Raw genomic sequence first — 71,893 nt, 5'->3', positions numbered from 1 at the left:
GAGAAAGAGATAAATATAACCAAACCTGATTCTAAAGGGCTTCAACTGAATAACTATATTATTCCACTTGGTCATCTGATTTGTAATGGACTAAACATGGATTCTCAATGCAAAATTCGCAGGGGAAGGCAAGTTGGGTGCTTTCCTGAGATATAGGGAAAGGAAGATTTGAAAAGTAAAACAGTGTTTGTTTATAGGACAGATAATACTGTGCTTTGAATGATGCTCTTTGCTAAACCTCTCTTTTGTGCAATAAACAATGGTTGAACATGTTTTACAAGTATATACGGTATTAGCACTCGGTAAAATATATTTCTCTATTTAAAAACCTGGATACTCAAAATGGATTCAGAGGGACTAATAAATTGGTTCTCTATGCGTTAATCAATAATGTGAATGAATAACCAATGAAAAGGTGTCACTGGTCTGCCAAATGGGAAATCATCAAAGAATGAAACCAGTGTAATAACACAAGTGCATTGTATCCTTCAGCAAATAAATGTAAAACATATTGGAGTGAGGTTGCAATCCCCAGTGCTAAAATATATGCTTCTCCAACAGCATTAAAATAGTCATCTTTGTCAGGTTTTGAAGTATTTTAGGTATAGAATGTTGAAATCAGGATACTGTCATAATGACATTTCTGTCCAACAAGTGCTGGACATTCGAAAAGGCTTTTCTTTAAAAAATACACTGTAAATTTTAATTGCTATTCTGCAAAGCCTCTTCTCAGAGCTTTGAACTCCAGAGAAAAATCCCTTGTAGATTTGCATATAAAAGCTGGCATGTCTTCATTTTTGCCTATTGAACTTGCTCCCAGTGACAGATTGTCAAGCTAGCATAGGTAAAAGCCAATCCAATTCCCATCTCTGAGTCTGACACTTAAACAAAGCCCATTATTGTTTTTATGCTTTTAGTAAAAGTTAATGGAGCAATATATAACCCTACAGTTTTACAAGACGTGTTACAAAACATATGAAACTAATGGTTCCCTGTCTTGCCTTCAAAAGCAGCTGAGAATTCTTTTCTAAGTGTTTGGCCTGCTCTTGTCTGCCAGACCTTTGCCAGCTACTGGCCTTCTAAGCTTGTGATTCTTCCCTTTGGCTGCTTGGTTTAATTTTCCTGGAGAAGAGGTTTATGCCAAGCTGAGTAGCTCTTCACATTTATTGCCAACATGAGATGGGGAGCTCATCATTGGATATTTAGCGTGTAATCCAATCCACTGTAAAGGAATCAACATGTTTCAGTGGGTTGACCAAACCTTTGTTGTTTTGTAACAGTATGCAAAGTAAAATTGTTAACCTTTTTCTCAAGTGGGAAGGGCATTCAATATTTGACAATAGTATCTAATTTGATTGAGGGTTGACGCTGAATGGGAGAGGCTGAATGGCGTTCTAGATGCCTGAAGAGTAATCGAGCTGTTTTCACGACTCACGCTGCATGCCTTTTTCACCCAAATGCATTTTTAATTGGTTAATGCCGTCTGTAACAGAAGAAACAAACATTTTGATTGGAATTATTGTTTGGAGAAATGTGGCTATTAATATAAATAGCCAGGAGGGTGCCCGGTTTCCTGTTTCTCTGAACAGTTGAGCTCCCAGAGATGCACATTCATGGTTGCTGATAACCAACTGTACTGCAGAAAAACAGCATCTTCCCCTGCCCTAGAAAATATTTGGCCTGGTGTTTTGGAAAGCATGAAAATGTTAACATCTGAACATCCATAATACCAGCCATTGTGATAGCGTGGTGCAGCTGCAGGAAAATCATAAACCAATTTAAGCATCTTCTGTGGAAGCCAGCTTAGTTGAGCAGTTTGAATAAAGTAAACATGCCTCATTAGAACATCAAGGAGGATATTGTCCCTGATAACATAAGCACCTGGAAACCAGTAGCAAATGCTGGAGGAAATAATAGAACTGGCTTGAGAACCACTGCAGTGTAGTGGTTAAAGTGCTGGATGAGGACCTGGGAGACCCCATTCATCCACAAAGCCCCCCAAGTAAACTTGGGCAAATCACGATCTCCAAGCCCAACTTACCTCAGGTGTTGTGAGGATACAAATGGGGAGGTGGGAAACTGTATAGTAACTTGGAGGAAAGGTGGGGTATAAATGTAATGATAAAGAAAAAAAACAAATAAGCACCTTAGCCAGTGCATTCACAGTTTAATAATAAATAATAATTTTCTTTTTTATATGGGTTGCCCCAGTCACTCTGGGTAGCTTCCAATGAAATATAAAAAAAATATGATACATTAAACAGAAAAAACTTCGTGATACAGGGCTACCTTCAGAAGTCTACAGAAGGTCACACAATTGATTATCTCTTTGACATCTGGTGGGAGGATGTTCCACAGGGCGGATACCACTACCAAGAAGCCCCTTTGCCTGGTTCCTTGCAACTTACTTATTTCAGTGAGGGAGCGACCAGAAGGTCCTCGGAGCTGGACCTCAATGTCTGGGCTGAACGATGTGGGTGGAGACGCTCCTTCAGTCATACAGTTTCTGTTCCAAAGTGTTATCTTTTCTTTAACACTTAGGACTTTCTTAATATTTTTATTCTACATTCATGAGGACAAGAAACTTGACTTTTACTTTAAAAAATTGAATGCTTATAGTCACAGGACACAGTGATCTGTCAGCTTGATGCTTAAACCAGCTTTGGGTCTGATTAGCACCAGTCTCCCAGCAATAGCCTAGTGGATAAAGGGACGCATTCTAAACCACAGAGCCTCTTGGGCTTGCCGATCGGAAGATCTGAGGTTCAAATTTGTGTGGTGGTGGGAGCTCCCATTGCTCTGTCCCTTCTCCTGCCAACCTAGCAGTTCAAAAACATACCATGCAAGTAGATAAATAGGTACCACTGCAGTGGGAAGGTAAACAGCGCTCTGGCTTCCGTCATGGTGTTCCATTGTGCCAGAAGCAGTTTAGTCATGCTGGCCACATGATCCTGCAAGCTGTCTGTGAACAAACCCCGGCTCCCTTGTCCTGAAGTGAGATGAGCACTGCTTCCCATAGTTGCCTTTGACTGGGCTTACTCATCCAGGGGTCCTTTACTTTTATTTTTATTTTTTTAGTGGATAAAGGGAACAAACTACTCTAGATCCCATGGATATTTTCTGTCCAAAATTGAGAGCATAGAGCATGTCAAAAGGACTAGGAAAATTTACCAAATCCCACAGGTTGTGTGTGTTCTTGCTCTCCTGTTTTCCCTATCCCCTTCTAATTTTGGACTGTGCACAGGTTAGTTTCCCAAGTTTGCTCACAGTACAGAAAAAAATTCACCCCACAGCTAATTTAAAACCAATCAAACCACTTTATATTCATGAATTTGTTCATTGCCACCAGTATACTTCCAGTCTTTCCTAGCCAGTTGATGATTTCACATTGGGCAAAGGAGAAAACATCCAGTTCACACTAAATAATGGAAGGAGCACCCCAAATCTGTGACTTTTGCCAATATTTTTACCACACAATTTTGTAAAGCTCAACTATTTTACAAGGACAAAATGAAAGCCGGGAAAGATACTAAAGGAAATACACATTTACTTGCTCCTGCCTCCATTTCAACCTAAGGAGAAGATGCTCTACTGCCTATTAACATTCACCTTCCTCCCTCCTGCTCCCCAGCTAACCTTTCACAAAGGGAAAGATAATTTGTTCGCACAGAGAGCTGTTCTGCCTTTAAAACTAATGATCTAAGCACCCCTGCGTTCCTCATTTTGGAAAATAATTAATTGCTAGTATATGAACGAGGCCAAGGCAGTCATTTCGAGGACGGTGTTATCGCTTCAGTATTTTATACATTCTCTGCGGCCAGATTTATGGATGGCTAAATTGATGCTTCACTTAAATATTCAGCTAATGAGAGTTCCTCCTCCATTGCAAGTGCTGTGCTGGTTGTACTAACAGACATTCCCAAGCCAGTCAAACGGTTGCCTTTTGACATGACACTTCCTTTTCAAAGGCATAGGAAGGAAGAAGTTCGCCTATGGAGCAATTGCAAAATGGTCACCCAGTTTTTCCCTCCAAGAACTCCATCTCCACAGAATATCTTGCTGAACTTTTTTTGGCCTCGCTTCTTATTCAGTGTTAGGCAACGTCTGTGTAGAAATAAACAGAAATATATACTTTTTTAAAAAGTTATTGTATGCATAGCAGCAAATTTACTTCTTTTGACTTCTTCTTTTAATTCTGTGGGAAGAGTGACACCTGCCTAAGCCTAGTTTCCCAGCTTGTCTATCCTTCAGTGAAAAGAATCTCATTGACAGACACCTCCTTATGTTCTGGTAGAAGATTATCTCTCCTCACACCTCCATTGGAAGATGTCTCCCACATACAACCTCTGGGCTGGATTTTCTCCATGATGCCCAGAATCCACTGCCAGTTACAGACTTTCACCCTTTCCCTCATAAAAAGAATTCTATTAGATAAGGCCAAAGGACCATGTAGTCCAGCACTATAGTTGTTGCTTCCTTCAGGCTGATTTGCTGTTTGCTTATTTGCTTATTATTTACATATTTATAGACGGAATTTTGATTCAGCAATGCACACACATAATTATAGTGGTGTAGATGCCATTTTATGACCCCATTTTTGTTTTTTCAAACAAAATAGCCTATATTACCATAACATTATAATTATATTAGGCAGATAATATAATGCAACTTTTTTTTTATCCCACTTGTTGAATAAACTGTTTCAAAATCTGAGCCATTTACAAGATTGTATGAACTCCAAATTTCAGGTTCACCAGTACTTGCACCTGATCACAGGATCTACATTGCAAAATCTTGAGACATGCCTGCTGTCCACAACCAGAATCTACACTGTGCTTCTTCCTCCATAACTGTTTGTACAACCAACCCAACTGCTACTTACAAGCCATGAAGTCTCACCACAAAATATGGCCTTCAGTAAATTCAATTGAAGTGTTATTCCTTCCAGTCCCCAAGCAAACCCATATTTTCCATGTTTCCATGGATGCCTGCCAGTCACCATATACATAATAACTGTTCAAGCAGAAAAATAAGAATAAAGATAATTGATTGCCTATTAATTGTGTGTGCACATTTAAAACTCCTACTGTCTTTATTCAAAGACTCAGTCTTAAACAGTCTCAAAAATATGTCTTGCATACTTTCCATCTAGACTGCTTACAGTTGTTATTCCACATACCACTTTTTACATAAATGTAGTTTATGAGATGTTTTTAAAATATATGGCTTACGACAGCTCTATTATGAGAGTCAAAAAAGCACTTTGGTAATAGTATTGTTGAATATTGGAAAGTAAATCCCTGATCAACTTGTCTTATAAAGTAAGTCGTTCTGTGTGCATAAAATATAGTTCAACGTTAAGTATTTTCTGCAAAACTGAGGACAAATCCCTGTGTAATCTTTATACAAAGTTATTTTAGATACCTAATGCCTGTAAAATTATAGCTTTGCCTTGTCCTAAATGTGAGGGTCTCTCCCCCTTTCCATTAAAAGACAGTTTTTCTGGGGCTTATAACTCAGCCATAAAAAAATTAAATTAGGATGTATTGATGCAACAGCCTAAAATGAACCTACAAACTATCAAGGAGAGAGATGGAATCTGAGATCTATTGCCAAGGGGAATCAGTCTTGGATTCTCTGGGAGTCACAAGCCTGTTTCTAGCTGTTACTCGAAAGTCGTGCTGATAAAACATTTACGCCAGAGCAATCCTGCTGAAATTAATGGGACTCCATAATCTTCATCACATAGTTTTAACATGAAAAGCTACAAATATAGAAGAAGAATGTCAAGTCCCTACAAAAAAAAGTTGTGCAGGTAGTTACCACTGTCGCTATGACAGCCAACCAATTCTTCATGGGTTTATGTGGCTAACTATTTACCAAATGATAATTACCAGTGTGTGCATTCAATTGTTTGGTAAATTTGTTGTCAGGAGGAGGAGCAATGGTGATAATAGTACCAAAACCAACTTCCAAAGGTTGTCACCTTGCCAAACGGGAAGGAAAATCTTACTAGACTTTGCCAGCGAAATCTCTGAAACTATATAACATTTCCTGCAAGTCAGATGCAGGGATGGCCCAATACATTTTGCAGCCTGGGGCAAAGGATAAAATGCTGCCTCTTCCACTTACTATGTACAGCAGCCAGAGAGGGATGGCTCAGTGACTTAGGAGAAACAACAGGGAGAGATAGGAACTGCCTCCCTTTGCCTAATGCTAGGGCCAGCTTTGATCATGATGATAAGAAGAAGAAGAAGAAGAAGAAGAAGAAGAAGAAGAAGAAGAAGAGGAGTTTGGATTTGATATCCCGCCTTTCACTCCCTTTAAGGAGTCTCAAAGCGGCTAACATTCTCCTTTCCCTTAGGGGACTTTACTTTTCCTCCACTACCACTAGCAAAGGCAGAAGAAATAATGCAGATATATAATAGAGCAAATATATGCAAAGATGCTTAATGCATCACTCTCATCCCAAGTTACCTAGAGGCACACTGCACATGGAAGTTGGCTTGCGCATGCTTATCCCCAGCTAAATGGAGAAGCACAAATGGGTTTTACAAGTATAGTTCCTTTCTCTGATCTAACATGGAATGAAAGCCATTTTTAAAAATGTTAAAGATTTCGCCAATCAGCCATTCAGGTGGTAGAGCTGGAGCCATTGCCCAAACCTCCCGCTCTACTTTTTCCTGTCAAACAGCTCATCCTCTCTAATAATAGACTAATTCTCCAAATGCCAGTCTTTATGTAACCAGAATGGTGCCATCCGAACCCAAGAGGGATCTATCAGTAGACTTGGTGGAACCCCAAGGTTTACAGAAATACACATTATTTCTTTCTTTGCATCTGTACATATAGATTAGCATGTGCTCATTTTTATGTAAATCTGTATCTTCTTTTGCCCTCATGTGTGTGCATGTGTGTACATTTCGTCTCTTCTTTGGAAATGCTTAAGTACCACCCTAGCTAAATTATCCACCATGAATCTATCAAATCCTCTTTCAAAGACATCCACGTTGGTGGCCATCACTACTACTTATTGTGGGAACAAATTCTATCATTTAATTATAGAGTGGTGCCTCAGGTTACATACGCTTCAGGTTACACACTCCGCTAACCCAGAAATAGTGCTTCAGGATAAGAACAGAAATTGGGCTCCGTTGGCACAGCAGCAGCAGGAGGCCCCATTAGCTAAAGGGGTGCTTCAGGTTAAGAACAGTTTCAGGTTAAGAACGGACCTCCGGAATGAATTAAGTACTTAACCCGAGGTACCGCTGTATCCTGTGTGAAGAAGTACTTTCTTTTGTCAGTCCTGCATCTTACAACATTCAGCTTCAGTGAATGTCCATGAGGTGTAGTGTGAACCTCAAGAACTCTATCAGCTCCTTTTGCTGCACGTATAATTAGGACTTGGTTGGGGGGGGTGAAAGTGTTTGGATATGGAATAATACTTGAACCAAATGCAAGTTACAAGTCAGACATTTTTCTCCACTGTTGTTAGTTCTGTCCTCCGCCAACAACTTTCCCCACAACACAATCAGATGTGATGTTAACCTCCTGCCTAGCTGTGCCCTCCTAAGAAGCTTCCATATGCTGGGGTGTACTGGTGAACACTGCCAGATGACTCATTACTTGCTGTAAAGGCATTTTAATACAATTTACAGCCTGCCTACCGCTCAGGTTTGACATTTGGTCCCCCACTTTTTTAAGAGGCATGTCATCAGGCGGTACATCTTCTGTTGAAATTGTAATCCCTTTCCTGAAGCTGAGCTGCAGCCTTCAGATTGGGCTCCAAATTACTGCCGCAGAGAATCTGTGGGTTATCTGATGTCTGACGCTGATGTCCCTAAGCTCATCACTACTTCATTTGTAATCTGCTCATTAGTTTATAGCAACACACAAGTACCACTTCAGTGAGTTTCTATTTTTGTTTTAAGACTCACTAAATTGCTATTGTTGTTGTTGCTGTTTTTAATGATGATGGTGGTGGTAAAAATGCATCCATTTTAAAAAACAGAACAAAATACGGATACAGATTTTGACTATTTTAATACACACAAGCATCAGGTATATAGTAAAATTCTCCTTGACATTCCAAAGATGATTCAGACAAGAAATGAATCCTTTGATAGTCTGTCAGTTCTTCACAAGTTCTTCAAATGTGCGTTATTAGACCCGCATTCAGAATTCACTGCTGAAGAGCAGAATCTTATCACTGAAAGCTTGGGTTGATCATTCTTAAACTTAGTTGCACTGTGGACCATTTTCCTACTTGTCTTCTCAGAAATCCACACTATGCTGTAATTACACTGTAATTATAGCCATCATGTAAAAGTCCTATTTAACTAAAAGTGGTTAGCCTTTTCAGCAGAACAAGTGGCTACAGTGTAATTTAACATATCAGAACACTACTATCTAGTAATGCCGCTGTTGGTCCATGCCTATTCCTTGCTTCATTTGGTCTCCCTGCTTATTCCACAACTAGACTTCACTGAAGACCTTTCTGCAATTCACCAGTGGAAGTGTTCAAGTCTCAGGCCATATGCTTGTGGCTGATAACACAGAGTACAATACCACCACTGTGTGTTTCAGACTAAACAGCATATATTAACCAGAAGGTCATGCCCCGATATCTAGGTCCATATGACTCTAAAAGCTTTTAAAACAAAAAGGGTGGTGGTGGTGGTGGTGGTTATTTCCATATTTAGCCTATCCCACTTTTTAACAAGTTTTCAGGGCATCTTACAAAAGAATAAGATCACCAAAAATATATTTTTTATAAAAGAAAAATGCTATAACGGCTGCCAAATAATGCTTTCTATAATCTCACAGTTGCATTTCACTCTCTCTTATGCAAAGGATGGGGAGGAATCTTCAGTAGGAAAATGACATGGCTTCCATGAAGCTTCTTTGCGCATGTTCTCCATATGCAGAGCTGTATATATTGATGCAGTTTGTCATAGCAATCTGATGCATCCTCTCATCAGGCTAAATTCTCCATTCTGATTCAGTGCTTATTCTGAGCACACAGGTTTATTGATGCTGGTGAATGTTCCACACATGGAACAAATATAAAATATGCAGCAGAGATCTGTGATGAGGATTAGGGGAAAGAATTTTGATTGACATCTTTTATTGGAGCGGGGCAGAGCAGTTGCAGTACGGCTGTTTTGGAGAGCGGGAACTTCCCTGAGAGTCTCAGTCTGAGAGGTGGACACTTGAAAGAGTGGGAAGCATGAAGGCAATGAATGAAAAGTGCACATGTCCAGTGGGGAAGATGGAGAATGACGCCTCCTTCCCCAGTTATGCCTGCTGCCAGCTATGGAACAAAGCTATCTTTGGTCTGCCCTTGTATGGCCCAAACCCATTACCTCTCCCCTTCCTGTTCTCATGTTTCACCAAGGCAAGGGCAAGCCTGTCACTAAGGAGCTGTAGAAAGTAACATGTGCTGCAAGAGAGCATGCCCTTTTTGACCACAGCCTGGCTTTCCATCATGCAATGATTATGACTGCTATTGCTATATCCCATAACAAAAATGTGTTACCAGTGCAGTACCAAAACAATGCATTTATTCTCTCCCCGATTTAAAGCACAGACTTAACACATATGCCGTACCTGATCTCAAATTCTATAATGCCCAAGCAATCTTTCCAAAGAGAGGGTGAGATCCTGGCTATCCCACAAACCTTTCAGTGCCTTTGCTAGGAATGGGGGATAAACCCAATTCAGATCTCATCCAAAACAATACACCAAACACAGTCATCCTTCAGAATTCGCACTTCTCTGAATTTTGCAATGTAATTACCGGTATCTAGCCAAGTAATGTGTATAGCAATGAATATACCTGAATTTGCAGAATATGGTATATGTTAATGAAAATGCATGAAAAAAACACTTTGCACTGGGGAAACTGCTTTCCAAAATGTGTATATTAGGCAGAACTGTACATAATAACATGTATTTTAGGAGAAATCCAAATAAAAATGCTAATGAGGTTTCAAGAGGATATTTTTAAATTAAAAAAAGAATATTTGCACACTGGTGTGGAAATGTAGATAACTGAGCTAAAGACTGGAAAAAGGAGAAATTGGCAGAAAGCAAGATTGTCAGATTTGCACTTTCCTAGCCTTTGCCTTCACTCAGTTCCCCATTCCTTTGCACTTTCTCTCAGGGATGCACGAAAAGCTGAGATAAGGCATTGTGGGGGAGGGATAAGGGAACCACCATGGGATATGCAAGGAAAACACCATGCCAAACAAAGTGTGATTCAATCACATGACTACTTCTAATGTGTGGAGACAGTCACTCACTAAGCATAGGGGTGACTGGGTGACTGGAACGTAAATAGAAACAGTTTTCAGCCTCAATTGCAAGGTAGATTTAATTACATAATTCTCCTCATTCAAACTTCCCTCTGGATTTTGGTGTTGCAAATGACTTGCTTTGCAAAATAATACTGATACATTCATACATTGCTGTATCTTTGATTTCTGGACTTCATTCATTTAGGACTCTGATGCAATTATTATTTTTTCAGTTGCTTATGTGGTCCTGTTAATCAGTAAGCTCTTGCCAGGGTTGGGGGAGATGCAGTGGAGGGAATTTCCTCAGGACCATGTGAAGGAAGGAAAGGGTTATATTCCCTCCATGTTTGTTCTTATCGAGTTAATTATCATCCTCCACCATTGCTGATTATATAAAGAAACACAAGAACCCAAAATGATATCTTGTCTTCTCTCTCTCTCTCTCTCTCTCTCTCTCTCTCTCTCTCTCACACACACACACACACACACACTTACTTGATGCAATTTTCATTTTTTTAGAAACTTCAACAATTGTTGCAAGGACTCATTTAATATCACATCCAACTTCACTTCTTTTTACAATATTCAGCCCACTTCACCAAGTCCCAGTATGCTGAAGCAGTTGTGTTAGTGCCTATATACGGAGAGTGAAGAATATTCCAACTCTTTGCATTTAGTGAGCATGCAAAGAGTTGCATGTAGATTATCGCTAGCATCTATACAACTTCCATTCTTACTGTTACTATTTATTCCCATATTGCGCATGGAGTGTGCATCTAGTGGCTTGCCAAAATCGACAGTGCTTCAGGAACTTCCAAAGCTAGAATGAGGGACCTTCAATACTTGGTGTGGCTTCCCCCAGCTGAAGAACTATCAGAACTGCATCTTGGCACATCTTCCTGGCAGTGAAATATTCTCAGGCCCTGGACTGGTTGGGCTTCACCCACTCAGGTTGTCCATTGGTTCCTTTCTGTGTAGGAAAGAATATAAAATGTTTTTTGTTTAGGCTGGGGCCTTGTCTAAGCAGCAAGAGGCAAGTTTGGGCATTTGACCAAGCATACAAACACTCCAAGTGTGGACAGCAGCATGCCTTGCTTCAAAAATCTTCATGTTCTTCATCCATATAAGGCAAGTCCCTGACCTTCCTGTGCTGTGTGGGAAGGTCTGCAAAGAAATTTGACTCACATTCATTGGGGCAAGACTAGGACCCTCTGTGCAATGAGGGTCCCCATCCATGCAGAGGATCCATCTTGTGTTCCATGTGTTTGTGACTAGGAACCTAATACAAGCCTTCCCCATGCAATAGGGAGAGAAGGTCAGGGACTGAGTTGGGTGTGAGTTGGGTCTGTAGGCAACACACACAAGGATATTGGTGATGGGGCTTCCTGGTTTTTCTGTGTGTCTCCCAGTCTGAGTCCTATTTCCTGGCTCCTGGCTCACCTCTGACAGCTGCCTATGGCTAAACCTTGACACCTAGAGAATTCATGGCAGAAATGAGATCAAATTAGAGCTTCAGCTAAGTTATTAAATAATCATGTGCCAAGTTATTAATTATTATTCAAAATGTTTTAGCTTGAACCCTACAGAGGCATTTTCTTTGTCTTTAACTCTGCTGGGCAAAGATTTCAACGCACTAGCTGTTCTTGGGTCTCACAATAATCAAGCCACCTTTGATGGGAGTTTTCTGCACATAAGGACAGACATATTCAACCTGTTTTTTATTGAAGGGATTAGAGCAATTAATTAAATTAAAAAATCAAAAATATATCCCAAACAGTTTGTATTTGTTGCAGTAAAATTTCAGAGTGAAGACAAATTTATCCTTTGCAAACACTGAAAGATTTCCTAGTAGTGATAAAGTAATTTCATTACAAAATATGACTGTAATCACAAGCCATGAAATCACTGTTGGCTAAAAGACTGGCTGATTAAATGTAGCAAGCAAATTAATTACGGATGTACTTGAGTTGTAGCCAGCTTGAAAGCAGAACCTTCACTGCCTTTTGGTGCAAAACACTTGTTTCAGGGGTCATTAGCTGCAGAACTGTACTAGAAGTTCCATGTTTGTTCTTCATACAGTAGTACCTTGGTTCGCGAACAGCCAAGTTCACAAACAACTTAGAACCTGAACATCGCAAACCTGCCCAGCTGCTTTGGAGAGGGGGAGAGAGAGACAGAGAGAGACAGACAGAGAGAGACAGAGAGATTGCGCTGATTGGGGAGGTAGGGAGAAGCATTTTAGGGGTAGTTTTTCAACAGCCTGGAATGGATTAATCCATTTTGCATTGCTTTCTATGGGAAAGTGCACCTTGGTTTTGGAATGTTTTGGAAAGGACTTCCGGAACGGATTAAATTCGGGAACCAAGGTACCACTGTATATCCTCTTGACACTTTAATCCCACATAAAGATCATTCATATCAATCAGTGTCTGATTATTAAAGTTGTGGAGGTTCCTTCAGTGAAAGAGATTATGTGAGTCCCTATATAGGTGGCCTCATATGCAAAGTCACCTGCAAGCAATCAGTTCATTCCTGTACCAAGAGCCATCAGTACCTCCACTGGTGGCCCACAGGACAGGGCAGGTGGCTAGAGAGAAAGAGAAAAGTGGGGTTAGCAAGATAAAGAGAAAAAATGAGTGGAAAACACAGAGGGAGCATTTCATGGTTAGGAGCAAAAGTCCCATTTCAAACATTCAAAGTGAATCCATTAGCATTGTAATCCTATGCATATCTACACAATGTAAGTCCCACTGAGCTCAACAGGAATTTGTAAGCATGTACAGGATTGTATGGAGCTTAGAATGAACAAGTTCAGTTTAACAAAGTTCATTGAATTAGTTCAACAATCTCTTAACTACACCCAAAAGTAGTTCTCGTCATTTCTGGGAATAATGAATGTGAATTAAGTTGTGGGGGTATAAAACTCAGCCCCGCCCTGCCCCCACCATTTACATCTTAACTTTATTTTTTTGTTTCTAAAAATACATATGACAAACAATTCCCATGTACTCCCACTCCCCAAGAAACAGTCCGTGCATATACAATGTAAATAATACAATTAAACATTACATTTGTAAATAGTTTAGCATTGATTATATTTGGTGGTATAACACTGACCAATTTCTAGTTCATCTTCAGCTTAATTATTTTACATGTGCTCTTTAAGTCTTGAAACTCTTCAACCCTTTAGGCTGAAAGATCATAATTGTTGGGGGAAATAAATTAAACAATTCATACTCCACTGTTTTGATATTTTATTAGTGTTTTCTTAAGTATATTTTGTGCTGCAGCTTGTAACAATCTGAATTTTGGAAAAATATGGAGCACTTGGATGAACTTGAATTGAACTGGGAACTGAACCTGAACTGGTTTCGTAAAGGGATGAAGATGAACTAGAATTAGTTCATTTTTTGACATCTTGAGCATGAACAAGTTCCATTTTTTAAATAAAAATAATAATAAGCTTCCCAAGTTCTGAAATTTCAGCTTTCATAGCTATGAGCAAGCCTATTTCTTTCAGGCGCACTTCTGTAATATGGGCATAAGAATATTGACATGCCTTACAAGGTTATCACAAGGGTGACTGTGATAAAGAATGCAAAGTGCCACATTAATATTCCGTATACAATGCACCTGACTTAGATTTTATGTGCTTACTATGAACAGCTGCTTATGCCGAACAAAACCTGGTAACCATTCTCCTTTGAAAACAATGCTTAAGGGATTTTGATCTTGTGAGCCACAGTGCAAGCATGTAAGCCCATAGGATTTGACAACTGAGTACCAGTACTGATGCAAGGCTACAGGTGCTGGCCTTCCACTAGCTTTAAGGCCAGTACTAAAGTATTCATCCTCTAAACACTAAAAGGTATCCATCCCTACTATGGTAGTACAAACTTGTGTGACTTGGGACAAGGGAACTGGATGAGACACTTAGCATGGGAATTCCTGGGTCTCTCAGAGTAGCAATGGATGGTGGTTCCTTGAGTCTTAAGGAGGCAATGGCTGTTGCATACATTATAACAGATCTAGATTTTCCACTCTTTTAAATCAGGAGCCACAGCCAATCAATACTGGTTTTCTACTCTGTACAGTGGTACCTCGGGTTAAGTACTTAATTCGTTCCGGAGGTCCGTTCTTAACCTGAAACTGTTCTTAACCTGAAGCACCACTTTAGCTAATGGGGCCTCCTGCTGCCGCCGCGCCGCCAGAGCACAATTTCTGTCATCCTGAAGCAAAGTTCTTAACCTGAGGTAATATTTCTGGGTTAGCGGAGTCTGTAACCTGAAGCGTATGTAACCTGAAGCGTATGTAACCTGAGGTACCACTGTACCAGGTACCAGCATAGTACATGCATTTTCATTGAGCAGTTTATCACAGTCATACTTTACTTTTTTGTTTTTTGTTTTACACCTAAAATATAATGTGCAAAAAGGTCCTTGGGATTGGCAAAATATTTCCCAGAAGAGAATCTTTTCTTGAAAAAAATGTATGTTACCTGTTTTCACTGCTGTGGCTACAGATATATATATGCAGAGTTTATTCCAGTGTGCAGCTGGATACTTATTCTGTAGTGTAGCAGAGATGGGGGGAAATGTGCACAATGGAAGCTAAGTTTTGATGTCACTGGGCATGTGGGCTTTAATAAGGAACTAGATTGCTTCTTCAAAATCAATATGTTTGGGGGGAAAGACAGAGAAGATAAAAAAATAAATAGAAAATGAAGATTAATGCTCTTCTTTTTCAGTCCTGATAATCTTATGCTAATTGTATATTGTGAGGCTGTGTGGTGTGTTTGTGCAGTAAGGATAAAAGCTTAGAAAAACATAAACCTGACTTTTATAGCTCATTTTGTTGGTGTCTTATGGTAGCCAAAACAGGTTCCAAAGCATTTTGACCAGTATAAAAGGAGACCCCCCACACACATTGTTGTTTTCTAAGCCACTATTATGCATCATGTGAAGTAGTGGTAAATGTGCTAGTTAGACATGATACTTATTCTGTGTCTATCTGTTTAACAGGGAGGGAAGGGAGAGGAATCAACATTACCTGAAAGGTATGTAAATAGAAGTTCGCTGTGGTTAACAGTTACTATGGATGATGTATTTACAGAGCAGCTATTTAGAAAGGCACAAATCACATTCCCTCCAAAGGACAAAAGATCAGTAGCTGGAGAATCTTTCACAGCATTATCCCACTACAGTTGCGGCCAAGTTCATAGATGCTGGCAAGCACCAACCCACAGCCTAGAGCAAAGAACCAATTGTTCAATAAGATAGTCATATACTTGGGTGTGACCGTGTGTTCAGCTGTTGAATGGGATACACAGTTTTATTTTTTGCTGGGCAATGTCCAGATTTATATTTGAAACAGGAGGGCTCTAAATAAGAACACACACAAAAAAATACCATCAACAGATACTACACAGTTTCTCTTCTGGACCGTTAATTTTTTTCAGTCAGATCCAACTATCAGCTAATTGGATCCTGATGTTAAAACCTGAATTCCACTTTAGAAGCTTGAAACTAAAACATACTGAATAATTTGTTCTGCTGAGCCATTCATCCCAAATGTCACAAGAAAAAATTAATCTCAGGCTAAAACTGGCCTACCTTCTGTGAGAGGAGAAAGCTACTAATGCAAAAAAGCCAATGTTTTGTGTTTGCCAAGAAACAAAAGACTACTTCATATATACATCATTCATAACTTGACTTCTTATCACTTAATGACTCGCAGTTGAAGGTGAAAATTAACTCCATGCAAAGTGCTTGCCTGAGGCCGATATGAAAGTAGTGGATGTGAGGGCACATTCACACATGCAAGATAGCGTTAAGTGATGATGAAACCTGCATTTGTGAACCAGCAAAAACCATTTGCACCTCAGGGGTAATTTATGAATAGCAAGCAAACTCAGTTATCCAAATACTGTTCTGTCTGTAGCCAAAACTCCACCACCAGTACTCAAAAGGGAAGTATCAACAGGCTTGAGAGAACCCAAGGTTTGAAGAAGTACAAAAACTCTTGGGGGCAAGGGAAACACCCCCAAAACAGCCCAATGGAGGCCAAATATCCTCCATGGTCATGGAATATTGATTGATTGAGGGGTAGGAATTCCAGGGAAAGGCATCATGAGGCAACTCCACCTAAGGGGTTTTTTCATATCCGGAAGGGCATGCAGCCAGAGAGGTTATATAGTGCTGGAGAAATGTTTACTAGAAGGGGGGGAAACACATCCCTGAGCCATCTTGCAAACTCAAAAGCCCACACTGACTGAAACTCTAAAGGAACGTTTAAGTTCCTTGAGAATGAGGCAGAAAAATCGAAGCCTTGTTCACAAAGAATGGAAAACTTCCAAGAAGCAGGGCAGACTTCAGCATCCCACTAGTTCCAATGCTTTTGAATTATGGTGCTGGGGGAGACTCTTGAGAGTCCCATGGACTGCAAGAAGAACAAACCTATCCATTCTTAAGGAAATCAGCCCTGAGTGCCACTGGAAGGACAGATCGTGAAGCTGAGGCTCCAATACTTTGGCCACCTCATGAGAAGAGAAGACTCCCTGGAAAAGACCCTGATGCTGGGAAAGATGGAGGGCACAAGGAGAAGGGGACGACAGAGGACGAGATGGTTGGATAGTGTTCTTGAAGCTACCAGCATGAGTCTGACCAAACTGCGGGAGGCAGTGGAAGACAGAAGTGCCTGGCATGCTCTGGTTCATTGGGTCACAAAGAGTCGGACACGACTAAACGCCTAAACAAGTTCAAATGCTGTGTGAAGACCCTGTTAATTCAGGAGATCTTTGGCCTAACTAGCATCCCCACTGACATACCGAACAATCCTAAAATGGCATGGGGAAGAGATCACCTGGTGGACTAAATGCTATTTCCTAAGCCCAACTAGCTTGTTCTGGCCATAGTGAAAAGTGGGGCCAATTTTTTTCAGAAGGCTCTTTTCCAGTTTGCTCAATTCCTTCCCAATGGATATCAGGCTAGCTCCAGATCTGATGTAGCTTTATGCCATTTTGTGAACATGTCTGGGGAATGGCAGGACTTTGGATCCAAGGTCTTCTACAGTCTGCCCCTGAGACATGTCCCCTTTCACATCCTGTCACCGGTGCACTTTATAAATAAAGTGGAAAGGTAAAATAACAATTAATTAAATAAATAAATAACTTTGAGGTAAAATGTGGATATTTATCCTCTTTGAGAGGGCATGCAGCCATCTTGTAAGCAATGTAAAAAATGGGGGTGGGGGCGGCGAGAGGGAAAAAATGTTCACATCTTTATCTCTGGTGATTTAAACAAATCTCTATCCAAGCCATGGCATCCTACAAGCAAAGCATTGATATTCGAACCCACACCTCCTCCAAAAGGATTTTTCAAACAGTATGTGACGAATTAGCACAATCCTTTTCTTTTATTCCAGCAAGGATATGCAGACATGCTTTAGTCTCAAAAAAACATTTGTCAAATACTTAAAATTGATTCAACTATATAATACCTCTAATAAATACAACAGATCAATGATTTAAAACTCTAAGCTTAAGGGAAGATCTTTCTTCAAATCTGAATGCTATTTGAGTCTTATGTTACCTTAAAACTCAATGATAGACTAAAATTGAGATTTACATTGAACAGAAGCAGTATTTCCTCACATTACTGCACAAAGTGACAATGGTTTAGCCTTGATGATAGAAGCATTAAAGAGAAACAAAGGAGGATGAGACGTTTGAGATATCAATCCATCGCAAGAATGCAAAGGATGAGGTTAGAGTTACCAGAGGTCTCCAGCTGCAAAGCAGCTGACCCATTTGGTGCAATCTACCCAGCACTGCTGTGGAGCAAACTCTGTTCTTCATAATGAGACATGTGTGGGATTTGTGCTGTGGAAGAGGGGAATAAACAGCAGTGCTGATTGGGAGATTATTCCCATTGAGTTTCATGGGGAAATAAATAATCATCACCCAAACCACCATGGCATGTTCAGACCCCACCCCACCCCCAGTACCACATTTGTGTCAGTTTCTGTTTTTGGTAGAGTTTGCTTACAATTCTGGGTGATTTTGGCTTGCTTGGTGTCTTATAATTGTACAGGCCTAGACTGACCATAAGAATAAGCATCTTAAAGTGCAGCATCCTCACCAAATTAGAACTTTTAATATACCTAGAGCATGAAACAAAATGAAAAGGGCCAGCCCTATTGTTAAGCAGAGTGAGGCACCTGCCTCAGGCAGCAGGTGCTGAGACTTTTAATATACCTAGAGCATGAAACAAAATGAAAAGGGCCAGCCCTATTGTTAAGCAGAGTGAGGCACCTGCCTCAGGCAGCAGGTGCTGAGACAGCGTGGAGGTAGCAGTGGTAGTTCCCTGGCTGTAGCTCTGTAGGCACTCAGACTTGACCTCTGCTGAAGAAGAGAGCTGTATAAGCTGCACAGCCTGGCCAGGTGCTCTAACTTGCCTGATGCTTCTTCAGGTGTAGAGGAGAGCACTATCCTGTCATCAGTATCGAAGTAAGAGCCAGCTGCCAATTCAGAGGACTTCTCAACATGGAACTGGAAGAGGCGCCATTTTGTCTTTTGCCTCAGGTGCCAAAATATCATGGACCAGTCCTGGAAGTGACGTAAGCAAAACTTCAGAAAGACTTATTAAGAAAGGAAGCAGAGCAAATGGATTTTTTCAATGAGGCAGGCTGGAGATATTTCTCCAACAGATAGAAAGTTGAGATTTGCAACGCATATAGCGCAAAGTGATTACTAAAAGCACTGAAAATGGAACAGTTTTCTACATCTCACTCAAAATGTGAAGCCTGTTGTAACAGCAGCCAGAAGCCCAGAGCCCAGAGCTAGACTGTCACTCCTGAGAGTTGTATGGGTGAAGCAATGGAGCATTTCAGCTAACCTCAAAGTGAGAGAGAAGAGACATGTACTGACAGCCAAGAACAGGAGTTGGAAAAAACAGTGTAAGCCAAGTGTGACAAATACGAATGCAATAGATGAGTTCCCCAGCAAACATATTAGCAATGCCTGTTTTGAGAGGAGCGGTTCCAGGGGAAACAGGGAAGATATTTAAGATTTCAAAATTTACTAGTAACTAGAAATGGAACAGAAATTTGATTTGGTTGCATATTAATGGAAAACTGCCCAAATTCACACTTTTTAAACCAATACGCAAACCAAAACACAGCTATCCTTCAAAATGCACACTTCTTGAAAATTTCTGACACAGTTTTTCCAACCAAACAATATGCACAAAATGTATATATTATGGGAATGAGTTTTAAATGCATATCTTAATGAAAATAATACAAAAATGCATTCTATTAGAGGAAGAGGCTTTCAAAAAGACATGCTTTTGTCAAAACTGACTAAAAAAAAGTTTTATTATGAAACATTTGCAGGAAAATGCTTGCAATATTTTTTCCTTTATAAAAATGACAAATTGCTGCAGAAATGTAGAGATTTTAATTTAAGACTGGAAAAATGAGAAACTTTAGAGAACCAAGCTGACAGATTAGTCCAATCCTATGAAGTAACTGTGCCAAGGCAAAAGTAACCTTATTCTTGATTTAAAGGCTTCATCCCATGACCCTCTCTGCTACAAAACAGCTTAAGACATGGTTACCTATGTAAGGGATAGTTGGTTGGTTGTTCCCACCACGATATGATTATGGACAATCCTATCCTGGAAAAAAAAGCTTCTGTAAGACTTAGTTAAAATAACTGTAGTTGCTGCAATTAGATGTTTGCAAAATCAAGACCTAAATCTACCTTTCCTGGCGGGTTGAAAACTATTTTAGAATGAGTTTCTCTCAAGTATCTTTCAGTTGGGTGATCTTTCAGTTGGATGCTATGCATTATTTCACCACAATCCATTTTCAGATATGCGCCCCAGTGGATTCCAAGCAAGCACAAAAACACACACTTTTATCAGATAACTACCATGTCATTGAGAGCTATTTTATCTATATTATCACATTAAGTCTACCATAAATACAAAGACATCACATAATAAATTTAATCAGAAAAATATTTTCTAAAAGCATTTAAGTGTATTGTTTTGACAGATGGTGCCAGAACGGATTCATATAAAAGTAAAAGATTTGAAAGCCATATTCAGCCAGCAAAGTAAATTTACTATTTTGCTGCCAAATGAAACCTAGTGCAATTTGCAAAGGAGTATTCCACGGGAGAAGCAAATGTACCATTTTGCTTCCAGATGAAACACATTTTCAAAAAAAAGAAAAAGAGAAAAGAATACTGTATAATAAAGAGCCAACTTTTTGACATGGTATATTATAGGGAGTAAAAGAACTTGGCAAAGCTCCCAGACAAAAAGCAATCTACTGCATGCCACTGAATTTGCCCTTAAAAGAGTGCTTTTCCCAATTGGCGCTTAATGTTTTATCCCTTTCAATGTACAGTGAAAGGGAGAATTACAGTTCTCTTCCACAACTGTCTCCATGGAATAGTGTCAGCTTTTAAAACAGCACATAGACTTTGGTTCACGTCCTGCTCACCTCCAACAAGTAAGTAGTTTCATTAAAGTCATCAGTTGACAAGCTGCAATCCAGAACCCACTAACCTCAGCGTAAGTCCCATGGAACCTATTGGCACCAGATTCTTTCAACCCATTTGAACCTGCCCAGGCCTTGAGATTGACCTCAGAGATCTTGTTTGCAAGCCCACCATCAAGACACTTTTGACTGATGTGCATGAGAGACAAGGCCTTCTTGATACTGGCTCCAGATTGTTAGAACTTCTTCCCTGAATATATATGCATGGTTCTGACTATACAGTATTTTGAACAGATCCTTAAAACATTTTTTTTTATTTCAAACAGGTTTTTTTAGGATGTATTTATTTTAACTGGTTAATGTCACAAGATTGTAACTTTTAAAAATATTTACATTTTCTTTTTAAATTTGCTGTATTGAGCTTTTGATCTAAGCAAGCTGCTTTGAGAGGGTTTTGTCAGCATTTTCATTCTCCCGTTGCTAGATATGGGATTGTTACATCACATGTCTGTGTCTGTTTTCCAAGGCTTGGAAAGTGTGAGAATGGAAGTCAGTCTTATCTCTTCCGCTGTGTTGTACTTTTGTACTTTTTACTTTCTCTCTCTCTTTTGGAGAAGATGTGAGAGGACGCCATGATTGCTTTGCCCTGTATATATTGCTTAATAAATTACTTAGAATGCCACACATAAGCTCCACATCATTTCTGCTATACTCTGATGAGTGAGTGTGCACATATCTTTGGATATTATAATAATAATAAATTTTATTTATATCCCGCCCTCCCCAGCCGAAGCCAGGCTCAGGGCGGCTAACAACAATAAAATAATTTGTTGTTGTTTAGTCGTTTAGTCGTGTCCGACTCTTCGTGACCCCAAGGACCAGAGCACGCCAGGCACTCCTGTCTCCCACTGCCTCCCACAGTTTAGTCAGACTCATGTTTGTAGCTTCGAGAACACTGTCCAACCATCTCGTCCTCTGTTGTCCCCTTCTCCTTGTGCCCTCAATCTTTCCCAACATCAGGGTCTTTTCCAGGGAGTCTTCTCTTCTCATGAGGAGGCCAAAGTATTGGAGCCTCAGCTTCATGATCTGTCCTTCCAGTGAGCACTCAAGGCTAATTTCCTTAAGAATGGATGCGTTTGATCATCTTGCAGTCCATGGGACTCTCAAGAGTCTCCTCCAGCACCATAATTCAAAAGCATCAATTCTTTGGTGATCAGCCTTCTTTATGGTCCATCTCTCACTTCCATACATCACTACTGGGAAAACCATGGCTTTAACTATACGGACGTTTGTTAGCAAGGTGATGTCTCTGCTTTTTAAGATGCTGTCTACGTTTGCCATTGCCTTTCTCCCAAGGAGCAGGCGTCTTTTAATTTTAACGTCTTTGCCTGTGGACAAAGGCAACAGGCATATAAAATAAAATAATACAACATTCTAAAATCATTTCATTATAAAATTAATTCAAATCAAATTGATGGCAACCATTGGGCTAGAGTTCTGTGAAGATTGCCAAAAGGGGGAGTCAGGCTGTGCCCTGACCAAAGGCCTGGTGGAACAGCTCTGTCTTGCAGGCCCTGCGGAAAGATATCAAGTCCCGCAGGGCCCTAGTCTCTTGTGACAGAGCGTTCCACCAGATTGTAGCCACAGCCGAAAAAGCCCTGGCTCTAGTTGAGGCCAGCCTAACTTCTCTGTGGCCTGGGATCTTCAAGATGTTTTTGTCTGAAGACTGTAAGTTCCTCTGTGGGACATACCAGGAGAGGTGGTCTCGTAGGTATATGTGTCGCTGGTGCACACCAGGACCGAAGATTTATGAACGTCCCAGGCTGACAGGTTTTACCGTGAAAGCTGCCATATAAATATTTGAAATACCGGTAAGTAAGCAAACACATTCAGAGAGACTTACCTCTAACCAAACTTGCATAGGATTCGGCTGTGTTTATGATCTCATTCATCAGAGCAGGATGTGACCCTATATCATTATATATGGTGTTATTGCTTCTCTGGGTTAATTTTCATTTCATTTAAGCAGTCTCTTTCTCTTTACTTGCTAATACAATTCTACTAACAACTCAATCCTATGCAAATATATACATGTTTACTCAGAAGTCAGTCCCATTGTATTCCGTGCCACTTGCTCTCTTGGAAGTGTCTTTTGGATTGCAGCCCTGGTATTACCACGATTAATGTTAAATCATTTCTGCTGTGAAACAAGCAAATTTATTTGAAATTGCATAACGGCACTATGATTGCTTTTCAAAGAGTTTCCTAAACTTTAACCCACAATGGATATTAAAGCTAGCCATATTCTCTCATTAAGTTCAAGCCATTGTTACATCATTGGTCACACTAAAGCTTATCTTTTCATGCTGTTCTTCTCCTAGTGGGGAAAATCAGAGCTCACTGGCAGAGGACATGGTTTGCATGCAGAAAATCCCACGTTCAATCCATGAACTTTCTCATTAATCCCTGGTAACCTGGTCTGAGAGGCCATTCAGAGTAGACAATGCTGAGTTAGATGGATCAGTTGTCTCACTCAGTGTAACACTTAATCATATGTACAAACTGTCAAATGGCATCATGTACACAAGACCATATATGGAACATATTGTTCAATTAATTAAACTGGAACAGTTATCCCTACCTGCTTCCACATTCAAAGCTGCTGACAGATTAGGATCTCCATTCAATCCCTAACTATCTGCTGGAAGAATGAAGAAAATTGACTTTTTTACCACTTTTTAACTACTCTTGTAGAAGATAGAGGTGTAATTATGGCAGGTTAAGGCATAACTATTAAGAAATCCTAAGAGCCACTACTTAAGCTACTTGTTGACCATTAATCATCATCTGAGAACTAGACCCATCCAAGTTGTAAGTTTGAGCCCCATGTTGGGCAAAAGATTCCTTTATTGCAGGAGTTTGGGCTAGAGTTCCTTGCAACTCTATGATTCTATGATCCAATGAACTGAAATAGTGGGAGATTCAGTATGGATAAAAATAAGTACTTCTGCACACCCCACATCATGAAACTGTGGTGCTTGTTACCACGAGATGTGCTTGTGACCATCGACTTGGTTGACTTTGAAAGGGGATTAGTCACATTCATGTAGGATAAGGTTATCAATGATTGCGACTCGTTGTGGTTATATGCAACCTCCAGTGCTGTCTCAGAGGCAGCATGCCTCTGAGGACCAGTTGCTGAGGAACAGCAGGAGGCCATTGCCTCGTGCTGGACTCAATCAACCTTCGGTTTGATCCAGTAGGGTCTTTTTACACTATTAATACCAGTGCCAGGACTCAGCAGTGGATCAAGTCACCAGCATGGAATGTTGAAACTCATGTACCACACAGATAAAAGGAGTTCTCGGGAATCACTGAAACTGGCATCCGTTTCCTTGACAAAGATGTCAAGGTGGAATAAAACTAAAATTCACTGATGTAAATTTCATTATTTTTGATATATTTTGATTGATCTCAAAATAAGAAAGGTAGACCTAATTTATAAACAAATAAAAGGAAAACTTTGGCTATCGTAAGGGGAAGAAAATCTGGTCAAAATGTTAATGCCTTTGTTTGTTTGTTTGTTTGTTTGTTTGGTCACTTTGTCTTGCACAGGACAACCCAAACTGACTTGCAACCACCTTCAGGAGGTAGAAATCTGCTATTGAGTGTATGCTTCCCAATCCATTATTTGGCATTTCTTTAGCATGCTCTGCCCAAAAGAGAGAATGCCATGAGGAGATACTTCTTTTTGTTGCACCTCTCCTCCAACCAGGCATGGAAGATGCATTGACAGAGTTCAATGATGTATTCCAGCCGGGGGGGGAGGGGGGCAGCTATTCTCCTAGATCAAGTAAAACAATAGAAACACTTAACTAACTGACTAATCACATCTGTTCTGCCCCACCTAACAAAAGTCCTCCCCCCCCCCATAACAAAAATCCTGGCTATGCCCATGACTCCAGCCAGGCAAAACCAGCAAAGTACAAAGCATAGCATGGGGGGGGTCATATGGCATGAAGAGAGTCTCAGAAACTAGATAAAGAAAGCCAGATAAAGAGAGATTTGACCCCCAAGTCTGAGTTTCCCTTCTCCTGGTTTACAGTACCCATAATCACCACTCATGCTGATGTCCAGCAGTCAAACTGGAGCCAAGCAGTCCAGAAACCATTCAGACTGGCCAATCAGCCTAAAGTCAACTCCTTTATCTGACCAGGTGGAACCCCATTGGCCTCTTATATCACCTGATTTCTGATGAGCTAGTACCTACCATATTCTTCTGGCCACCTGAACTAAAGCAAGGTGGAGGCCAGCAGCTTCTTCATTGGCCAAGATGTGTTAATAAAGTCACCTGGGTCCTGCCATGCTAGAACATGGCTACTGCCTAGTTTGGTCTGGCCCCAAAGTTATGCAAGTCACGTCATCAGCCAAGGGACCTAGCTGGGCTAATAGAAAGGAAGGCACTGCTCTCCAAGGGAGAATAACCTGACCAAACATGTCACAAATGCAATCATTGCCATACCATGAAAACAATGGCAAGTCACCCCACTCACTCAGGCAGTCAAGTTTCTGAGACACGTTCCTGGAAAACTCGTCAGGGCTGCCTTGCCCTTGGTAAACACCAACTCACACGCACCAACTTCCCTCTGAAATCAAAGGGAAATGTTAACAGCTTTGCTTGCTCTCCAGATAGTTCCACTGTTGAAGTACTGCGAAGAGCACCAGTGGGTTCTTTTTCAGTCTCTCATTGCTCAGTTTGGGGCTTTGCCGGAGACAGAACGCACTTCGCTGATAGCGGTGGGGCTTGTTTTCAAGTACAAATGTGAAATCCGGACATCTAATATTTAAATCCAAGCGCTTTGTTGAACTGGGTGTGGATTAAGAAGAGAGGGAGTGGGGAGATGCATGGATAGCCATCAACGTAAAACAATCAGAAGGATGGATGGGACTTCCTTTCCCCTCGCCCTCCCAGTCTCAAATATATATTCGAGTTCAAGATACTTAACTCATATGTCATTGTGGTGGATTCGATCTTGAGTTGTGTCTGTTTGTTTCCTACACAGATTTCCCTTCTCGTAGGGCCAGACCATTGGTCTATCGATCGCAGTATTGTCTACACTGACTGGCAGTGACTCTGCCGAGTTTCGAGCCGGAGACACTCCCAGACCTACCTGAAGATGTTGGGAGATCGAAAGCAGATGCTCAACCACTGAAACACGGACCTTAGTGACTGATGTACCCAGCTGGCTAAGGGTGTAGAGTTCATCCACATCTCCCACGAAGTTCAAACCCTTTCTGGTTCCTTTCAAGTTCGATCGGACTCCCTTTCTCGGCAGCATCTTGTCATGCATTTTCACAAAGCAACGGTTCTTTCCGTCCTTCATCCATGTTGCCTCTTTCCTTCCTCGCTTCTAAGGGAAGCTTGGGCAAAGAGGGCAAAATCCGGGCAAAATCACCAAACAATGCATTGCGCAGACACTTTCTCTTATCTGTCCAAAACTTCGAAAGAGTGGGCTGGCTTGAAAAGCGCTCCCCTGTCTTCCCTTTGTAGATACTCGAGAGTTTCGAAGTGCATGAGAAAAAGAACAAGGGATTAAGGGAAGAAACGGGGGGGGGGGTTGAGTAGGTAGGTTATTATACAGAAACACTGAGTCAGATGATGATCACGAATCCATTTAGCAGGGGTATTGTCTGCGTTGGCTCTCCAGGGTTGCGGTATCTCCCAGTCCTACCTGATGCCCGGGATTGAATTTGGGACCTTCTGCATACGAGCCAGATGCAGAGCCACGGGCCGGAAAAGTAAACCGCAGGACACAAACCTAACTGAACTGCAGACCTTCCGGCGTCAACAACGTCTTAGTCCAAGATATGGGCTGAGCCAGCTACCGTCATTCAGTGGCCAACAGACCTGAACACACTGCATGTGCCCAAAGACACATTCTCTCTACTTTCATAGACCTTGCATTTGGAACAAGCTCCGATTCTAGAGACGTGGATGTGTGTGTGTGTGTGTGTGTGTGTGTGTCCGTATCAATCCTCCTCGCACCTCTGTTTTCTCTCCATCCTCATCCAACTGGACTTTTCGGAAGGCCTGCTGAAAAACCTCCCTAAATTCTTTTACCTAAGGTAATGGAAAGAAAGACCAAAAGGGGTGAAAAAAAGTGTTTCTGAATAATTAGGAGAAGTTGCGAATAAGGCAACTCTGTTGCTATCAAGGGTCTCTCCCCCCCCTTTCTCTCCCCACCCTCTTCTCTCTCCCCTCTCCCAAGCAGTTGATGTGGTAATTAAGAATTTGGTGAGAGCCCCGGTCAGGTCACCTCGTTTCTCAGATCAGAAATTCTTTCAAGTGTCCTTCTGCGTCGCCAAAGATGACAACAGCAAATCAATAAGTGCTTGAAATGAAAGGGGGATGTTGCTTGGCCCCCAGGCTACAGATTTTCACACCGCCAGCCTCCCCTCTCCACCCGTCCGTCTCTCTCCCTCTCTTTCCCCCTCCCCTCCCTTTCTTCTCCTGAACTTGTAGCATTCCTTTGCTCTGTCTCGCCTCCTCTAGGAAGAGCTGGCCTTTTATGCCTCTGCTCAAGAAGGAGGTAAGTGCCCCCCCCTCCCCGTTAGCCTTTCTCTATTGCCTGTGTGGCTTTCCATCCAAGGGCTGCCTTGCCTGGGAAGAGTGGCCGAAATGTCGAGGGCAGCGGCCAAAGAGCGCCCGTTCCCCTTTCTGCAGAAACCAGAGATCTGCTAGGCGCCACGACTAAAATAAATGCCATACCGTCGAAAAGGCCCTCCATGCCTCCATTGTCTTTCCTTCCTGCTTGCTTTGGGGAGGCATCCCACCTCCCCCACCCACCCCCCAAGTGGTTTAAAGCAGTGTGAAAATAAGTGAGGATTGCGTTCACACGGCTGGCTTCCCCCCTAATGAGTCCGGATTCAAACCGTATTTCTAACGCACCGTTCTCTCTCCTTCTCACCCCAGCCTTATTTCCCCTCTCCCTCCCCAGCCCCACAAAAATCCAATCCCCGGGACGTTTTAATGAAGTAATTCATTGCTGAGTCAATGCAGACATTTATATATTCTTTTAGCTCAAGTGGTTAAGCGCCGGTTGCTTCACGATGATGATAAAACCACCGGAATACACGAGGTAGTGGGGCAGGTTTTAATTTATATGCAAATCAATGGGTCCGTTTGGAGGGAGGGAAACTCTCTGCTCTCCCCCTCCCCCTTCACCATTTTTTGTATTGGCACCGTTGGAATCAAGATGAGCGAAGTGGAAACAAAATCTGAGGCAGGCCAAATAAAAGGGGTTGGGGGACGAATCGAGAAGCCAGCGATTCAATAAGGTCGGAGGGGAGTTGTTCACACACTCACAATAATATAATTGGGAATAAATTTGAAAATAATAATTCAGGACTGATTATCACTGCTCAGCAAAGCCTTCTGAAGAGGATTAATTAGGTGTTCACCTGTTTTCAGGGCCAGCGACGGAGAAACTGGAGTCTGGACACTGGGTTAATTTTCTCGTTATTGGTGACCCACACCCTTCCCACAAAGACTCACGAGTAAGACATCTCAACTAAAATGGAATAATTACCAGATGAATGGACCTCTTTCTATTATTATCCCCAATGTCAGCTCTCTCATTAGACTAGGTGGATGGGAATCACATCTTCGTCGTTGTCATCATCATCGTCATCATCCAGCAAGGCTTGCCGAAAATTGTAAACGTGCTGCCTGATCTTAAGACTAATGTTTACTCAGAAGTAAGTCCCCTAGAATCCATTGGATCTGACTCCCTCTAAAGTGCACTTAGCTCTGCAAGATTTGCAGTACAGTCCTTAGCATGTTTTCTCGGTAAATAACCAAGCTTACTTCTTTGTAAGTGCGTTTAGGATTGCATTTCCAGGCCCGCATAACTTTCGATTGACTTTGGGCGTTCTTATGAGGAACAGGAAACTTTCCTGCCTTCTAAGATAGAACAACAACTTTTCCCAGTTCGTTCCCAAACTAAAAACTGTTTTGTACACTCGTTTTCCTGAAAGTGATTGGCTTAACATAGAATTAATTTCTAGGTTAGAGATTTGGACTGCAATCCTAACCCTATTTACCTGGGAATAAGTCCCATTGAATACAGTAGGACTTACTTTTCGGTATACTTGTTAGGACTGTGCAATCCTAGGCTCCCTCACTCAGAAGTAAGTCCTATTAGGTTATTTACTTCTAGGTAAGAATGTATAGGATTGCAGCCTTAGGTTGCAATGCCATAAATATGTATTTAGGGAAAGTGCCATTGAACTTAAACAAATGTACTTCTGGCTAAACGTCCGTAAGATATGGCTGTTTGTTTGCAATCCCAATCATCACTGAAAGTCAGTCCAACTGAAATTAATTGGAATTATTTCCGAGGAAACACGGTTAGGATCAAAGTGTTAGGCTCCCAGGATATGGGTGCATCCAGGAGAAATTTGCATTAACTCCAACAGGTTGTGTCTGTCCTCCAAGAAAATAATGTCCTGAATCAGATCAACAAATCACAATAAACTTTGCACCCGTTTATTTCCGAGAGCCAGGGGTGTAATTCTTATTTAGCCTGTTTTGATTCACAACTGTAAAACCTCTGGAGAAATGAGGAGCTCTTTTCAATAACTGCCACAACCGATCAAAGATTGAGTTAGTCTAACTATCTGAGTTGCAACCAGACTATTAAACAAAACTGCAGTCGGTTCTCTTAATACACATGCTATTTAAAGAAACCAGCTATTTGGTTTAGCTTTGTTGTTTTTGCTAAATGAGACAGATAAACAATGAGTTGCAAATTCTGGTGAACACATTGCCTTCATCAAGAGGTGCGCCTAAGGTGGTCACAACGAAGTCGTCAGCTTCTGAAGGGAGGGGAACCCTGCCATTCAGTCAGTTCCTCGGCTAGAATCCTGCCTGTTCTCATCTCTCCATTCATGGAAATCAATGCCTAGAGGAACCTGCCTAACTGACGACCGATGGCAGGATCGCAGGCCAGACTTGGAGAAGCCGAATCATGCTCTTCTCCATTAATCGAATGCATCTATTACTCGGCTGGTGTTTTCAGAATGCTCTGAAGTGCGGGGGGACGACGACAAAATAATATTTTTAAAAAAATCTTTGCATTTGGGGAGGGAAAATGTATTGTTATCCGGCAAAGTCATTGCTTCAGACAAAGATTAAAATAAAAGGTAAACTTCTAGGAACCCAAGTAGTGAAAACTAGTCAAGCCAAATATTTTGTTTACGTCTGCCCATCTGTTTAAAGTTGCTGGTGTTGCTGTCTGGGAGGAAAACTGGAATCTAAACAGGCGAAAGGGCCTTTACCTAGCTTAGGATTCTATTTCATTTATTGAGAGAGGGAGAAAGTGTGCTGTGGGGGGAGGCGGGGAGAAGGGAGAGAGAGAAATTGAAATCCGTGTATTAAAGCAGCTCCATCGTTTCCAGACACCCTAGAACCCCTGTTCCGCGGCAGCATGTCTAATGTATTCCCCCGTGGTTCTGGGCATTAATTAGTTGTTTAATAGGAGTATGACTAAAAATGTAAAAGAAGGATTAGGAGCGTGAAACGTATGTCCAGATCCTTCCACACACTCGAGGAGGGAATGAAAATCACTCTGTATCTTATGTTTCTCTACAAGCCATTTGCATTTCCCACCAGCTGCTCACTTCAGCTGCACCGGCGATGGAAGTGCCCGGCTTCGAGTCGTGATCCGGGGCTGAAGCCCCCCCCCCCCAGTATTGACGGCGGGCGGGGGGGCGGAGGCGGCAGCAAGGGAGGAAGAGCGGGTCGTCGGGCAGAGGAGTGCGGAGTAGCAGCAGCAACTGCACGCTGGCTGGCTGGCTGGCCCGCACAGCTCAGACAGACAGAGAGGGAAAGGGGTTGGGGGAGGGAGGTCTGTGGCAGATCCTAATTTAAAGTCTCTGGAACAGGCAAGTGGTGAGGAACAGGCGAGGCTCTTTGCATGTGTCTCTCTGGACGGAGGCGCGGAGGGGGGGGCGAGCCTCCCTCGCATTCTTCAGACGGGTTCAAAGCAAAAGCAGCCACAACACAGCGGATCTGTTTACCTTTGTTATTTTACCCGGTACTGTCCATACATTAATTAGGTACACGGAAGCATGAATTTATTTCAGGAGACGAAGGGGTGTCTGGAAGCTGCTGACGGCCAAACAAAAGGATTTCTGACCCCCTCCACACACATACACAAATAGAGTTTAAGGTTAACCCTGCTGGATTATTTTTTTCCGCCGTGGGACGGGGGTTGTCCTGGCTTTCTTTAATGAGCTAGGAAAACTCGATTAAATGTACTGTAACCTGTTTCGCTCGTCAGTAGGATGGAAAGAAAGAGCGATTGCCTTGGACCGTTTTCGCACACTTCTATGGTGTTTTGTCTTCCTGCTAGAAATGCGTGTCTGTCCGCCCCGTCCAACATTACGCACATAATCTCACACACCCAGAGATTTCCGGCGCAAAATAAGATGTGGGTAGAGCCACCATCGCCCCTTCTCCAAGTAGACCGCCTTCGCTTGACGTAGTCCCACCCTAGGACGTTTTGCGTTGACGTTTTCACTTTTTGGCAATGTTGTAAATAAGTGGCGATGGAAGAACCGTGATTCTACCAACGCGATTATTAGCGAGGTTACAACCCAATCGTGCCCGGGTGTGCTTTGAAACCTCTGATTTCAATGCGATATATTCTCAAGGAAGTGTGCCGAGGATTGTAGACAAGGTATAGGAATGTGTTCATCCTCAACAAAATTAGAGAGAGAAAATTATATTAGAGCATGATCTATACTAAGGTACCAGTACTCAAAAGTAAATCACGTGTCTCTGGGACGCTTTAACGGCAGAAGCGACCAAAATGGCGTCCACTTATTTGCATCACCAATTTGGTTAAATTTCCCACCACCTCCCAAGTAACGTAATGGCAATAACGTCTATCCTAAAACAGCTTGTTTTCTTTGTGCGTAGGTAACATTTGTTTGTTTAGTATAGATTTTAGTTTTACTAATTTCTGAAATGCAGAAAATGCAATAAAATCGTATTACGCTGTTAATGATAGGAAACTAAAACTTTTTACAATGGAAAGGCTGGTGGTTTTTTGTTTTGTTTTTTACAGTTGAACGTATTTTATTGTGAGTAATAAATACAAGTAGCATTTTTAAAAACGGCAACCCAGTTTTGGCAGTCTTTGTATCTAATATGTGCAGTTTAACTTTTGTCAAAGATATCCGCCATCATCTTCCATAGAGCTTTCCTAGTGTTTCTGTTTGACATATGCAAAATATTAATGAGCAAGGTAATAAATCGACATGACAAACTTTTTTTGGGGGGTGAACATATGCACTCTTAGTAGGGAGGAAGGTGGAGTCATCGACCTTCCCTTGGACATAAATCCTACAAAGCTCAAAAAGGCTTACTCCCGAGTCGTGAGTAGGCCACAGACCCACTCCTGCAGACGCGACTCCAAACGCTGCTGAGCTTTGAAGCATCGCATCTTCCGCCTTCCACTCCTCTCTCTCTCTCTTTCCTCCCCACCCCACCCCCAAACGTAACCTCGTCATTTTAAAAAATGAGTTATCAGTGACCCCACGTGAACTTGATGGGTGCCCATACAGCAAAGGAAATTCTACACTTAAATGCGCATCTGGGGCTTGTACGTCGCAATCCATTCCTTTAAAAGTGGCCAGAGACTCTTCTCTTTCCCCTCTCTCAACTTCCCCAGCTGCAAACTGTAACGTGGACATGTTTTGTTTTTTCCCCTTCCCGCTCCCTCTTTTTAGCTAGAAATGACTTTGAACTCTTGCGAGCGTCCTGGGCAGAGTGACCCGGCCTCTCTTCGCGCTGGCTCGCAGCCCCACATTTCCTCCCCACTTTCCTTGCGCCGCTTCCTTTCCCTTTCGGGTCTTGATCTTTACCTTCTCCTTGGCCTCTTTTGTTCCTTTTCGCTACCAACTTTCCCTCTGGGGATCCACACACACACTCTTTCCCTTTCGCCTTGCTACGGCTCGGTCTCCTTTCGCCTCCTTGTCAAAGAAATCCTGGCCACTTGCGCGTAACAGGGCAACGTGTTTGGGCGGTGGGGGGACATAAACCTTTCGAGATCTTTACATCGCTCCCCTGAAACCTTCCTGGAAAGTACCTCTCCCACTTTCATGCACCCCCCGCGCTCCTAACGCAGCTCCTTCGCCTTTCTGCTTTCCCTTTGTGGTGGGCTGTCGGGGGTGGGGGGGTTGGCTTTGTCACGTCCATATTCCTGGGACCATCGGTTTCTCCCTCGACCCAGAGATCTCATCTCCTTTTGTTTCTTAGGCCATCCACCACCTCGATTCCACCTAGCGCTATTTCAGTGTCTACCTGGATTTCGGGGAATGTAGACTAGGATCGGGGCCTTTCCTTGCCTTTCCACAAGGCTTACTCTCTCAAGGCAGCGCGCAGAGCATCGCCGCCTCGGTCTACTGATGGTTTGACTCTCTGCTCTCCGCCCAGCCTAGCTTCAGGTCGATCCGTCTGTCCATCTATCCATCCTCCTCCTTCTCTCTCTCTCTCTCTCTCTCTCTCAGGTCTTCTCCCAACTGCGCCCCCTGCACTTCGCTCCCCCCCCGCCCCGTCGTCTCTCTGCTCTGCAGCGGAGTTGAGTTTGGTGGAATCTCTGCTGACGTCACGCGGCTCCCTGGCCAGGCAGAGCGAGGCGAGAGGAGCCCGAGGAGAGGCGAAGAAAGGCAGAGAGACACAGGCAGCGTGTCCGCCCCAGGAAAGCACAGCGGTCCCGCAGCGAAGCCGCCAGGAGCCTGCCTGCCTGCCTGCCAGTCTGCTTGCCAGCCTGCCTGCCGTCGAGCCGCGGCCAACAGCTCCCTCCCGCCGTGGCCCCCTCGACGGAACGCCGCGCGCCTGCCGGCCAGCCTTCCTTTCTCCTTGGGGATCCTTGCCTTGCTCCGGCTTCCTCGCCGTCCCGGGCTGGCCGTAGTGGTGCTGCTGCTGCGCTTGCTGGAGGAGGCGGAGGAGGCGTCTGTGGGCGACTCGAGTCGTCCACCAACTCTCATCTCGAGCCTGGGATTTGCTAAAAGCTTCGGCCCAGAAGAAGACGACGAAGAAGGCGACGATCAGGGAGGGCGAAGGGGGGAAAACAGAGAGAGCGACGCGCGCTTGCAAAGGGAGCCGGTAAGCAGAGCCAGGGAGGCCCGTCGCTGCCTTTGGCCCGGCGGTGTGAGATAATGTGAATCGGCCAATTGGTTCCACTTCGCCAGACTCGCCCCGAAGGGTGATTTGTGGCGTTTGGGGGGCGAGCGGAGGGGGCCGTCTGGGCTGGCCGCAGACCTTGGGGTGTGTGTGTTTGCAGTTATAAATGCGGTGTGTGGGCTGGGGGGCTTTGGGGAGGTTTGGCTGTGGGCTTGCCAAAAGCAGTGCCCCCCACCCCTTTTCGCGCGCTCGCAGTTTAAACCAAGGACTCCAGATTAAACCAGACGTCTTGGGGGACCGGCCTCCTCCCTCGAGGGGGATGTTGAAAGAAAAGAGGAGTCGAGGCGAAGGACCTGCTACAGGCCTTTCTGATCTGGGGCCGTTTGTAGACCCAATTGGCTACCTTTCCTTTCGCGAGCCGTCGGTTTCGAACGGCTGGGCTCTCGCTAGGCTTGGAAGAGTCAGCCAACGCTGATCGCCAAGGAGAGACAATAAATTACCCTTGTCTTCTAATTGGCGTAACAACAGTAAACATAATAGTCATCTCCATCAGTACCACTATGATGAGGGGTGCTGCAGCTACTCCCACGACTATTTGCACCAGAAAGCTACCAGTTAAGTATACCAGCTGCAGGTTACTAGTTAGAATATATTAGGATTTAACACAAACACACACCGAGCTACCTCCAAAGGTTCGTGGCCAGTTTCACTCCCTACGCCTAAAGGTTAATTCACTGCTTCTTCAAATGCAAAATGAATCATTTTTCTTTACACCCACATACCCTCCCTATTCTCCCCCCCCCCTTTCTTTTTAAAAGGCATCAGAAAAAGAAGTTTAATAAATTAACAAAGGGGTTGCACTGGCAAGAAGAAAGTGCTGCTTTCCTAGGAAATTTGTCTAGTTTTGCAAAAGTTTCTTCTCAGCGCGCGCCTAAGTAAACGGTATTCCTCTGGAGGGAAACGTCATATATGTTGCAGTTTCTCTCTCTCTGTCGGTCTGTCTCGCATTTAAGGTTTGCAGATCCTTAAAGTAACGGAAATAAATACAGGCGATGCCTTATGCATATGCCGCTTGTATATTTTTGTTCTCCTTTTGGTCCGGGCCTTGTTTCAGTTACAAAATAAGGCCCGATTTAGCATTTTTTTTAAAAAAAAAAAAAGTTTAAACTGACTTATGTGTGTACAAAATCGGTTAGGGTTCTGCTGCTGTCTGCAGTCAGCCACCAGTTCAATTTCCTCACTTCCTAGAAAGACAGAAAAGAAGCCCCTCCAAATCCTGGTTACTAATCTGCCATCAATAATATTTTTTTTTATTTTTCTCTCGGTAATTATCATTTAATTGTATGCCTCGCTGCATGTTCATGATAAAAATATTTTTGCCAAACCATTTTTAAAAGTGTGGGGGAGGGTATCTTTATTATTATTTGTGATTCGCGTTGTTTACTTGTAAAATAGTTAACAGCGTCTTAAATGGTGCGAATTTTGCTACACGCCTAAAATAGTATTTTAAATCATAATAATACAACAAAATTAAATAAGGGACAAGCAAAAGTGGGTTAAAGATCGGATTTGCAAATGAACAAGAATCTAGTTTTAGTTCTGATCACTCTATTACCCTCCCCCAAATGATTTTGTAATAAGCCGCATTGATTTAATCAATAGGATTCCTTCCACGTAAATCAGTTTAGCATAGGAAGCTGATATTAGTAATATGGCGGAAAGCTTGTGGAGTTACTCGTGAAAAGTTCCTACAGATCCCATGTAATCGGCCTGAATTACTCACCTCCCCCCGTTTTTGTGATGTAGATATATGGAGAAACAAAAAGTTATGTAGTTATGGATATAATTAGGACCTGAGTCTTTCAGAATCGATTTAGCGTGACAATTTATTTACAGCGCAAAAATTGTGCTCCCCACCTCCACAACACACACTGCAATCCTGACAATCGGTGGTGACTCCCCCCCCCCAATAAATGTGTTTAGGTTTGTGCTGCAAAACTGTTTATTTCTTAAGAGCCCTGGAAACCCTGTAATAAAATAAATATTAATATACATATGAATGGCAGAAGGATTTTTTTTTAAGTGTGGATAATTATAACTGTTGACATTCCAGGTGGTTATATGTCTGTCTTTGCAGGATATAATCTTGTCCAGATTTTGGAAGAAGGTTGGAGGGGGGGGAGGCGACTTAAAAACAGAGAAAAATAAATTGCGCGTCTCAGGTGGTTAGATAAATTAGCCATCAAGGTAGGCGTTGAAACAGGGCGACCAAATTTGTCATGCGAGGCTTGTCTTGACAGAACCGGTTTAAGGATCATCAGAGAGGAATTAGGGGGTTTTCTTAATTGCCTTCCTTAACAATTTCACCACAGCTCACATACTAGGCCTCTTTATTGGAAAGGGCGTTTCATACACTCAGCGAGCCATCCTCTTTCGGCTCCCTGGAGCTGGGAATATAAATGGCTTGGCCCTATTAGAATTCTGAGAGTTGTCTCAAGAAATAAACATTCACTGACCTTTCGGGTGCCCCGATCCTTTGCATATTTACCTGGAATGATGTCTCATTTATTTCAGTGGGACCCACTTGGGTATTAAGCTTAGGATCTGGCCGTTAGTTGAAAGGAAGGCCCATCGGCTTCGAAATAAGGCTGCGATCCTAAATCCACGAGCAGCCTGATCCTGAGCGCCTGGTCAGAAGTAAGTCCCAGGGAACTGAGTGAGACTTCTCCCTTAAGTAAGAACCTACGGATTGCACCCTTCAATGGGGGAAAAAATAAGTTGCATTGCAACGGAAAGCGTTTGCAAATAAACGCGCTCAGGATATGGGTGATGCTATTAGGATATTCGATTATGGATCGTATTCGGAATCTTAAAAAAAAAAAATGCTGTCGATGGCGGTTCCCCCCTCTAAAATCTTAACCCGCTTCTTAGTCATATTTATTTATCCGATCCAGATTTCTAAAGGAGGATAAGCACCGGCTAATAGAGGAGCGCCATTGAAATGGGGGAGGGGGGGTTCAAAGGGGGAAATTACCCAAACGATGATGACATGCAAATTTTTCACCCAAATTATCATAAGTAAACATCTGAAGCCTGGACTAATAAAATCCCATCTGTGTTACTTCATATCGAGTTAGTAGAGAGCGCTGATAATGATTTTTGTAATATCTCCCGAACAGACATCTCAATCAGGCACTAATCCTGAGATTTTCCCCACCTTTAAAGAAAGGGGGGGGACACTCAGAATTACTAAAACCCGCAGCTTCCAAATGTGGCACCCCAGAGCTCTTCCGAAGGAGGCCTCATGAGGGTGCCCTCCGTGTAAGCCAAGCTCGGTGGGAGCCCTGGCTAGGCGGGGGTCTGCGTTGGGAGACCCTCTTTTCCTCTCGCTCCGCGGGTCATCAGCCAATTCCCCTGAAGGTGTTTAGAACGGTTTTCGAAATCCATTCTACAAGAATAGGACCGGGAGGTTCTATATACCTACCTGGTTGAAGGAGTCAGCGAGTTTATCCTGGTCAATTTCTCCGTGGCTACAGAGAGCCAAAACTCACGACGGGTTGCACATGCTCCGTCTCTGATCGGGATGAACTCAGTCCTCATTTTAAGGGAATCTCCTTAAATTCGGGGGCACCAAAATTTCCGCAGAATGAAAGTCCCTGAACTGCCCGGCACAGTCATTCACGAGAATGTCTTCTTTCTTTTTGATTTTGTGTGTTTTTTTCTCTCACTGGGGGGCGGGAGGTAAATATGCACACACACACACACACACACCCAATGTCCCTGAAAATAAACCCGGCCACTTTGCATCCCGGCTGTTTTTCTAGATTAGTTCTATAGTGAGAGCTGCGAATCTCCAAATCCCTTCTCCTCCTTTACTTAAACGGTGGCAACTTTTTAAAAGTCTGACAAAAGAGGAAAGACCGCGCAGGCTTTAATTTTCAATTCAGGGAAGCAGCTGGTTGCTTTATTTGAATGGGTTTAGGGACGCCTAGCTCGGCATAGGATCGGGCTGAGCCTCATTAATTAGCTGCCAGCCCGATCCTAACCCTGCATTTACTGGGAATTAAGTCGCGGGAAGTTTAGTACGACTTGCTCCCAGGTAAGTGCTCAACCTTATGCGCCCGATCCTCCTGTTTTCTCGATGTGCAGGAAGTGTCTGGGATCGGAGCACCGGAAGTGCATCCTATTGAGTTTCTCTCGGGCCTGCTTTTACAAAAAAGAATTAAAGGGTCAGGATTCTACATCACCAGGATAGGCCAGTCCCATGGACAGCAGCGCGTCGCTTCAAATTTGGCTAGGGAAAGTCCCCCTGGTAGGTTAGTGAAACTGAACGAAGCTTTTTATAGAGGAAGAAGGGTAAATTCCATTCAAAGACATTTTCATTAGACAAGGTGAGCAAAGCTATTGCCTCTCTCTGTCTTCCCAGCAAGGCACAGAGTGGGTAGCGCCTGACTACAGCCACAGGTTTTTTTTTACACACCTAAGGGAAGTCCAATCCCAACACCCCTCCCCACAATAATAATTCTTTCAAGTGTTTCTGAATTGAGACGGTTATGTCAAGTGAGAAATATCCCTAGAGGCGATGGGCATTACTCAGATTCCACGCGTCAAATGATGCACATTAATTTACATTAGTTTTGCATTGGTGAGGATGAGGATAATTGTGTATTATTACTATTACTACTACTATTTTCTGCCTTGTATCTTCCATAGTGGGTCTTTACAACACCAAAACTGAGACACAAGGAAGGGGGAAGTTGAATGGCCAGGTACCACATTAATTTTCTCCAAAACCAAAAAGCCCGAACCGCACTACCCAGTCAAGCCGACTGTCTTTGAGTTCCAGGAGATGTGGTTCAATCGATTTTAAACAAACAAACCTCGATTTTCCTGGACTGGGAGTCGGGACTAAAAAAAATCGCGTAGAGATCTCCGCCCTCCCCTTCCTCTTGCCTTTAAATGTCCAAAGAGGAAAGAAACCAACAACACAAGCCTAACCATATTCCCCTCTCCGCCCACGAAGTTGAGTCCCACCGAATGTGTTTAGGATGGCAGGCACCTCCCTCCAACCAAACATCTGCCGCCCCCCACTTTTCACCTCCTTTCTTCTCCAGTCCGGAAAAAAACACCCCGATGGTAAACTAGGCAACTGGTACGTGTTTTGTTTTGTATTACTTTCCTTCGCTTAAGACTTCTTTTTAAGAGGCGCTCAGCGTCCTCCGTTCGCCCAGCCGAGCTGTCAGGTTGGTGGCTTCATTCTGTTTGTCTTCTTAACGCCCATATGCATCTAATGTTTTGCAGATAACGGGTTATGGAGTCCAACTGTCGTAAACTTGTATCGGCTTGCGTTCAGTTAGGTAAGAGAGATATTTCCCATCGATTTACACTTCGCAAGAATGATGTCGACGTGCGATGTGCATTTGTTTTGATTTGTGGGTGGGTTGTGTTTTTTTAAGTCTGTTAAAGCACCTGGGTGATGGGCGCGCGGGTGTATGCACAATATCTACCCAAATATGTCCTGGCAAAGAGGACCACCCCCGGTGGCCACTTCCATCCCCATCCCATTTGCAGCCCGATCCCTAATCCAGTTGAGGGGGTGTCCTATGGCCTTCTGGCTGTTTGCTGGAGCCCAGCTCCCATCAGCCAAAGGCCAGGGAAGATAACCGATTTCCGAAGAGCCCAAGGTTGATCATTCTTATATGCTAGCCTTGCGTAATTTATTTATTTATTTTTATCACAGTATTTCCCCGCAGATTTGATGCTTCTGTGTTGAGAGTAGGAATGGAGGGGTGAAGATTCCCTGAAGGGATCGGGACTAGCCTGGCTTTCAGTCTTCGAACTCCGGCTTAGCTGGACTGTGGTTCCAGCGCCCTTGAATTTCCTATACTGGCACCTCGATTCGAGGCGTCCTGCTAGATCCAGTGTTCTGATCTCTGACGCAGAGCTCTGTGTAAAGTCCAGGGTGCCCACTGGCCTGGCTAAGGCAGGCTGCTGGGGTGGCTGCTCCGGGTCCAAGGCAGAGAAAGCGGAGGAGCGGGGCGTCCCAGGGTTGGGTTGGGTTGGGGGGTATGAGACGGGACTGCCCTTTCCACAAACGTGTCCTAAGCGTGCTTGGTTTCCAAACGCACTTTCCCTAACTCGCTGTCTCTCTTTCTTTGTCCCCCTTCCGCCGCTCTCTCTGCCTGCTTGCCTGGCCTTTCCTTCTCCCGATCCACGACCCTCTTTTTCTTTTTCTTTCTCTTTCTCTTTCTCCCTCTCCCTCTCTCTCAGGGGTACAACCTTCTGCTGTTGAATGTCTTTTCTCCAAAGACTCTGATATTAAAAAAGGAGAATTCAATGATTCTCCAGAGAGCAGGAAGGAAGCTTCTAGCAGCAAACTGTTCGGAAGGCAACACCCCAGCGCCAATGGTGAGTCTGCCCACCCCTTTCTGGTCAGCCTCGCACTTGAATCTAGCCTCCCCTATCCCCCCCCCCCATATTCCCATCGGTGTCTCCTAGGAAAGGTTGATAGGTGCGATCTTGTACCACTGCGCCCAGTCGAACGAGATTCAAGTTGCAACCACAATGTATAGCGTATTGTGTGTGGGCCAGGAAAGCGGTGCGCGGGTGGGGCGGGGCACTTCTATTGCGTCTGCCTTTTAAAGCTTTCTTTAGCAGCTGCTGGATTCTACGCGGCCGCCCTGGTGATGTTTGTGCGCCTCCCTGGCCCAATCTCCCCTCTTTCTGTTTTAATCGCCAGCGCTGCGCCTCGACCTAAAGGAAGTGCAACAGCGCCCTCTGCTGCTCAGGTCCATGGGAACTGCGGGCAGCGCGGTCTTTGTGCGGGGGGGGGGGAGCGGGTAAATTCTGGACGAAAAGGCTTGTTTGCCAAAGTTAATTTGGTTCGGGATTTTCCGCGTGAAGGGTGTAACAATTGTACTGAGTTTGTCTCTGTGGTCCCGAGGTGTTCTCGGTAAGCAGCAATCCTCTCCCGAAGCAGGGGGCGATTCCCCCCCCCACCCCAAACAGCAGCCGCCTCAACCAAACTCCCATGCAAACTTTCACTAAATTCAAGGCAGGGGCGTCTTCGCCTTAGACGTGTGGTGTTTGCAAAAGAGCAACATGGCAACGTCAGAGAGCTGGGAAGGGCCGGAGGCATCCGCGAAGGCGCAGTCAGGTACCCTTCGCTTGCTGCCTGACATCATTAGAAAAGCTGGCATGTTCCTTTCCGAAACAGGAATCGAGGCAGCTCAATCCTTCTGAATGTTTACTTGGTATATATATATATGGAACAAATCCCACCCCACTTAAAAGAATGAGCACCCACCCACCCAAAAAAGACCACAAGCATAACTAGTAGCCTCTCAGTTAAGAACCAAAGAGCTGGCGTGGATGGGTTAAATAAAATGTTTTTGATCTTTAAAAAGCCATCAAAGGCTCCAGGCTTACAAATGACTTGCCACCACTGGAGAGGCCCCGTACAAAATGCTTACAAAATAATAGACCTTAGCTCACCACCACAACTCTCTGACACAAAGTGAGCTCAGCTTGATTTTACTTGGAGCAGCTTAGAACGAACAAGTTACACAGTATCTCCCAGGCTAGAAAACAAAGACATTGCGGTGCCATGATTTCTGCCTTATATGATGCCAACCTAATTTTGCTGGCATAAGATATAGTAATCTAAATTAATATTAAAGGAGAAGAGACTGTGTTAAGAATGTAACTTCTGTGATAAACAGTGGCATGAAGTAACATAGACTCTCTCTCTAACGCACACCCACCCACCCAATGGTCAATTGTTTTCAGTCGACATCCACTGATTTCCTAGACTCCGATTGGATACCAGTTCTTTTTACATAGAAAACTGAAAGCCTTGTATAATTTTAAAAGCGGGGGGGGGGGGTTAGTTTTAAACTTTCCACTTGATGACCGGTAGGTATATCCCGTCAGAAACACGCATTTTTCCACAATTTAAAATAAAATACAAAACACAATCCTTTATATGTCTACTCAGAAGTAAATCCTATTGACTTCATTGGGGCTTATTCCGAGGTAAGTGGCATAGAGTGGCCGCACTGATTTAAGCTCTGTGTCATAGATCAAGATACGCTGATACTACCACGCTTACTATACCATACATACCACACCCAGTTCTTATACCAGCATTACAAAACAATCGCATTTTCTGCAGTGAGGGGTGGGGTGGTAGAGAGCTACTTTAGAGTAAGGATTCGATGCTTTACATCCTACTATTGAAATCAAGGTGTTAAAATCCCGGTTTTGATCGTGATTGAAAGATAAGACAAAGGCCTTCCTAGTGCACTTTTACTTGGAAGCAGGTCGGTTTTATCTGGTGGTGAAAGACCCATCAATGAGTGAAAAGTCGTTTCTTCAATTAAAGTAACAGGTGATTACAGTGGTACCTCAGGTTAAGTACTTAATTCGTTCCGGAGGTCCGTTCTTAACCTGAAACTGTTCTTAACCTGAAGCACCACTTTAGCTAATGGGGCCTCCTGCTGCTGCCGCGCCTCCGGAACAAGATTTCTGTTCTCATCCTGAAGCAAAGTTCTTAACCTGAAGCACGATTTCTGGGTTAGTGGAGTCTACAACCTGAAGCGTATGTAACCCGAGGTATTATAGCGTCCGTCTATCAAGGGAAATGAGAGTCTTAACGTTGGAGGTCACTTTTTAGGCTGCACTTGCACTTTGTTGTTGTTTAGTCATTTAGTCGTGTCCGACTCTTCGTGACCCCATGGACCAGACTGAGCACACCAGGCACTCCTGTCTTCCACTGCCTCCCGCAGCTTGGTCAAACTCATGCTGGTAGCCTCGAGAACACTATCCAACCATCTCGTCCTCTGTCGTCCCCTTCTCCTTGCGCCCTCCAGTTTCCCAACATCAGGGTCTTTTCCAGTGCACTTGCACTTACCTGAGAGTAACCCCCATTGAGCCCAATTTGGCTTACTTATGAGGAGACATGCGTAGGATCGTGGTGTTGAGCGTGATGTGATTTGAGCTACACACTTGCTTGGGAGCGAACCCTATTGAATTCTGTGGGACGTTCTTCTGAGACATTCTTCTGAGACATCAGACTTAGAGGGTTGTGTCATATATGGTGTCGTAGATCGATCGGAGCCCCACTGAAAAGGAGGACTCTGTTTTGTTTAATATATTCAGATGCCCAGATGTGCTCCTCAGCGCCTGTATTCGTGCCACCTTCAGAACAGAATCTTTGATTGCTGACTAATTAATATAGACTCTGCTAATTGGCCGCATTTACGAACTGAGATGAGGACCTTCTAATTCCACGTGGAAACACCCGCTGAAAGAGATCTTCCTGCCCTATTCAGCCAATCTGAAGGAGGAGCATGTAGTAATTCCGGGATGCTCCATCAAACGCCAGTTGCACTGACATCAAGCAATCCGACTTCTGAGCGAGAGCTTAGATTTGGAACCATTTCCAAATGCTTGGTGACCTTTTCACTCTTCTCGCTGAGAAACAAGTGGCTATTTTTCTAACCGTTCATTAAGAGCCTGGGGTTTTGTATCTACATGTTACATTTCCTGCCCTGCACAATGATCCGTGAGTCTGTTTTTCACCCTCTGAAATCAAAAGGGAAATTGCTATGTAAACATATGAAGACCATTGGTGGGGCGGTGTTGTTAAAACACACCGACACGCAAGTTTAGCCTACGAATTCGATTCAACGGCTGCCATCCGATACACGCTTACCTGGAAATAAGTCCCAACTCAATGGCATTTTCGAGTAGACATTCACAAGACTGCACTGTAGGTTGATTTGTTGCAGTGGAAAGAGTGGCACGAAACCAGCTTCAGACCGAATATTTCGGCTGAAGTAAGTTTTGGGCTGTTCTGTCCTACCTAAGGAATCCATTGGCCTTCACGGTATAATAGTAATGCTATCTATTGGCCTTTGGTACAATGGATTCTCAGTGGTGACCACCTTCATAGCGGAAGGGACCGGCCAATGTGTGGAGATGACAGAACTAAACCGAGCAGCCAGATCCTTTAAGGCATGGCTAGGCAAAAGGTAGATCCGGATCGACGGTCTCTGGGCGACTTGCAGTAGATCGCCAAGGATTTCTGAATTAAGGATAACAACAGATTCTGCTGCTGGTGGTTATTGTTTTCAAAATTAGGCTGGTGGGGTGTAAGGAAGTTTGGGAAGAAAACCTGGAATGGATTTGTGTGTCTATGGATGGGGACCTCAGTTCTGACACTGAAAACAAAGTCCTTGGCTGAGATGCACCCGGGGTGCCCTGTTCCTTAATGAACATAGCACCTCTCCTTCTGGGTTGCGAAGAGAGAAAGGAGCTCCCACAAACCTGAAGTGAGAAAGTTTGACGCAAATGTTTAGCTTTGATTGCCTTTCAAATAAGTGAGATTAAAGTGTGTCCTTTTCACCTGCCACACACCCCCCACACACACACACCAGCCATGCTTAAGAGCAGACACCATCCCCAAAAGTTCTTTCCCAGAGAAAAGTCCCACTGATTGAGGACTGGAAAGGCTTGGCCAGCTTATTAAATCCTTACTCCCAAGTAAACGATTTTCAGAAGGGTAGCTGTGTCACTCTGTTAAAGGGAAAACTATCCCTAGTCTTGTGGCACGTCGAAGATATCCTCAAATGTATTCATAGATTTTCTAACTCTAAACGCGTTGGGCTTCAACTACAAAAGCGCGGGATCTGCCAGGAAGGTCTCCTGCGCAAGTCCCATTGAAATGAACGGGGGCTCCACCAGAGGAGGATGGCCTGGCCTAACAACTTCTTTTTCTTCTTTGGCATCACTCATGGCCGAGTAAGATTGTCTTCCATGAGCATGGAAGTGAGTCCGTAAGTGATTGTGGAAGCCAATTCTGGATCCACACGTCCTTCTACAGTGGGGAAATAGGGGTTTGGGTTTTTTTGGGGGGGGAGCTGATAACGGTGAGGGTTTGCCAAACGTGGCTTTCTCTTGGCACGTTTCTCCCTTTCGTTCTGAGTTCCAGCATCTTCAAAGTCCATGACACCTTTGGTAAAAAGCCTGTTCTCCAATCGGAGCGTTCACAAGGCCAGCGTTTCCCAGTTGTCGGCATTTATGCTACATTTTTTTTTTAGGTTTGCCTTGAGAGAGTCTTTAAACCTCTTTTGTTGGCCGCCAGCTTTATGCTTTCCATTTTTAGGTTCGGAATAGATTAGTTGCTTTGGCAAACGATAATCAGGCATCCGAACAACATGACCAGTCCAACGAAGTTGATGTTGAAGAATCATTGCTTCGACACTTGTGATCGTTGCTTCTTCCAGTACACTGGCATTAGTTTGCCTCTCTTCCCAAGTTGCCTAGTTGCCACGTTGTCTAGTGCAACGGGACTTGGATATGACTGGTGTTTTTGTCAGGTGGGGTGGTCTCCGTTCATTTCAACCCTGCTTCCCGGCTGATTTTGGAAAGAAGGAATGAGTGGAGATTATCTGGATCGGGTTTTGAGTCCCTCAGTAAAGAGGAGTGAATTGTCAGTCGCCTGGATGTCTCTTTTCAGTTCGCTTCTTGAAACTTCCTCTGCAAGGTAGTTTTGTTAAAGCCAACACAACCCTAGGCACTGCAGATTAGGGCGTTGAAAATGCGAGTATTTATTTATATTTTAACCCACAAGTCCTGGATGGTTGATGGAAAGCAAGAAGCATTTGGGGGGTAGGTGCTTTAAAAAAAACAACGAAAATGCTTGCATAAACTTCCGGTTAAAAGTTTGTAGCATTTCCCAGGTAACAGTAACATACCAAGTTCATCTATTGACTTTCCGAAATGAGGGCAACATTGTAGGGTTTTTTGTTTGCTTGTTTTAAAAAGGATGTAGTCATTGTTTAAAACCTATACATATCTACTCAGAAGTAAGTTCCCCTGAGTTCAATAGGATTTACTTCCAGGTAAGTGGGTACAGTATGCCAGCCTGCTCCTGGTTAATTCATGCGTGATAGGCTAATTTAATTCAATTATTTGTTTACTGAAGTGGGGGTGTTGAATTAGATACATATGCGAAATCCAATTAAACTGAAGTAGATCCGGGTTTCATTTAGTTTAACCCCAACACCTCTGCTGCGATCCTGAAAGTCGGTTCTTGCATAATAATAGATCAGTATGTCAGATAAATAATAGCCTCTTTCAGGCGTGTAAGATGCACTTCTGTGTGAACATTCGTGGTAGGGGAAAGCAAGTTCGGCTGGCTACAGTGGGTCTATTTTCCGATTAAAGATGTAGAGGATCTGGGGCCCCTGTGTAGTTTTTCGATCCCATAGGAACAGCCCTGTCTGTCCACATTTCGCTGCAGGAAGACTATGTGGCATTTCCGTCGCCCGCTTCCTAGGAAGCAAGCAGCGCTTTGCTTAAATATGAGCCCGGCAGAAGCTTCATCAAACCTTTCAGGGCCAAGTCGAGGAAGGGCCGTAGTTCAGAGGTAATACTTTTGCCTTGCATACAGAAGGTCCCAGGTTCAGTCCCCGGCACCTCCAGGTTAGGGCTGGGGATGACCCTTGTCTGAAAGCTTGGAACCTCCCTGTCAGTGAATGTGGACAATGCCGAGCTAAACGGACCGGTGGTCTAAGGTAGCTCTATCCCTAGGGCTAGACAGATCAGCTGGAGGAGGGAGTATAGCAGGGCTGATCCCTGAAAAGCGGCATATAAGTCTCAGAAAAAAACAAATGCATACCTTCAAAGTTTAGCTAAGGCCAAACACTTAGTTAACAGCAGCAGCAACAACAACAACAACAATAACATTAAATGGGGCCGCAGTGTTATTATTTAGGCAAGGATCTGACAGATTAATTGAGTTTTAGACACAGTGATCCACTAAAAATATGCCCTTCTTAATCAATAGACCTCCGTTTTAAAACTTTATAATTATTTTAAATACAAGTATCAGCACCGTCTTAAGGGAGGCATTGTGTTCCTTGTGAGAGGGACTCTATTCTTCATATGGGTCCATCATTTAAAAAAGCCAAAATCGTTGCTTTTTTAATGTAAAGCCATTGCTTTTTTCCCGTATGAAGATTCAATGGTTGCATTAGTCGATTAGTTGACTGAAAACATGCGACCAATCGATTAGGATTTGCTTGATAAGTGATACCCGTTGTTCACTAATTTTTAAAGCCAAGCACAGCCAACGTTGTACTCCTTTCCAACGCTGTAGTCCTAATGTACAAATACCTCGGAGTCATTGTCCTGCATGTTCCATTGATTTCAGTGGGAAAAACTTATTCTGTGTTCATTCAGCTCAATGCTGTCTACACTGAAGGGAGCCTGTGGCGCAATGGGTCAGGGTGGGTCTGACTTGTAAACAGAAGGTTGGTGGTTCGAGCCCACCCAGGGACAGGGCAGGATTCCTGTGTTGCAGGGGGTTGGACTCGATGACCCTCCCCCCCCAATCCCTTCCAATTCTACAGTTTTATGGTTCTCATAGTCTCCGGGGCTTCAGACAGGGGACATCGCCAGTCCTACCTGTAGATGTCGGGCATTGTATCTGGGACCTTCTGCAAGACTGAAGGCTCTTCCTTCCACATTCGTGCTGGCACATGCTGAATATTTCTTCCACTGAAATCTGTGTGGGGTCTGCCACCTAACCATGCCTACGAGGAAGTTAGTCCCACTGAGATCAATGGCGCTGGTTCCAGTTCTTCTAACGAGGACTTAGAAGGGCTAAATTCTGTCTCAAGGGTACCCATTCAAGGGCGGGGGAGGGGGACGACGGGACACTTAGATCAAGAAGACTATCAAATCAATATTGCTATGAAGCTCGGGGCAGGTTTACAATCCAAAAACGCCTGACCTGTGGAACCTTTTTCGGATCTAGTGAATAGGAAAGAACTGGAGTCGCGTGTCGAGCCCTTTTCCAGGTAGCAAGTTCCATTCAACTCAGTGGGACCTACTCCTGGGGAAAAAAGCGTGTTGAGGATTGCTCTGTCAGCCAAGTCGTTTTCTTGAGGACTCGGAACCCATCGAGTCAACATTTCGTTTATTTCTTAAAATAAATTCGATGTCGCTATTCATTCCCGGAAGAGTTTCAAAGTGGTTCACATTCCACAACGCAACAAACTCCGGCGTCGTGGGAAAGCACGTCCTCGTTATATGTGAACCCTGCTTCTCACGCAAAATTGGTTTACAAAGCGGCTTCCAATTAAAAATCCAAAGTGACAGTATAAGTGTGTGTGAGTGTGTGTGTGTGTGTGTGAGAGAGAGAGAGAGAGAGAGAGAGAGAGAGAGAGAGAGAGAGAGAGAGAAAATAAATCTCGTTGAGTTCAGTGGGACTTGATCCCAGGTAAGTGTACAGAGGATTGTGGCTGCTCTCTAATGCGTGCGTGCCTAGGAGAGGAGGAGTTGGGGGGGGGAATCCTTGCAGCTCCTTGTCCTAGCTCTGTTTTGTTGTTTGTCTACCGGGATGGTCTGGCTGCACTTCTGAACCCCCTCGCTTTGACATCCATCCCACTGAACCCAGGGGGACTCGCTTCCAAGGCGGCGGATGAGGCTATGTATCTTGTAGTGCAGTTTCAAAAGGACTGGGGAGGTACAGGCAACCATAGCACAACTACGAGCATCTTCAGGTTGCTCTGAACTGTATACACCGTTTACTCGAATAAAAGACCTCTAAGAAGTTTGCCATAGTTTGCTAGAAGATACTCTCTCATTCATTTCAGTGTTACGTCTTTCCTCCAGCAAGCTCTCTAGGTGGCCGACATGGTACTTCCCTTGCCCGTTTTATCCTCACAACAACCCTGCGATGTAGGCCAGGCCAACTGGCTTCTTCACAAGGAATGGGAGAGGAGCAAAATGTATTGGGCTGACTCCACAAAAGTACATAGATTAATGTGATCAGTGGCGTAGCGTGGGTTGTCAGCACCCGGGGCAAGGCAAGTAATTTGCGCCCCCTAACCCGTGGATTTGCGCCCCCTAACCCGTGGATTTGCGCCCCCTAAACCTAACCCCCAGATGTTGCACCAGGTGCAGCCCGCCCCCCTGCACCCCCCACGCTACGCCACTGAATGTGATTCATCAAACTGGAGTTTTAAGCCTGAATAGAGGCCGAACTGCTAAGTCTGAACAGGGAATCCGAGTTTAATTATCTGCTACGTTAATACTTCCCTAGTTATGGCACGCTTTGGTATATTAGGTAAATAGGGAAGCGATGCCTATCCAAACTACATCTCCCAGCATCCCTGATTATTGGCCAACCTGGGTGAAGCTGATGGGAATTGGAGTCTAATATCTTGAGGTTCACATGTTCCCGTGATTGGCAGTAGCCAATCAGATGCCTCTCAAAAGCTCAAAATAAAGTTGAGAAGCCATCTCTTGTTGGGTTTTCTCCAACACACCTGTTAATCAGTGATATACTGCACCTGACCATGGAGTTTCCACCTCACACCGACTTACAAGGCTGTTGTCAGGGGGCGGTGAAATCAGATGACAGAACGAAGCGTTTTTGTACGCATGAAAAGTGCTTCGGATAATACTGCTGATAAGATGACGGTGGTGATGAAAAAGCCCAATTTCATCTTCTTTCTTTGGAATTTATTTAAGGAGCCGTTGTGCAGGGAGGAAAAGCCGTACACCTGACGCTAAGAAGAGTGGAGCGTAAGAGACTAGATTTATTTTACTTTATTTTCGGCTTGAGAGGGATCTTCCGAGAGCAAAGCTCCTGGAGGATTTGCAGACGAGGCAGGGAGGGGAAGTCAGGAAGAGAATGGGGGGGGGGGAAGAGGGGCGGGTGCTCCTATTTCTAACTCGAAACCTGTCCGCTGTGCTAAATAACACGCAGACTTGCCCACATATCCGTCCCCAGCCGGGAGAGCCTGATCCCATCTCCCCAGGCCAGCTGTTCGAAAATCGAGTCCAATGTCGCCTTCCAATACTACTCCAAATGGAGATAACAAGTTACCTTTGCTTTCTCTCTCTCTCTCTCTCTCTCTCTCTCTCTCTCTCACACACACACACACACACACACACACACACACGTCGCCGTCACCGGACCCTAATATATGCAGCAGTTGCCAGATCGACTGCGGGTGGAGGGAAGGAGCAATGTATAACGAAAGCTTTAGCCGTGCGCAGGAATATACTAATGGCACAATCTGATGCCTCGTTAATCCTATGTAAAAAGCTTTGTCGCCTTCCCAATATTGACTGAATGGGTAATTAATGGCTCTTCATCTAGGCGAATAGTCGGTAATCCGAGGCAGGCGAAAGACAACAAGCCAATGGGTTTTAAAAAGAGAAAGAAAGACAACGACAACAGGTCTATCCAGAGGCTCTGCCCGAGCGCCAACCGAGTCATTTTGCAGAAGTGTAGACCCGGGCGCTTTAGTGAGATGGAAATTGGTGGGAAGCTCACCTGCTCCAGCAAAATAGATATTTTTTTTCTTTCTCCCAACCTCAGGATAAAATGGCTGGAATTTGTTTTTTAAATTTTATTTTCTCCCTACAGCGGTTTCAAGAGAAAACTGGTTTTTCCCGCGTGTAGAATTGGAGGGGGGGTGCTGTAAACACAGAGAAACGGAGTCCCTATTTATTCCAGATTGATTAGTGGCCGCGGGAGGGAATTTAAAGAACATCCACCTATGGGATGCTAAAAAGCCTGTTGATCTAGAAGGTGCAGCTTTTGTTATTGCAGAATTCTAGATCTTGACAAATTTAAATTTGACTGAATGAATTTGACTGAATCTGAGTAGTAGCAGGCCCCATTTGCTCTCCCTTGGGTCCGTTGCCGGATCAAGGATGGAACCTTGACCAGGGACCATAGTAAATGTATCCGGCCAGAGCAGAAGCTACCAGATTTTAACCAAGGTGAGATTAAGAAAGAAAGTGGGGGACCTCGTTCAAGTTGTAAGAAACCTGAATACTATTACATATTTTGGATGCTGGATGCAATGGCCTGAGGATGAGGTGTGCTCCTGATTTCTACATCTCCATTTCAAAACATCTGAGATGAACTCAGTTGTTGGGGCGGGGTTCCCCACGACTTGCTTACCGAAGATTCATCTTGATTTGTTTGCGGGAAGGTTAGACAACTTTGCTTATTTAGCGAGCATCCACAGTGATTTATATGAGAGAAGATTAGACAACGTTGCATCAATTTACTATCATTATTTATTTCGCATTTATAGTCCACCTTTCCTCCAAAGGGTTCGAGGTGGCTTCCCTTTCCCTATATGATCCTCACAAGAACCCTGTGAAGTGGGTCAGACTGAGAGGCAGTGGTTGAGCCAAGGTTGCCCTAGTGAGTTTCATGGTTGTTGCGGGTTTGAACAGCTCCTAGTTCGAGACTCTAACCACTACATCACGCTGCCTGTCCCACACTCTCCAGTGCATTTCTCCGTCGCTTCCTTTGGAAGTCTCGTCTTTTTGGGGGGTGGGGAGTTGGGTCCAACTCTAATTGCGCAGCCAGAATTTGCCGGTATGTGATTGAACTCCATTCGAAAATACCGACAGCGCCCTCCGTGTGTTAAGGTTGGACACTATGCTGGACAGTTGATGTGAGCCATCTCTGGCAGACTGAAGAGGAAGTCCGCAAGTCCCACTAGGTTGGTGCACACACGTTCCAGAGGGAAGTCAATGGACTCCGTTTAGGGTTCAGATGCTCAGGGCTAGATCCACCAATCTGTGAATAACTTTTCTGAGCGCAAAGAGCGGGATATTTGGCATGCTGGGAGTGGCAGAGAGGAACATGGCTGCGCAGTGGCGTAGCGTGGGGGGTGCAGGGGGGCCGGCCGCACCGGGCGCAACATCTGGGGGTTAGGGTTAGGGGGCGCAAATCCACGGGTTAGGGGGCGCAAATTACTTGCCTTGCCCCGGGTGCTGACAACCCACGCTACGCCACTGTGGCTGAGCACACGTAAGGCTTCTTCTTAAACAGACTGTGGAGCGAGAGAAGCAGGAAACCAGGCGGGGAGGAACTCCAATAACCAATGCCTCCGAGACCCACTGTGTGCGGCTAATGTTGCAGCCACAGAGTGGAGGTGCAGGTTATCGGGCAACTCTGAGCCAATCGGTCCGATCTACCTGTTGTGAGATAAAAAGGCCGTTTGGAAACGCGTGGGTGGGATGACCACTAAATATCAAGGTAATGATAACCTTTTATTGATCCAAGATATTTCAACTTATAGTAGTAGTAGTAGTAATAATAATAATAATAATAATAATAATAATAATAATAATAATAATAATAATAAACTAACACCAAGTGGTTGTTGTCGTCGTCGTAACAGTAGCAACGGTAGTAGCGGCATTTATTCTATTTAATAACTCTTCTCATTGGTGGCAGTGGCCTCCCTTGGTCAGAAGGGCGAGATATAAATGTAGCAAACAAACAAATCGCATTCCATTTCAGCATTATCGTTAAGAATATTTATTCCATTTGTTTGTTTATGATGTTGTTCCAGTTGTAGCAGCAGCAATTCCAGTAGCAGTGATAGCATGAATGGACCAAGGAAATGAGGGGTGAGAGAAAGAAAGGAGAACGAAGTACCGTCTTGCGCCTCCTTCGCTACAGTCTTTTCAGATTTCAAGCGGGCTCTACGGAGGCAGAGCGCGGTGGGTGGGGCAATTGTAGACAATTCTGAATCGCTCTGGAAGCGTTTAGGCCCCGTGGCGTCAAAGATTCTGGCAGATTCTTCCTGGTATTCTGGTATTCTCTTCCCTCTTGTTTCTTCAAAGGCGCGTGCAAACGTTGTGTTCGTCTCCAACCTGTTGAAGTGATGCCTGCTGCTATAGTCGCGATGGCTAAATGATATCTCACCTCCAGGAAAAGACGGCTGGGAAGAACAGCGGTTAATGGAGGGCTCTGGCGCTCCCTATAAACACCCAGCTGGCCGCTGAGGGATAGAGAATGGTGGTCTGAGCAGGCCTTTGTTCTGATCCAACGGGGCTCCTCTTGTATCTTCTTATATCTTGATTCCATAACTCTATTCCTAATTGGTTAATCAATTAAGAACTACAACAACTCAGAATCCTGATACTGGAACCTTTGCTTACTGATTTCTGGCGATCTTCGTTCGTAAAGTATAGGGAAACCCATAGGAATTATTTCAGGACAATTCTATTGTCTATTAGAGAACTCAACCCACAAACCGGTTAAGACGTAGTATTAGACTTTAAGCCGAATCAATGGAACTAATCCGGTTTAAATCCTAACACTTCAGTTTAGCTATGCATCCCTTTATGGCCAAATGCTTGCCTTACTGGAGCGTAGCTCCTGCTTCAAAATGATCGGCTGATTCTGGGGGCTAAGTCTCTTGTATACCTGAATTTACTCTGGATTTTTAAATTGGCTTTTTGCTCCTTTAAAACATAGGGGACGTTGTCTCTTGTGCGGTTTATTAACCACAGTCGCTTAAGAATATCATTGGTTATCACTTAGCTATGGTTATAAGTATCCTAGAAAATCGAAGTGTCATTGAAATATCACTGAAAGTATGAGATTTGTTTCCAAGAAACAACGTGGTTCCCAAAATGTAGCGCTTGGAAGAGGGTGCGAGACAGACCGCTTGATTATCAACCGGTGGTGAGGGAATATTTAATTTAATAAGGCAAAGATTGTCACCAGATGAAGAAGTGAGATCTAAACAGACTCCCGTTTCGAGTTCAGCGTTTGAATGGTCATTTGGATGGATGGATGGATGGATGGATGTGAGTCTTCGCTGGCCACAAAGCAAGGAACGCACCCTGGTTTCCCCAAATTTATTTAAAACTGTCAGCGTTGTACTTGGCAAGCAGCAGTCATTTCCTTCTTGCTGTTAAAGAGTCAAGTAATTCAGTCGGGTATGGCAGTCGATGCTAAAGGCGGGTTGGAACAGAAACGAGGGTAAACTTATAGAACTGGATGGATCATTTGCTAAGCGCAACGTGCAACTGCTGGACATTGTTGCATCCAAGGCCACAAGATGTTCCTACTTTAAAGAAACTCAACTTTGTTGACTCAAAAGGGTAAGAATGTATAGGATTGCAGCCGACGCAACAGCCATCGGGAAATTATCCTGAACTCTGCTCATTGCCAGGAATCGGACTTGAGCAATGTCTGATGGGTCTTGTGCAAGAAAGTCCTAGTTTATCGAGGGGGGGGGGTGGTAGCGCAAGAAAACGCCGCCTTGTTCCTGCCTTAGGTTGCAATCTTACGCACATTCACCAGGAAATACGTTCTACCGAATATTGGACTGCCTCCCCCGCCCCCGCCTTCACGTCCTGCTCAGGAATAGAGCGATAAACAACTCAGAGTGCAAGGAATGGTGTGGGACTCGGGAGAGGGCAGATTTTGTTGGGTTGGTCGGATGAACAAACAGTTTAAGAAATCAGAACAGTTTCGCTCTTTCTAGCGTAAGAGTAGTCTCCTTTCTCTTTCCAAAACCAAAGGTTGGCTTTGGCCAGTCTGAACTACAAAACAAAACTCTGCCGACCGACAGGCCCTGAGCTAGCAGTGGATAAAAGGAAAGTGGCGCCACACACCTCTCGCGAAAAACACACTTTTCTGTCCCAGAAGCCTCCCCTACGGTAGCACCATGTCCCCTAAGAGCACCTGCAGATCTTGTCCTGATTCCTTATCTAGAGAGAGCAGCCCACAAGTTGGAGTGATGGCCACCAGCTTGGATGGCTTTAAACGGCTATTAATTCACGGAGGATAAAGTTGCCAGTGGCTATGAGCCACAATGGTCATCTTCTGTCTCCTCTGCCGGAGGCAGGATGGTTGTGAATATCAGCTGCTGGGAAGGTCCTGTTGCGCTCAGGTCCTGCTTGCAGACTTCCAGCAGACATCTGGTTGGCCTGAACGAGCTACCCTACTAGATGGGCCAGTGGTCTGATCCACCAGGAATTTTCTCATGTTCTTTTTGGAGGTACCACTTTAGATCTTGCCCACAGCTGGGGATGGACCATGCCTCAATGGCAGAGTACTGCTTACGTGAAGAAAGTCCCAGGTTTCATGTAGCATGTGGTGTGAAAGCCTGAAACCCTAGAAAGTAAACAGTCCTGGACTGGATGGAGCAATCATCTGACTCAGCATAAGATATCTTTGTTTGCGGCTATGACAGGTACATTCTCGGAGAGGGTAATTCACTCTGGTCGGTGGGTGGTTTGTGAGTCATGCAAACGCTATGACACATTACATTTTTTACAGTCTTTATGTTTAATTTTGTTTCTGTTTAATATTGTTACTTATGAATTCCCAATCGATTCACACACCCCATTTATTTTCTCGGTCTTTTCCAGAACAGCCCCCCGCCCCCAGACTTTTGCGTAGAGCTAGCATCTAAGGCCTAGCATGGAAGAATCTCCCAGATAAGTCCCGGAGAAGGTGCATCCCTAACTATCCCAGCAAGACGAAACCTGGGCAGTTTTCATTTAGGGAAACGCCCAGATAGTCACACAACAGCCCCCATGTTCCTTGCAATCTGCCTAGGTCTCATTCTGTAGTTTACTTATCAGAACAGTTAATCCCGCTTTGACCCATTTTAAACACATTGACTTGGAAGTTCCCATTGATTGCACTTGAAGGTTCTTGGAAGGCAGTTCCATCGAAATCAATGGGATTTGCTTCCTAACAATTCTGTTTAGGGTTGGGTTGTTGTTTTTATGCGGCTAATCATTGTCTTCTACATTACCCAAAAATACACGCACTTCTCTTTGCTTTAGCTCAGAGCACACAAATTCTCCTCTGACCTCCCTTGCCAAGCAAAGGTGTTTAGGGTGGTATACGAAATGGGGACGGATAGAAAAGATACCTCAAACACCTGAACATATCCTAATCGCCTTCCTATGGACATATAAGGTCCATTAGCCAAACTCTTCGTTTGTGTTTTTATATCTTTATGATTTCTGGACTCCAGGAGCAAGGTGCATATTTTTTGCTTGCTTAAAACGCGGGTGAATTGTTCCTTAACGCATTTTTTAACTGCGCATCTGCACACGGAAGCTATTTTCGGGTTAAGAGGCTGCAGTCCTATAGCAACTCTTCCTGAGAGTAAGCCCTACTTACTGACAGGTAGACATGGATAGCATACTGCACTTGAAATGGATCTTGTCGAGAGGGCAAGGAGGGGCTGTAATCCGCTTTAGGGGGGTAGCATTCCGAATTTCTTGAAACGGGATCAAAGTGCTGATCTTGTCCATATGGGAACAGACATTCCAGGCTATCGTCCATTTCCTTACTCTCTCTCCCCAATCCCGTCCAGCTTGCTTTGCAGCGAAGGTGGAGGAAGCTTCCGCCCTGTCTCCCAGGGTAGGTCTCGCGTTCCCATCCTCGCTCGCCGCGCCTGGAGTGGCTGGTTGCCTCCTGCAACGGCTTCCATTGATTCAGAAGGGCCTCAGGGGATTTGCGTGGAGTGTGAACCCCCCAGTCGCCCCCGGGAGGTTAAGCAGAAACCGGGATATGATTAGTAAACAAATTGTGCAGAAAGGCGCTGGATTCTTATTGACTTACTTATAGGTCATCTGCTGCCGGTGCTGTGGGAAAAACTATTTACTTTACACATATACTTTATGATCTTGGGGGAATTAGAGGAAATTCAATAAGAAAACGGATAGAATCGTTTAAAAACCCCTATTTAAAAGACTTAAGGAAATTAGAGTCTTATCAGATTAAAATCCACTACAAATGTAAGAATATTGTCTCCATCGAAACGCAGTGGGGTCTAAGGAAAGCGGTGGAGGGGAGAGACAGAGAGGGAGCGCCTTTGTCAAATCGCAGGGATAAACCACGTCATTTAAACACCGGGATAATGAGCAGAATGTAAATTAATTTGACCTTCTTTACCAACAGACTGCTAAAACATTACGCAGACTAGTTTAGCGGTCTCGAAGCGAAATGAGGAGGGATGAGATGGAGGCAGAGAATCCAGAGGACCACCATTAGTCTGGAGGAGGGTGGTGGTGATATTGGGGATGGTTTGCAGAGTCCCCCTCTCAGCCAAGCTGGGTGCTTTTTATCTCCACAATTTGGAGAACTGCGCCTTAGCTTGTCCAAAAGCCTTCTGAGATGAGCTAAGGCGGGTTACCATATGGAAGCTTCAACCTCGCCGTGGCCCTCAGCAAAATTAAACCATGGCAAAGGAGTACTTCTACTCGGGAATAATCAGAGTTGATAACTGCGAATATGGAGTCAAGAGAGGTAGTTATTTCGTATTAACGAATGTGGGAGCGCGAGATTGTGATCTGTTGTACGTATGCGGTGCTTAGATGATTCTTGGGGCTAGGGAGAAATTTGGCAAAGTGCGTAACACTGAGGAATCCACTAGATCGGATGTGTTTTCTATCATCTTCTAACTATTTAGGCTTTGGGATTAATTCTCTCTTCCTGTGTCGGTATAACAGCCTCCGTCCTCTCTCGGGAATCTCTAATCTAAATGGGCATTCTGACCAAGCAAAGGATCCCTCAGCATGGTTAACAAAATTTCTGTTTCCAACGATTCTGTTTTCGTTCCAGCAAAGATTGTACTATATTGTCACACTTTAAAAAACCAAACCCGAAGAATATTAGCAAATCCCGCATGCAGAGCGCGATAGGAAGCTCATACAAGGGCATTGTTTGTACTGAATTGTCTTAATTAACCTAACTTTCTCTCTCGCTCTAATACAGATAGATGGATGGACATATATTCTTGTGCGTAAGAATATATCAAAGTCCTTTTATCGTCATGGCAAAAATGTGACATTGTGCGTGTGGGGAAAATAATTCCGGGAGAGAGAAGGAACGGAAGTTTTCCTTATTGGGGATGCGATAGTAAAGAACGAATTCTGAAGACATTTATTGGGAAGGGGTTCCAATGGTTTTAAATAACGCTTACTTGGGGTTGCGTTCCAAAGGAATCCACCGTGAGACTTGTGGTGGGGTTGTGTTAGTGCCTCAAATCAGAGTTTAAACAAGGATCAAATTTAACCTAGCATATCGATCGTATAGTCTATTTATATGGTTTTCACTTAATATAATTTACATTGTTTAAATTATATATATAAAGGGTCCTCTTCTCCAGTCCGTCCGTCCCCCCCAATATCATTTGAATAAATGTATGGATGACATTATATTGGCATATTAAAATAAACGGAGGATAATTTAATTTGGGGGGTTATTTTAACTGAAAATAAAGAAAATGATGGGACTGACCGCGCGATGTTATTGCACGTTTATTTCAAAGCAAGCCCTTTGGACTTCCCACGGAACTTTCCCCCAACTTTTCCCCAATAATTGGTTTGCAAATTAATATGCTTAGGACTGAGTTACAAAATAAGAAATAGAAATATAGTTTAATGGGTTCTTTGATTTTTTTAAAAAAAAATTAAAAGTATTGAATTTGAATGAAAATTTGCATTCATGTATATATTTTTATTACGTTTATATATCGCCCTTTCAAATTCTGTGGGTGGTATGTATAGACAATTGAAAAACTGGCCGTCTCTCTCCATATATCTTACTTTGGACTAGTAGTAATTCATGTTTTCCAAAATGGAAATTTTAAACGGTCGTGTTTTGTGTTGGTGTACATGGCATATTTCCCGAGTACTTTTTCATTCGTGACTGCGAGCCGTTCAGACACTTGCCGCCTTAAGAGATGTGCTTTCCTCACGCTTCCAGCCGGCAAGTCTGCTTTTAAGGCTTGCCACGGGCTTGGTGGCGCATTTATTTTTTAAGATTTTCTCCTTAAAGTGCGATTTATTTTCTGAGTCATTAAGACGAAGCTTCCGAGGCAGGAGAAAGAGTCTTCTCAATGCAGCAAAAACTGTCTCTCCCGGAGAGTTAGGTGTCTAGTCATTTTATCAAAGTTATTTGTGGGGCACATCTAGCTGTCTCCTGATGTTTTAAAAAAGTAAGAGTTGGAAAGCGTTCTGCAAATTACAGACGCCTTCAGAATAAGATTGTGTTTGTGAATAATCATAATAATATTGCTTCCATAGGAGACGACTTTCCTCGTTCTTATTTTATACCTCCCCACTTTGCTCCCTTGCAATGCAAGGCTTTGAGAGAAGACCTGAGTGGAAGAGCCGTAGGGGTGGGGGGGGGGAGAGACAAGAGAGCAAGACTTTTAATTTAGCCCTGCCCTAAGTTTCTGATAGGGTGGTCTTATTATAGCCTTCGCCGGGGCGTAGCGCCTCCTGATTGGCTGTGGCGCGCGTCACTCCGAGTCTCAGCGGCGAGTCTAGGACGCGGGGGAGGCAGGAGGGAGGGCAGAGAAGGGGGCCGGGTGATATCATCGCCCCGGGAAGGCCGCCTCTGGGTTTAAGTTGTTAGGCAAACAGGGAAGCTGCTGAGCTGCTCGGGGTCCGTCGCTCGCCTGGGCTGGGTAGACCGGAGCGAGGGGAGACGTGCAGCGACCGAGAGGGGCTTGCGCAGCTAGGCAAAGCTGACCGTCGAGGCTCCTGCTCTTGCAGCAGCCGCCCACGCCTTGGATCTAATACAGTCGACCTGCGCCTGTCACTCTTGCCCGGCCCGCGAGTCCGTCGGCAGCCTGGTGATTAATTCATGGTCGGCGCGGTCCGCCGCGGGAGTCTACGGCGGAGGGTGCCTTCGCTCTTCTTCGGGGTTTCTCCTGCTTTCGCCCGCAGAGGCTCATGCGACGGGGCGGCCGCCCGTCGGGAGGAGGTGGAGGAGGAGGGCAGCGACGGCGGGGGGCAGCAGCGTCGCCTTGAGAGCCGAGCAGGGCTGCCTGCTGCGGGAGAAGTGAAACTGACACAGTGAAACTGACAAGGAGGCGGCGGAGGAGCTTCTCCGGCCGCGTCTCCCGCGCCGAGGGCTGCGCCTCTGTCCACACACGTAGCGCGCACATCCACACCCAGTGTGCAGCCCCCGGCAGCTCGGGCTGGCTCCCGCAGCCCGATGAACTGCCTGAAAGAGCCGCTGAGACTGGAGCGGCTGGTAGCCGGGAATAAACTGTGCTGCTCCACCTCCCCTTCCTCCGCTTCCTCCACCTCCTCCTCCGCCTCTTCCTCCTCCTCCTGCCACCACCACCACCACCACCAGCCGGCCCTGGTCATGGCTTCAGCCCTGACCCCCGGCCAGCCGCGCTCGGCCTTGGATTCTGCCAAGCACCGGCTGGAGGTGCACACCATCTCCGACACCTCTAGCCCCGAGGCCGCAGGTAAGGGTTCTCCGCCGGCTCCACGCTGCTTCTCTTTCCCTCGCCACACCATCTCATTATTCTGATTATCAATACAGAGTCTTGGGGGATTAAACTGGGTGTCCCAGTCCTGTGCTGAGGACGCATAGTGAGGGATTAGAAGGAGAAGGGAATGGAACTATAATTGCAGATGGCACTGCCTTTGTAGCTAGATTCTGGGAAACATTTGGTTTCTCCTTTTCGGTCGGGAAACAGCGGGTGCGCGGGGAGGCAGAAGAGTTGCACAGACGCCCGGCAAATCCAGGCATTTGTCACTGAGAGATAGAAACCTAGCAGGAAAGACAGCAGGACCCGGGCTTGTAACTGGAATGCAGTCTCCGTCGTGATTTAGCCAGACCATCTCAGTAAAAGAGCGGTGATTGAGATCCTGTCACTCTGAAATGTATTTAAAAACAAACAAGCGGGCTCTCTATATAACAGCACTTACTGCATCTAGTACAAATGTAGCCGAAGCTCTAGGTGAAATTTAATTCCAATAAAGTTACTGTATAGGAACCTTGTAGGGTCCTGGGGGAAAAGAGAGTTCAGATTTGCCCATGGATTTCCATCTATCCATGGTGGTTTCGTTCCAGTGAGTCTTACTGAATATAGTAGGATTGGATTCCGATGAAATATGCATAGGATCGTGGTGTCAAAGGATCCTTTGCACGCTTGCTTGGGAGTAAGTTCGACTCGAATCAATGGGAGTTACTTCTGAGTAAACGTGCGTGGGCTGTTAAACTGCTACTTCAGGGGCGCACTTCAACCAGCCAGTCCTAGTTGAATACACTGGGACTTGCTTCTGAGTAAGCGTGTTTAGGATTGGGCTGTTTGATTGCAATCCGAAGTACACCTACCTATGACTGTTCCGTTAAACTCAGTGGAGCCTGGAGGATTGGCTACTTCAATTTAAGTGCTTCTGCTTGACCGAGGATGCAATGACATATATCTTCATCCAACCCGATCCTACCCATGGTTACTCGGAAGTAAACATGCCCGATTAAAATAAATGATATTTGCCTGAATGAAAACATGCCCAGGAATTGCAGTCGTATGTGCTACAGAGACTGCAACTATCACCATGAGCGAGAATGTAGGGGTCTTCACTGGGCTTAATGGGGGCAATCCCAACAACTTTGAGATAAACACATTTAGTTCTGAAAATATATTCCATCTTTAAAGACACTTCACACTCATTAACTTCAATGGGTGGCATTAAACTAAGTTTTACCGCGAGCAGACCCACTTTAATGAATGAACATGCCTTTGTTTGGGCCATTGATTTCAATAGATCTACTCAGAGTAAAACTTGGCCGAATACCATGCAATGTGAGTGGAAGTTAGACCGACTCACCGATTTAGGACACATTATTGTAACATAATTTCTGGATGCTCGATCCGTGAATCAGCACCAGAGTGGCCTTGTCTAGATACAGGAGAACGATGTAGCATAGTACACCAGTATTGCTGCAATCTTTGTAGGTATTTCGGAGGAGAGCCTCAGTAAATGCAGATCCGTGTTCGATTTTAAAGATGTGCATGTGCACACAGCTGTATTGATACAGATGCAATATACACGAAGTCTGCAGCTGCACAGCGTGTACTGTCAGTGCAAGAGGTATTTTATACCTGTTACATATAACGAATGCATCTAGGTGTAACGCTCAATTGGAATTAATTTAGGGCAATCCTGAATCACAGTCCCATACTTCTTGTAGTGTGAGGGGGGAAAGCCTTCCGTGACATCACTGAAGGACTTCCGTGTGCGTAAGAAGGTGGCCTTCAGATTTGCTGTATTAATCTCGTATTGGTGCACACTTTTAAAAGGAAGCACTTGGATTGAAGTCGATATACATTCGAAAACTTAACTCCTGGGATATAAGTGGCAACGTTTTTAATAGCGCTGAAGGACACAGCCTGACTTTTCAGTCTGAAGCACGGTTACTTTTCAATTTATGGCCTTGGGTTTTCCTATTTATCTGGTGTGTGTGTGTGTGTTTCATTGGGATCCTAAGCGCGTTTATTTCAGCGCAAACCTCATTGCTTCCAAAGAAACTACTTCCGTAGCCTTTATTTGTATTACAGTTTTAGGAGAGCAGCTTTTGGATTGGGCTTGTTCACCCCTCGATCTTTAAATAAAATCTATGGAAGTAGATACCCTGCGTTCCGATTAGGCCGACTGGCTTCACAACAAGTGCGCTTAGAACCGCATGTTTCTCCGCCGGTTCGCAACGACCCGTCCCGTCCCCCCCGCTACTTCGGCTCAACCGCCTTGGGAAGAGCGCCGACTGCGGGCCGCGGGCCGGTTCAGCGGGGCCGCGGAGCGCTTGGGCTGATCCCCTTCTCCCTCCGCCCGCCCTTTTTCTCCCCGCCCCCCGAATCCCAATCCGCGCCAGCCTGTTGACCCGCGACTGCCTTTTCCTTTGCAGAAAAAGACAAAAGCCAGCCCAGCAAGAATGAGGACGCGGGCGCCGAGGATCCGTCCAAGAAGAAGCGGCAGCGGCGGCAGCGGACGCACTTCACCAGCCAGCAGCTCCAGGAGCTCGAGGCAACTTTCCAAAGGAACCGCTACCCGGACATGTCGACTCGGGAGGAGATCGCCGTCTGGACCAACCTCACCGAGGCCAGAGTCAGGGTAAGGGGAGCCCCGAGCGATCTGCTTTGTTCTGTATGTGTGAATGTTGGGGCCCTTTGGAAGAGGCAGCAGCGAGGCGAACGAACCTGAGTAGCTTGGCTGGCGCAGGGAAGGCGCCGCTTTCGATTTGGCCTCCTTTTCGAGGCGGGCTTTGGCCCCGGTGCAGCGCCTCTCTGCTTCCCTCTCAGGCCGAGGCAGGCTGCCATCTTCTCCGAATATGATGGATGGCTGCGCGGCGTGTTCTGAACTGGATGTGTACTTTATGGGAAGCGCCGCCAAGAAAGCTTCCCGGGGCAGGCTCCGACGTGTGCGCAGCAGCCCGAGATGCGCAACACACGAGGCCTCTGACTCCATCGAAGGCACCCAAAACTTGCCCTTCCTTGCATTCTTCCTTCCCTCTCCCCACCCCTCGCTCGCCCCAAGCACCCTCAGGTTTCACAACAACGGTGGCTTTCTCCCCACCCACGCCACCCCTTTCTTGCCAAGATTGATGGATCGATCAGAGTGCTAAAACGCAGCAGAATCGTGCAGTCCCGTCTCCGGGAAATCAAAGTGGGGGGAAACCCAGATCACAGCCCCAAGTCTCTATATATGGAAGAAAGTCCCGTGAAAAGAGAGGCAGTGCGGGTGTCCTCATACAAGCTTCCCTCTGTAGGGATAGTAAGTTGCAACTCTGTGGGCCTTTAAAACCTTTCCAGTTTGGTATATCCCCCTCCTAGCCGGCTTGCAAAGAGCTTTAGAACTGCAATTGGTGGCTAAATTACTTTAGAGTAATTCCGTTAGGATTGCTATGAGGTCAGGAGATTTGAGGAGATTAAAGAAAGTCCCAGCGCAATCCATGAAACTAGGAGCAGGGATGTTCAGCGTGTTGCTTACTCTCTTTAAAAAACAACAACAAATAAATACATAAAACAGAAAATAAGGCCTCCTCCTTCTCAAATGTAAACCATGTTTGTTTTGGTTAGAAGCGTGAAAGCCTTCCCAAACAAATGTTACCTGGAATAACGACATTTGTAGTCAACAAGACTTACTCCCAAGAAAGTGTGTAGGGAATCAGAGCGTTTTTAAAAAATAAAAACCGCCTGGTACCTAAGTTAATGTAGGACCCGTTCATATCTCTGTTTCTTATTCCCAATTAAATGCGATTAGGACTTGGGTGTAAACAGCGCAAAAATAATAATGCTTTAATTATATACATATAAACTACAATTTAAATTGGGGGTTTGGATTAGACCAATGCGAAATGCGAAATGTTGCATTCATTGGAGGAATCAGTTTTTGCTACAGTGCTTTGGAAATAAACAAATCCCAGAGATTTTAATTAAAAAATATGGGAGTCTGTAGAGTTTGGGCTCAGCTGCTTAGTGGAAATAAACAAGGAGTAATTAAAAAAAAATCTAAAGGGACACAGAGGAATCTGGTTGTGTTGGCTGTTGACTCAATTCAGGCTGGGTGTCTATTCAATAGCCGCGCATTTAAACGAAAATGTCCAGATTTAAGCCGATGGAGCCTCCTGCCCTATCTTTAGAGTCCTCCCCTCTCGAAAACAAAAGGAGCTTAATTTTATTGAAATCTGCCGCACTTACTTCTAAGCAAGCAAGTAAGCGCACTCACGACTTTGTGACATTTTGGTTAGGCCTAATTAAGGTTTTTACCATACCGTGGCTTTGAGATTTATTGTTGTTGTTTTTTGTAATAAATCAACAAAGCTACCTACATGGTGTGTGTGCGTGTTCTAAGTAACTGAGCTGGCAAAGCAGTTGGGTTTAGTGGGGTTTGCAATTCTCTACAAACCGTGGTTTTACTGGGGAAGAACTCGCAGTGGCCTGCTGGGGTGGCCTGCTCCCCAGTAAGGATGCATAGGAGAGCAGTCTCTAAGGGGGAAGAGATGCAACTAGGTCAGTTTATGTGGAAATGCGATTGTAGAAAAACTGGCTCTTTTTCTATAAGAAGCTTGCGCTTTTGTATTTGGCGGCGGGGGGGGGGGAGTGTCAGCTTGCCCTCAAGTCCCTCCTGCAAATGTGCGTTTTAAAAATATGACTTTGAAAACGCTGGCAGTGGAGAGGTGAACAGCTCCCCTCCCCCATTTACAGGTTTATTTTCCCCACTTCTTTGAAACCTGGAGACGGCCGTGCATGTGCTTTGGGGAATGTAGCGTGTTATGTTTGGGGGAAAGTGGTGGTGTTCGCGGGCGCTGGGTATTGGGTTTTATTAGGCGTCTGCGAGCGAACGGTGCAGTCGAAAGGGAGATTTGCAACGTAAAACACGGGCTGTGTAAACAGAACGGGAAGAGCCCCGCGACGGTTCGAATCCACATAATAACTTTGCAGGCGGCCGACTGGCAAATCAGGCGGCGGGATGTGGATTGGAGCGAGACACACGCCTTCGCCATTGTCTGCGCGGCGGAGGCTGTTGCCCTTTAGCACGTAGTGAAAAGGGCAACTTTGCCAAACGAGCAGAGGACAAGATGGGGCGGACGTGGCTTGGCTTTACTGGCGATTAGCACATGAAAGGGACTGGTCCCTTTAACAAGCTGTTGAGGTAAAGATTTATGACGGCTTGCCCAGTTATTTTTATTTCAAAAATATTATTATTGTTCCTACGTCTTGTTTCTAGAGAGGAGATATCGATGGGATTAAAATGCATTCTGTTCCTCGGTTTGGGAAAGAGGGCTGAGGTTTTAAAAGTTGGATTCTCGGTGCAAACTCAGTGTTTTCTTTCTTTGTCGGAAATCGAGGGAGGGGGAAACTGAAAGGTGGAGGAGGGGGAAGGAGCCCATCCCCTTTGTTCGCGATCTCCCTGAAAAACAAAATGAATGGAGTGTGAACCGAATGAAGGATTCCACCTACAAGCGAGCAGAAACCAAAGCGGCAGATAGATAATATATAGGACGTTTCCTTGGCCGGGTGTCAAAGCCTGTGATGAATGACACGAGCATTTTGCACTACAAGAGATATTTTGTCATATATAGGTGGAGATATTCAAAAGCAGCTTCAGCCAGGGCCCAGTTAGGCGGTTTTCGTCCCTCTGAAAGGAATGAGGCCGGCGCTCTAAAGAGAAACAACGGGGATCTATTGCGCAGATCCAGTGCATGCGGGATCAAATATTCTCCCACAGCCACTGTAAATTGCTTTATCAGGCTGTAAAACGTGCTAAGAAAAAACGGGGGGGGGGATGCTCTTAAGACCGGCTTCTGCTTCGGTTTCTGGTGCCCCAGCCTTAACAGATTTACTCGGGAGTTAGTATCTCCGATTTAAGGGATCCAAGCAAGAATGTAGACCTGAGGATCCTGAGCACGTTTTCTGGGCGCAAGTCCCTCTGAGGGGCTCTGGGTTCCAGCCGTAGACCCCGATGCGATGCACGTTGACCGGAAAGTAAGTGGCACCGAGGGTCAACAGAGATTATTCCCAAGCTAATAAACTTGGACTGGCAGCCACAAGGTCGGCCCCTATACGTGTTTTCTGGGAACTGGGAAGCAATTCCCAATGACTTCCAACTAATCTCTGTAAGAGTACAGAAGAAGCCATAGGATCGGAGGCTCCAATGATTTGCAGTGGCAGCATCAGGAAGGGGGGAAAACATGGGGCGGGGCAGGTTGAGACATAAGTGCTTTTTGTGGGGAGCTACCTCCCCCATGTTAGATTTCTGGAAGATAAACATAGGCATCTTCTGCAGGCTCCCATCCTCAACGTATTTTCTCTGCCCGAATTGTGTCTGATGGCGTTATTACTTTTCAAGGCAGCAGGCTTAGCGGCTTGTTTCAAAACCGTCCCGTTTATGGCTCACTGCGAGTTTGTACGTGGAAACTGCTTCACGACTCCCCAGCAGTAGTGTGTGTTTTGGGGGGGGGGGTGTTAAGAGCCAACTGTGCGTGGTGGAAGGCCGCTGTGAGAACAGGACGTTAGGCTAGGTCTCATCCAGCAGGTTCTTCTCGGGTTCTAGCCTTCCCTCTACCCTTCATGCTGTACCCCAAAGTTGCTGGAGCCCCAGGGCTCCAGGAGGACAACATTACTGGTGTCCTCCTCAAAGTTCTGGAGATGCTTGCGCGGCGCGCGGGTCTGCTTTGCCTTCCCTACAGTGACCGGCTTTCTCCCCCCACCCCATCCCACCCCTCCCTATCCTTCTCCTTGTTTTGTTGCCCCCCTCTTCCCGTTCACCCGTCGCTCCCCTCCATTGCAGGTTTGGTTCAAGAACCGCCGGGCCAAGTGGCGGAAACGCGAGCGGAATCAGCAGGCGGAGCTGTGCAAGAACGGCTTCGGGCCGCAGTTCAACGGGCTGATGCAGCCTTACGACGACATGTACCCGGGCTATTCCTACAACAACTGGGCCGCCAAGGGCCTGACGTCGGCGTCGCTCTCCACCAAGAGCTTCCCCTTCTTCAACTCCATGAACGTCAACCCGCTCTCGTCGCAGAGCATGTTCTCGCCGCCCAACTCCATCTCCTCCATGAGCATGTCTTCCAGCATGGTGCCCTCGGCGGTCACCGGCGTGCCCGGCTCCGGCCTCAACAGCCTGAACAACTTGAACAACCTGAGCAACCCCTCCCTCAACTCGGCCGTGCCCACACCCGCCTGCCCGTACGCCCCGCCGACCCCTCCTTACGTTTACCGGGACACGTGTAACTCTAGCCTGGCGAGCCTGAGACTCAAAGCTAAGCAGCACTCCAGCTTCGGCTACGCCAGCGTCCAGAACCCGGCCTCCAATCTGAGCGCCTGCCAGTACGCCGTGGACAGGCCCGTGTGAGAGAGAGACAGGAGGGCCTGCCGCCTTTCGTCCCTTGTTTTGTTGTTGTTGTGGTTGCGTTCAGAAAACAAAGAACTCCCCCCCACCCATTAAAAAAACAAACAAACCCAGAGACACAGGAACAAGCAGGCGCACAATTCTGAATGGACGAGGGAGGAGGCCTCGCTTCCGCAATCAAAGGACTTGAACGTTCGAATCCAAAGTAAATGGGCACTAATGGAACGGGAGATGGAAACAGCGGAGTGACTTCGGAATTGAGACAAAATGTAAACCAGAAGGAGAAGGGTTAGGGAGAGGCACAAGAGATACCACTGAAACTAGCGAGTCCCTTTGTTTTCAAAGGATATTCTCCTGCTACCTTTCACTGAAGAAGAAAAAAGTATTTCCAACAGCTACAAGGACATATATTATAAATATATATAAAATACGGACAAACGTTTGAATCGCTATACTATGACATTTTAATGTTCCTATAAGCTTGTTATTTTTTATGTTTAGCATTGTTAACATTAAAATAAAAAAAATGACGGGAAAGGATGTATATATATATCGAAATGTCAAATTAATTTTATAAAAGCAGTTCTTAGTAAATATCCACAGTGTTTTTAAAAGTTAGGCTTTAAAATAAAGCATGTTACACAAGACATTAGGGATTTCTTTTCTTTTTCTTTTTTTCCGCTTGCGAGCAAGGGAATGTATATACTAAATGCGAGACTGTATGTTTCTAACATATTATTAATTATTATTATTAAAAAAAGAAGAAGAAGAAGTCCCATTGTGTGAATATCGGTTTTAGAATAGTACCTCTGGTGGATGCAATGGCGACGCTGAAACTGCAATGTAAACATACCCTGTGTATAACATTTCGTATAATAGTGTTTTCCTTTTCTGACAACATTGGAAAAAAATGTGTTTTCTTTCATGGGAGTAAAATATACTGCATACAGTTTGGTCTGGATTTTTTTTTTAATCCGTTCAAGCGCATAGAGGGATGTCCCCACATATTGTCCGGTTGCTGATCTCCAGCCTCCCTTTTGGTGAGCGCGGAGGAAACCTGCCTGCTCACCTCGCTCGTATACAACCACAAAAGTCCATTGTTACTAGCAAATACGTCTTCTACGTCTTTCATTTTTAGTCTTGTTGGTGCAGTCCTATGTATGTCTACTCAGACGGAAGCCCAGCTGAGTTAAATGGAGCTGTGCACAGGATTGCAGCCCAAATATGTCGATGGCGGTGTAAAGGAAGGTAGGAAGGGGGTGAGGAGTTCAATCTCTACAAGGGTCGTCCCCATAAGGTGATCGTTCTCCTCCCAAGAAGCTGGGTTCTGCTGTTACTGCCCTAACCTAACTGATCACGAACGCGATCCACCTCTGTTCAGAGTCCTGTTGACTTAAGGACCTACATAGGTGGCTGCCGAATACTGAGACAGACCATTGCTCTGCCTCCCTCAGCAGCGTCAGTACTGGCCGGCAACTGCTCTTCAGAGCTTCTCCTGGAGGTTCTAAACGACGCTCTTAAATCCAAGTGAAATCACTGGGACTTAAACTTTGTTTAACTTTGCCTTATTTGTGCCGAATAATAACAACTGAATCAATAAAACGGCCAGGTTATCTTCTTATCTGTCTCTCCATTGTCTGCTCCTACCGCTCTCTCTCTCATCTGTTCCTTTCTGAGGGTTTTAAAAAAACCATACCAACAGAAATTCTTTCCTTAAACCTGTACGGATCACCCCCACCCCTCCTGCAGAAACCGAGAAACCAGAGCCTGCTGTGTCTAAAAGCGCCGCCGCGCCTCGCGTCCAGCTCCGCCAGAGGAATCCGGGAGAGGGTCGCTGGTTCTGGAGCAGCTCCTTTCAGAAGGCTTGTCCTGCAATCTGTAGCCGGGGGGGAAAGGTCGCGCTCTTTGTGTTGGGCGCGTAGAGATATTGACCCATTCATTCTCAAACTGCTTGTTCGCCAAACGATACGGGATTATAGTTTTGCAAGTCTGCGGGTGGGGGGTAAGCAAATCAAGATGAATTACGGCGCGCGCCCGGAGCGGGCAGCAGCAGTAGAGAGGGAGAGGAGAGATGGTTTAAAAAGAGTGGGAAAGGGTTCCTTAGGTGCGCATCTCAGGAGTTAAGCTACTGGCCACCCTCTTCCCCCTCCCACTCGTTCCCCAAGTCTCTGTCTCTCTGTCTCTCTTCCTCTCCCGCCCACCCCCCCGCCCTGCTGTAACCTTACCAATAGGTAGAACACACAAATGCGCCTTTGTTTTCCCGGTTTCAAAACGTAGATACCAGATAATGCGTTTAATTTATGGTTGCCAGGAGCTGCAGATTAATTTTTTTCCCCTTTCCGTCCCTCCCCCTTTTCTCCTTTTGGGGGGCAGAGGGTGTTACACTAGATCCCTCAAGTCTACAAAAGGCCCCCACCCCATGGAGACTGCAGAGAAGAGAGAGGTAAAGGAAGGGCGAAGAGGACTCGGAAGAGCCTGTGCACCTGAATTCACTTACAGAATCATAGAATCGTAGAGCTGGAAGGGACTCCAAGGGTCATCTAGTCTAACCCTCTGCAATGCAGGAATCTCAACTAAAGGCGACTCCAAACATTTTGCCTTATTCATTCAAACACCACCTTCTTTCCAAGCAGCTCAGGGTAGAGTTCCTGGTTCTCCCTCACCTCCATTTTATCCTCACAAAGACCCTATGAGATAGGATAGGGTGAGAGGGAGTGCCTGGCCCGAGGTCAGCCTGTGAGCTTCAGGGCAGCGTGGGGACAAGATTCAAGCACTCTTTCCACTGCACCACCAGGCTGGTTGACTTGGAAGTTCAGTTCCACTGAAACCCAGCAGAAGTAGAGGGTGGTAGCCAACTAAGTTTTTCTCAGAGTAGACCCATGGCTAAATTAGGCGTATTCATTTCGATGGGTTTAATCCGAGTAAGATTTAGCTAGAGACCACCCAAATTATCTGCTGTCCTCTAAACCACACTGGGATCTTAGCAATCTGTTTTCATGTCCCCCCCCCCGCCAAAAAAGGGGGGCGGGGAAGGGAATGGATTCGTCTCAGTCTCCTTACTTCTCTCTCTAGAGAGAGAAGCCCAAGGAGTCCCTCAAAATAAGGACTTTCCTGCAAGGCCCAAGGAACCCCCGTTCCCTCCTTTGCGAGGGCCGAAGGGCCTTTCGAACATGCCAAGGTCCTTGACCCAAGGCCAGGTTTTTCAATCGATCGTCCTTCTCCTCGGGTCAACACTTCCGACCGGAGCGTGAGAGGAGCCTGGCGGCATTTCTCGGTGTGTGTCTGTGCGTGCTTGTGCGCCTTTGTGTTTAAACGAATGGTAATTATTAAGCCAATTGTTCTCAACGACTATCAGCTTGCATTTGATAACCGACGGAGATCTCGCCCTTTCTTTAGCCAATTCATGCATTCAAAAATATTTTCGTGATCACAGACTTCGTATCTCATTTCCGGGCGGGCCGATTGACGATGAAAATCGGGTCATCTCTGGAGCTACGCACGGAACTACTCGGAAGTAAGTTCCTTTTAATTGCTTCTGCTTTGGGAGTGGGGGGGGGAGGAGAGAAGGGGACTCTGCGTACGTTTACTTCGAAGTAAGCCCCACTGAATCCCCAGGTAAGCTTGGCGAGAACCGCACCAGACTTATTTTCTGCCCCCCTCACTTTCGCGCCCCCCCCCCCACTGTTAGGCAGAAAGGGAAAATGCCCTCGTTCTCCACAACACCCTTTACTGTGGTTATTTCCCACAAAAAAAAAAAAAAAACACATCACGCATCAAGCGACATCTCCCCTCTCAGGAGCCTCTGGCGCTCCTCAGCTCAGCCAGAAATCGGGGGAGAAAGTACCCCTTGCCTATCCCAGAAAACCCCTGAATTAAATCCCTTCCCGAGAGGGAGTGGAATTTCTTCTCTTCCTTCTGCCCCGTCTAATAAGATAAAAGCCCGAGGGAAAGCGGGGAGGGGGCTCGTTTTTTCCTGAGAAAGGAAAATAATAATAATGAGATTATATTTGGAGTAGGCAGTAAATCACAGGGGGGCCTTGGACGTCCGGGGGTTGTGTTTCTGACGTTTCAAAGCAAAACAAAAAACAAAACAAAAACACCACCACCACAAAAAACAGAATCGCGGCCCTCCTTGGAAGGTAAGACCGAGAAACGACGTGGTGTGTGTGTGTGTGTGTGTGTGTGAGAGAGAGAGAGAGAGAGAGAGAGAGAGAGAGAGAGAGAGAGAGAAATGCAAGGCCAGAGAAGAAAGCTGGCTCAAAAGAAGAAAACATCGCTTTCCCAAGTTGCAGGTCTTAAAGCCCCAAAGCCATAAATTAACCGGCTGGACTTGTGGCATCTCTCTCTCTCTCTCTCTCTCTTGAGGACTCTATTAGAAATGCCGACGAGAGATTCGAGCGGCTGACCCCAAAGGCGGGTG

General features: G+C 44.9%; 1 protein-coding gene across 4 annotated transcripts; it reads left to right on the top strand.

Annotated features, from left to right (window-relative positions):
- Positions 1-33,495: 33,495 nt before the first annotated feature.
- Positions 33,496-68,422, top strand: PITX2 (paired like homeodomain 2). 4 transcript variants are annotated; one of them, XM_082237950.1, is made up of 6 exons: positions 33,496-33,981; positions 39,301-39,356; positions 40,270-40,407; positions 59,796-60,080; positions 62,528-62,733; positions 66,913-68,422. In XM_082237950.1, the coding sequence occupies exons 2-6, from the start codon at positions 39,311-39,313 to the stop codon at positions 67,474-67,476; spliced, it is 1,239 nt and encodes a 412-aa protein (XP_082094076.1). In that variant the 5' UTR covers positions 33,496-33,981; positions 39,301-39,310; the 3' UTR covers positions 67,477-68,422. The 4 variants fall into 4 exon arrangements, with proteins under 4 accessions (XP_082094076.1, XP_082094073.1, XP_082094074.1 ...); XM_082237947.1 differs by lacking the exon at positions 59,796-60,080 and having other exon boundaries at positions 33,498-33,981; XM_082237948.1 differs by lacking the exon at positions 59,796-60,080 and having other exon boundaries at positions 33,499-33,981; positions 40,309-40,407.
- The last annotated feature ends 3,471 nt before the right edge of the window (positions 68,423-71,893 follow it).

Source organism: Podarcis vaucheri (assembly GCF_965113315.1).
Source record: "Podarcis vaucheri genome assembly, chromosome: 9".
NCBI lineage: Eukaryota > Metazoa > Chordata > Lepidosauria > Squamata > Lacertidae > Podarcis > Podarcis vaucheri.
Note: the sequence above shows the minus strand (reverse complement) of the source record. Positions and strands in the feature narration are given on the sequence as shown.

Excerpts from the sequence above, each read along its gene's own strand:
- PITX2 (XM_082237950.1), top strand. The coding sequence starts at position 39,311 with ATGGAGTCCAACTGTCGTAAACTTGTATCGGCTTGCGTTCAGTTAG. Across the intron at positions 40,408-59,795 it reads GCAACACCCCAGCGCCAATG|CTCGGGCTGGCTCCCGCAGC; the intron begins GTGAGTCTGCCC and ends AGCCCCCGGCAG. Across the intron at positions 60,081-62,527 it reads CTCTAGCCCCGAGGCCGCAG|AAAAAGACAAAAGCCAGCCC; the intron begins GTAAGGGTTCTC and ends TTTCCTTTGCAG.